Here is a 64,581-nt window from a genome sequence, read left to right as displayed (position 1 = left end):
GAAATGTTTGATAGCATGATCCTTTTATTTGAATACTCGCCTTTTTAAGTTATTCTATGGTTTTTACTCATTGGATTCATTTTCATTTTAGGTTATTAGAAATGCTAAAATGAAAAGAGAAGTCTTTACCAAAATCAAAAAATGAAAAGAGAAGTTACATAGGGAGAGTGTAACTTTGAATTTTGGGTGACAATTTTGAATTGAGCTTGTCTATCAACTATTGGATCGACATAGAATCCGACGTGACCGGCGACCTGGGAGTTGAGCGTAGCACGATGGCCGCCGCTCAACTCCAGGCTGTAGAGGATCTAAATCCCAGTTTTTGCCTGTATTCCTAAGGTGAAATAAATGAAAGCCTAAAACGTTGCAATGACCAAGCACAAGCACGTAATTGGAAAAGCACAGCTGGTTTGAAACCTTACCATTGGAGGCGTTTACATGCGATCTGCAAAGGCATGAAAATGGGAAATTTTCAAACTGTGCCACCAAATTCTTAAGTAACAAGCTGAGTTTGGGTTCTCATGATCAGGTTGGGAAGGAATTGTTCTGGCCCTTTTCATGACCTAATAATACACCTAATTAAGGCCAAACAATGTCAAATTAAGGTTATCTACCTTAGCTGTTTGGGCTTGGATGTGGTAATGAACTGCCTTGGAGAGTCACTTGGGCTTACCTTGGCTGAGCCCAAGTTCACCCATTTGAAGTTTAGTAGAGAATTGTACAGTTTTGTTACGAAATCCTTCAATTCAACATCGGAGATTTTGATTTCTTAATTTAACCGATAACACCGCCCAGACGAGTAGCAGAAAAGACAGGGGAAGGAGACGAAGCATCACAGTAGCACGGACAATGTTGCCTTCTTCCTCGACACTGAAACCAAGATAAGTAAGCATAGAGGGCCAGCACTGAAGGGTGATGAGTCAAAGCCCAGGTAAGCCTCACCGTTGAGGAAGAAAGAGGATGATCTCATTAGTGCAAGATCGCAGCTCTACAAGTGCATTCCAATAGTCAACGGAGGTTTTTGGATGCTTTAGTACAGAGAAGTGATTTGATTTAAATTAAAGAAATTAAAAACGACAGTGACAGATCTAAAATGATTTTAGGAGAAATGGCGAAGAAAGACATGAATAACTTAGGCCTTGCATCAAGTGTGATATTAAATAAAGTTAATTGGAGAACAAGAACCCATGTAACCTAAGGTTTTAAAATTAGAATCGATGACGAACATGTTTCGATTTAGATCGAATCAAAATAGGTCATTTGATCCACAAACTCATGATATGAATATATTCATATCCAAAACGTTAGAAATTGATCCCGATTGATTCTGATATGAATTGATTAATTCCTAATTTGATTCATAAATTTCTAAAACCCTAATGTAGGCATGAAATAAAAGAGAAATAGACACGGTGGGGGCGCTAGCTTGCGATAGGTTGGCGATGTGCCCAATTTTTTTCTATAACATATTTACACCTATGTTTAATTAATTATTAATATCTTATTATAAAATAAATTTATTTTTTTAGGTAACTTATTATAAAATATGAAGACAGTGAATTAGGGTACAGATGAAAGAGGGGAACATCATATTTTTTGTTTTTTTAAGATTTTGGATCTAAAGAAAACTGTGAAAAACGTTGGAGAAGCTTCCAGAATCCTGATGAATCAGTAGAGCAGAAGTACCGTACAATAACCATAACTTCTTTTTCGATCCGTACGATCAAAAATTGAACGTGGCGCGTATTTTTTGAATTTTCCTTTACTATTTCCACTGAAACCTTCCCCGCCACGTTATCCCGCCTTGTCTTTCCTTTTTTTTTCATATGTTAAATTGTTTCTGGCGATTCCAATACCCTCCCATCACGCATTCGCAGCAGCACTGTCCCCGCTGGGTCCCTCTCTGTGTCTTTCTTTCTCTGTTTCTCGAACGCACCGACACATTGGACGAGTTCAGATCTCCCAAACCTAAGTTTCCAAGTCTCCAACGGTAACTGAGATCCATACTTACCGTTAGGTCACTGCCAATACGTACAAAACAGTAGACATTTTGATTAAAGAAAACAAGGGTTGGAGATTTTAATTGCCCTTCTCCAGCTACTACCTTTAGGTTTTTGGGTTTGGATTACATCTGTAAGGAATTTTTATCCTTTCAATTATAATGACCGTACTTGACCTCAAATACATTTAATAGAGGGAGGTGGATTAAATTGGGAAACACAGACAATAATACTACTTGCAAATATGCATTTCCAAATGAGGGCATCATTCTATTAGATTAATACAACTATGGTTCAAGGTATCAGTATCGCTAGTACCCCATATCGATACTTGTTTGTTACTATAAAGGTGTTTCAATCCATATTGAGGGTAAAATAGTTCAAAAAAAAATGTATTATAATCGTTCAATCTGTATCGATGTATGTTGATATTAACATTGATATTAGGGAAAGATAATGTTATATGATTACGAACGATGCACTGCCCTTGTGTCAGACACAGGGGAACGTGAAATGAACATTGTACCCTTGAGAATTTCTGCCTTTTTTATGTGGGCACGACGGTCATTCTATGCACCCCTATGTCTAAGCAAAGGACAACGCACCACATGCACTCAAGTAGTGGTTTTTCTCCATTAATATTATTATTGATCGAGACTGATATCCATATCGATATTGTGATTTAAATCCATGCATACAACATTCAATTTTTAATATCCAAAATATATATACATATATGATAAAGCTAGACTCATTATTTAATGAGTACTTAAAAGACTATAGAGTAATTAAAGAGAGGTTAGGCCTTTAGCTGTCTTCTTTGCCAAGCTCATCAAATTTGACGCAGCCTAATGAAATGAGAATAAAAGATGGTCCAATTTATATGGTGGTTGACAGCTAAGGACTTGGGTGAGTGGAAATTAAAAAACACCACTACTGGATCCAAAGATGCAAGTCATTTTAGAACCGGATTCTAAACTGGTCTTTTAAAATTGAACCAAAAAAAATCAGTTTAATTTTTGTTTTTAAAAATTAAAAATTTTATTTGATTTGATTCTATTTTGATTTTAGATTAAAATTATTGGTATGAATTTAACCGAATCAAATAAAGCATAATATGTGTAAAACGAATTTAAATGGAATTGAACATAAATCTTCAAACCAAGCCTTACAATCATGTATCGGGTTGTTGACTTGTACGAAATTATCTACTATATTATTCAGAAAGTTGTAATTACTTCTTAACCTTATTTATTTCAATAGCTAATTTTACTTAAATTGAAATTTGAACCGAATTATCAAGACCATGTACCAACTGAGTAACAACTTGAATAAAACCAACATCGATTCAAATACGGGGTTATGAAATTCGATTTCATTTTGGTTTATTGTATCTTGAACCAAACCAAAGACCGTAGATGAACCAATTGACAGCCTTACACAGGAAAGTTCCGCTTGGCCGTTGCTATTTGATTAGGCCCAATCATCAATCAATGTATAATCAAGCTTCATGTTTCAATGCAATAACTTCTCTCCAGTTTAGTCAGTCCTCTAGTATTTCCTTTTTATTCTTAATTGTGCTTCGCTTTCCGCCCAATAAAGCACCGCTCCAGCTGTCTCCACACTACCACTAAATAAAAGAACTAAAGCTGTGTCCAGTCCATGGTAGGCCCCACCAAACCCCCCACCTATCTCTATCTGTGGCCCATCTGCCCATTTGATCTGGTCCATCCTGTCCCAACTCCGATTACCCTATTGATTTCTCGTGGTCCACATCACACACCGACACATTCCAGCTGGGAGGCTCAATGTGAAGGCCACGTGGCGTTCTCTCTATTGTGCTATGTAGTACGCAATGATTGCTTTTCCACATTGTCTGATTTACAAGCCACATGTAGTGTGCCCTTGAGGCACATTTCCAATTAACTTTTGGTTTATCAGGCAAATCGTAATGAGTAGTTAACTTTCTTTTATTAGCATTAACCACGTGCGCAGTCGGGAATTGTATAGTTTAATACCAATCATGAAGGTTCATGACCGCGAAGCGAAAGCCCAAAGGTTCATGACCAGCCGACCCAAGTATGAAGTATCCATAGGCACGTCTACTTTGCTAAAGGAAGATTCGTGGCAATAATTAACTCTGATTAGAAACTAATTAAAAAAACGTTAAAATGCCTTATTTTTAGTAACAACAACGTGGATTTGTAAGCTGGCACGAATCTTGAGGATATAGAGTCAGTGCAGAATCCTATTCGTCCAAATTTACTTTCTCTGAGGAGGACCCATCAAGCCTTTTTCTATGTTTCCTACCTTCTCTTTAATTTCATAGAGCGTTTGCGCATAGCCAGCTCTATGTTCATCACTCTAAATTGATCCTTAGAACATAAATCTTTAAAAGAGAAAAAATGCATCCCGATTTCAACTACCCCAACCCCCTTAGGGCCAGTTCCACGATTTCTATGATTCTGACAGGATCCGGTGCTAATTTGATGCACGTGTGTAGGGATGTATGCACATGATCGAGGGACTAGTTAGGTCGAAGGTCCAAACGCACTTGTTAACAAAAAATATATATATAAAATTGTTTACAAGACTACAAGACCCCCATAATTATATGAAAATGTATTCATCTCATGTGCCCACTTGCCTATTCAAATATCTCTTAGACTTGAGATCAACAAATTCAGGAAATATAGTTTGTTTATCACTTTTTGATTATGACTTTCTTTTCAGCATAATACTTAATCAAAGTGTGAGCATCACGCTATATTAAGTCAAATAAAATGGCCAAACTAGTCCATCAATAAAACTATCCCATTCTTTGATGAGAAGACTAGAAATCAAATTTGTATCCATAAAATCAAGGCGAGGGGAGGGGGAGAGAAGAAACGTTGCTTGATCACGCCCCCCCTATGCCTTCTCACATGGGTGTGCAAAAGACCATCCCACCCGTGCTGGCATTGACCCTAAAAAGGGAGAGAGTTCTCCGAGTAAACGGTATAGAAGAGTGCACTAAAGTGGTGTAATAAAATAGTATCGTACATTAGAGGGCAATGATAATATTTCATGTGAAGAGGAGAGAGAACAACATAGAGATGGTAGCCGAACCATTTGATCCGCTCTTGGTTTGGTTAAAATGGGCTGACAAGTAGACATCAACCCATTCATTTTTTGAACAGTTTTTACCAGCTAAACCGATTGATCTGCCAAACCGTCCTCTAAAATGGGTTAATATGACCACGCCAGGTTTTTATAGCTTCCTCATACACATAGTTATATTATGTAGCCGATCCAATACCAATCCCTAAAACTGTGGGAGAGAAGGAAAGGCATGAAAGCAGGATTTGAACACAATACCTGACTACAAACATACAAAGCCCCTTGCCTGGGATGTTGTTGGCACCTTCAATTTTTGTGAAATAATCAGTTATATGGCTTCTTTTATATCTCCTTTTGGATATAAAAATGATTAGTTTCCCGTAAAGAAATCTATTATTGATACCCCTTGATGTGTAAAATAATCGTAACTGTAATTTTTGGGGCTTTTTTGCATAATACATTTTTCCTTTTAGAGAGTGTAAAATAATATTATCTGCACCTTCTAAATTTTTTTTTATTTGACATGTTTACTTGAAAATTTATTTAATTAAATAAACGTTTGAAAATAAAACGAGAAACATTCAAAAGAATGATACATATTCTACAACCACATAGATTGGTCCTTTTATGTAAATTTATGAATTATTTTATATTCTTTCATGGGAGGCAGGCCATCAAACTAAAGGTTGTTAGGACATTAGCATCCCAAATGCAACATCTGATTAAAGGCTCATTTGAGGGTTGCCTTGAAAAGATTACTTACTTTAACATGGCTAACCAAGATAATGGGATTGAAAAACATTTTATTTGCCATGTGCTAAATTCCAAACCTATTCAATTTGTTTGTTGGTACAAACCCCCCCCCCCCCCCAATTGAGAAATGAAAGAAAATTGTTTCATCTATGATGTGGTGGAATATTGGACCCTTTATTTTTTGTGAATAAAAATTCATTACCAAAAAAATCGAATATTGGATCCTTTATTTTCCTTGTCAAAATCATAGATGTTGAGATGTCAATTTTACATTAAAAATATTTCAAATCATTTATACAAAAAAATCTATGTGGGATCCAATTTGTCAATTAAAAATCATTCAAGACTTCAAGTTATAACTATTTATTTAGCATGTGACAATATATGTCGGCACTCTAATTAAGTATAGATTTTTAGGTATCGACTGTACCAACGGATATCAATATCATATCAGTATGGATTAATGGAATTGGTGTCATCGGAGGGCAAAAAAATTCAATATTTTTTGGTGTAAAATGGTCTGATCATTATCATATCAACATCAGTGTAGATCAATACAACCACGTATATCAAATAATAAAACTTTGCCCATAACCTATCCAATATTTGAACCTAAAATTCAAAATAAAAATATGTATTATTTGAAAGACGAAATAATTTATCAGGGCATCTATTCACTTAAGGTAATGCAATGCACTGATTGGATTTTGGTTTCATCATTAGATCCCACTCCTATTGTTTATAGTCGGGAATAATTTTTTCTGTCCAATCAAAGGGTCAAATGGGGGCGGATGAAGATATTCTCTCTTCATCATGGGTGCAGAGAAACTAAGTCCTTAGAATTCCCTAATGGTGACATCACATGTGAGCACAAATGTGGTAGACAACCATAATAAGTTTGTAGCAACTGGCACGTGTATTGGGTGCGCACACAATGCTACGATGGTCAAGAATAAAAATATGAAAAACATTTGCAGGTGGATCAGCCTTTTTGGGAACAACCGATGTTGATGCGATACTGATCTAATATCTATTTTTACAAATTTGTATCATTAATTTTTTAATTCGTAATACCACATGTTACTATCCTATTGGTCGTATCATCGATCCAGATTGGTATCAGATCGGCATTAACCAAGACTGATATAGATCCTATCCCGATACCAAAATACTAAATACTAATACTTGAGTGCGAAAGAGGTGAAGATAATGAAGAGCATTTCCACAAAGGAAGCTACCTTTCTAGAAGGTCCACTTCTACCTCAGTTCAAGATGTAGTAGTTGGATTAAATGAAAAATTGGGCAAGTGATTTAGTAAATCGAACGTATTATTGAGTAATCCAATAGTTTTCAACTTTTTTCTCTGATCTTCAATTCAACCATAACCAAGGGATGACCTTAGCAAGGCAACTATATTTCTCACTACGTGATAGAGGTAGAACGTCTCATTGCCAGTCATCGATGTCGATATCGGTATCATATTAGTATAGGCTTATACAGTCAAAAGTGATTTATTTTTTTCACTAGAATTGATCGATTTAGACTGATACAATCGATTCTTATTGGGTAGGGGTGTCAATGGGTCGGGTTGGGCCGGGCCTGCCAAAACCCTGACCCTGACCCTGACCCTGACCCAACCCTGGCAGGGCCAAGAAACCCTCAACCCTGACCCGACCCTGCCAGGGTTTTTCTCTGGCCCGGCCCGACCCGACCCGACCCTGAAAATTATCTCCTCCAGTAGCGCCAGATCCCAATTCAAAAAAGTTCAAATCTCACGCTCCTCAGTCCTCCCGGCTCCCCAGTCCTGAACTCCCGTCTCTCGACTCCCGAGTCCCGTCTCCCGACCCTCTATACTCCAATCCTTGGTTTCCCCTGCAATCCCTAACCGCAGTTAAAGTGTTAACCTGATCCTCAAGAAAGAAAAGTAAAAGCCAGACAACGAGTGCAACGAGAAGACTGAGAGAGCGAGAGAGCGAGAGAAACAGAAGACTGCGTGAATTTTAAAACTTTTTTTGTTCTCCTTTTAGATTTCAATCTGAATTGTTCAGTTCCTCAGCTCTCATTCTCGATCGTTCCTCTGTCTCCAGTCGCTTCAGGCATATGTTTTTCCAGTTCGTGAAAGCAACGATTGTGATCTCCTGCTAGTAGCTCCATTTACAATCTTTTTTGCTTCAAAATGGCTTCGAGAAACCAAAACAAGCCCCCGACCCTGAAAATTTGGTATTTTCAGCCATATAAAGGCTTATAAAGAATTCAGGGTCGGGTCAGGGCCAGGCCGGGCTAGGCCCGCCACCTTGAGCCCGACCCGACCCGACCCTGCCAGGGTCAGCCAAAATCTCAACCCTGACCCGCCCTTCGGGCTGGCAGATCAGGGTCGGGTTCGGGCCGGGCTCAGGGCGGGTTCGGGCCAGCCGGGTATTATTGACACCCCTATTATTGGGCATAGATGATTCCAATATAGATAGATCGATATGCCCGATTTGATACCATTTTTTAAAACCATATTGATAGTTTCACAAATTAGTTGGTAAAAAGAATCGAAAGATAAATCAAAATAAATAAAAACCCATACCTAAAACAAATGCAAATAAAAAAATTCTAGTCGAATCACATATGAGAAATTATTTTTTATTTTCTATCTTTTATTTTATAGATTCTAGATGAGGTGAGCGGTTAGAGAAATCCATTTTTAATTAAAGTGCTTCAAATGTCATTATCTTTAGTTAGAGAGTTCACTCAAATTTCTTACACGCAAGTCTGTAATATTTTCCCAAGTCCCTTAAATCAATGCAAACAAAGCGGTAATGACTTATATCTATCTCTTTATATAATTTGATCTTGTTTAAATAATTGTTCACTAACCCATGAGCTCTCTCTCCATATATTTCTTTAAGGATTTAGTTGAGAATGATACAAAATCTCATAATAGTTTACATTTTGAAGTTGAAGTTCCAGCTACTCTTACAATTCTTAATTCTTATAAAATGAGTCATGAACTACCATTAGTTTTTTAGTATTCGATTCCATATATTTTTGTCTCCTATGATAATAATGTCTTAGAAAAATATATCAGAATGAGGGAAAGTAAACTAATTTGGCATTGCTTCACAACCATGATTAAGCTCTTCTAACTCACTAGGGAATTGAAGTGTCAAAGCTAGAACATGAATTATATGGCTATTTGGAATTAAAAGTTGTGTTTAATACTAATGTTTTGTTTTCTTATTACATATGGAATCATTAGAGACTTTTATTTGGGTTTGTCCGTAGTAAATGTCAAAATTTAAGGATTTCATCACACCTTAAGTGAAAGCAACTTTTAATCAATAGATTTACGCAATTTTTTATTTTCTCTAATTTAGTATTACACGTTAAGCATATATTAATTTACATGAATAGATAACTATGAGATTTAGAGAGTTTCATGGCCTAGTGTTACGATTGGAAGAACTCACCCTCATAAATCGGTTTTAGCTCCACTCTGCTCCAGGACCCTTTCCCAACGGTAGATAGTCCTTTCCTAGTGGCTCGCACTCTGGCACCAGGTCGCCCCTCCCAAGTAGCCAACCGCAAAATACGGGTCAATGAAAACACCAATGTTACGATTGAAAGAACTCACCCTCATAAATCGGTCTTCAAGAGGAGGGAACCCAATATCATATATGCCCACATCCAATCCCTTATGGGACCGATGTGGGACTATTGCACATAACACCTAGGGAGGGCCAATCCCTTAATCGTCCTGTATACTCGTAGACCCAAAACTAGGATCTAGCCCTATTTAATAACGAGATGGTCTGATTCTAGTTCTTCTATGGCCATGGGCATTCAAATTCTCAAACACTTAAATGTAAGTATTGCTATGTGATTGCAACATACCCCAGTTCCGGTTCCTTTACATTTCAGGTCCTTGAAACATACTTATGAACTAGCCTAAACAGGTAAATATACGTCTTAAACGGGTCTCAACTGTTACAATTATAAATAGTTCATTATTGATTTTTCAATTTGAGACCTATTAAGATATCCATCACAAAACTATTCCATCCCATTTAATATTCGGTCTCCAAATCAGCTCCTAGAACTGTCTCATTTAATAACGAGATGGGTTAGCTCAAAATTTTAGCAGATCAATTATAGGATGGCTATTGGGTCCGGTCCCAAATTGACACATTTGACTCTTTTGTGTCACCAAATTGGTTATTCGTGTTTACCAAAAAATAAAAATTGGTTATTCGTGTGTGTTTGTACAAAATTCCGTGTAGACAATAACACCATAGAAGATTGAAAGAATACAATCAAGGGAAGAAAAGAATCAAACCATACCATGATTTATTCAATATTTGAAATCATGTTGTCTCTCATGGTAACAAATAACAAGAGTAACACAAAAGCAAGTGACAGGGGGAACCAAATTTGGTACTCTATATTTGGATGGAAGTCAAATTATCATCTAATTAACTATCTTGTTAATGTTACATCTGTCAAATTTTAATAAATTACGTTTGCCTTAATATGATGGCATCCACAAATGAGAAGTTTTGATTGGAGCAAACCCAAATTCCTAAAATTGTATATAGCTTAAATCTCAAGATTTAAAGAGTGATTAACATATGACTATATAAGATAAGAGACACCCCCGCCCACTAATTTATGTTTCTAGTTGTACATTGCTTTACCTACACATCACTAACAAAATCTATAAAGTGTTTTTTACTTCAATTGGAATCCACCTAATTTCACCTTCATGCATTTATATAAACCAAATTCTTCTCAAAGTTTTTAAAAAACTTAATGGTACTGATCAAGATTTCCCTAAGATAAACTTTGTTCTGAGAACTAATCAAGCCCTAAATTGTTGAATTTATGAACATTGACCCAAGCCTTGAAAATTGAAAATGCTTGGATTGAGAAATTGATTGGACATAAGCATGACCTGGTTTCTCTTAACCTGTGGTGAGAATTTGATTTCAATTCCTATCGATCCAGCTTGGGCTCGGGCCAATTATGTTTGAAAAACCCTAGATGCATAGAATATATTGATTCTGACAGCGATTTAGACCGATTATGACCCCAATTTTGGATTTTTAAACCTTATATCTAATGGATTGGAGAAAAATATTTCGAATCTTTTTTGTATAATAGGGAGGGAGGGAATTAGGGGATCGGGATAGGCCAAGGTGGTTTGAACTCATGACCTCTTATTTGAGGGGTTGACCTTTTACCAACTGAATTAACCCCTTAAGGTAAATCTTTTGAATCCTGAACAATTGGGTATGAGAGTTAATGATGACGTTCACTCTTTCGAAATCTAATTGTAACCCAATCATAATATCAAATCACACCATGGGTTTCCATTCACCGGGGTGAAAGAAAAATTAAATCAAACCATTAGCTTATATAAATTAACCCCCAAAAAAAAAAAAAGGTTATATAAAAGGGTTCAATTAGTGACTAATCTAGGGTGGACCGGGTCTGTTACACTTCTCAAGTCAACGAATTCGTATATTCCAGTACCAGAGTAACTCCACTGATCCAGTCCATTTTTTTTATTTTTTTTTATTTCAGACTTGAAAGAGTTGATTTCTCACGAGAAATTGGGAGGGAAGGCAAGGAAAGTTGGTAACCTATGAACGAGAAATTGGGATGAAGAGAGGAAGGAAGGAAAGAAGGGAGGAAGGAAAGAAGAAGGAAGGGAAAGTTGGTAATCCATGGACGAGAAGACAAAAAACTCCAACTCAACTGTGAGCTATCACAGCACGCGGAGGAGTTTCGGGGAAGCATTCGAGCTGTTCTTAGTTGTTACCCATCTTTTAAAATTATTTCATTATTTCCTCCTCGTCGGCCGTCTCCAATTACTCTCCTTTCACTTTCAACCCTTTCTGTTTCCATCTCTTACGCTGCTTCGTGAGAGACGACCGACACAACAACCTCCTCACTCCTCAGCTCGGAAATCCACAGAAATTATATTTACCCAGTTACCCTTCTCTTCTCTTCTCTCTCTCTCCCCCACCAACCAGGGCAGTCTGAGTCTGAGACAGCATCTGCATCTCAGGTGGGGTCAAACATTTACAAGAGAAATCGAGATTGATAGATGGATAGATCCCTTGATCTCCTCTGTCTCTTCCTATTTTTTCGTCTCTCCTCTCTTACGCGTTGATATTCAACGACGGTTGGGTTATCTCTATCAGTCTCTCTCCCTCTCTTTGTGTCTCCATTGATCCTTTTAAAACCTTGTGTAATCTACTTCACAGTTCACATCACTCCCTCAACTGCTCTTCGATAGCGAGTAGCTTTCGACATCAGCCAGATCAGATAGAGACCCAATTGTATAAAACACCGGTTCTTGAAGGAATCAAGGACAGAGGACCTTTTGTATTTTTCTTTGGGGTCTGTCTATTTCTTCTTCTCCCGTGATGGGTGCATAAGACTTCAAAGCGTGTCGGCTGGACTCTGGAGACGCAGGTAACGCAGAGCAGCAGAGGAGAAGGAGAAAGGTGGTTCCTTTGTATGTTTGGACTGGTGATATGAGGAAGGTGTAGAAATCCCTTTGTTGGGTTGTGGTTGATTTCTGGTTTCAAGAGTTTACAGTGGTGGGTGGGGTTGGATGAGTGCCATGAATACCGGGGGGCGGCTTGTTGCGGGTTCTCATAATAGAAATGAGTTCGTCGTCATCAATGCTGATGATATTGCTCGGGTAAGACCCATGAAAAGGAAAAAAAATCCCTGCTTGTACTTTTTTTCCCCGATTCATTGCGTCTGTGTTTTGATTTTTGAGGATACACAAGTGTTTCTGCTCTCTGGCTGGTTTCAGTGAGAAAGCCCTCAACGATTTCTCTTGAAAGACCTCGCTAGATTTTTTCTCAGTTGAGTTGTGGAGAGCGAGGTACCTGTTTCTGAAGCAGTAGACCCAGAGTTTTCTTGTCCCATCTCCCCTTCTGTGGGTTGTTTAGTAATGTCGGAATGAGTTTTTTTTACCTCGTTCAGATATACTTCATATCTGTTTGGTTTTGCTTGAAGCTTGTGACCTTTCTGGAAAATGTTATATTTTTCCCCCTCTATTGTGATTGCCATTTTCCCCCTATTCTGAACTGTAGTTCTATAGCGTAAGAGTATTCTTACTGAACTGGATGCCTATTTCCTTTTCTAATTTGCTTGGTTGTAAAACATAGCTAGCAGTAAGTGTACATATTTTCTCGTTAGATTTTTTTTTTGTTCTTGCAATTTTGATGGGAATTTGAATGAGTACTTGTCATGGATTGAGTAAAATTTCAGCTGGTTTTGAAGATTATTCTTTTTTCCTTTCCTTTTTTATGGTGGTTACTCTTGTTCTTTTCTTCTTGTGTATGCTGGGGTGGGGGTTGTTGTTTGTTATGATTTCAATCTTATGGAAATTTGCCTATATTTTCTGGGCTGTTGCAGGTGAAGTCTGTAAAAGAATTGAGTGGGGAGATTTGCCAGATATGTGGGGATGAGATTGAGATTACAGTAGAGGGAGAGCCCTTTGTTGCCTGTAATGAATGTGCTTTCCCAGTCTGTAGGTCTTGCTATGAGTACGAGAGAAGAGAGGGCAATCAAGCTTGCCCTCAATGCAAAACCAGATACAAGCGCATCAAAGGTGAGGCTTTCTATACTTTCTTCTTCCGTTCTGCTTCTTCTCCAGCACCCCATGCCTATATCTGTAGAATGTACTCACATATGTGGTGCATCTTGCAGGCAGTCCCAGGGTTGAAGGCGACGAGGAAGAGGAGGATGTTGATGATTTGGATAATGAATTTGATTTCAAGTATAAGAACTGGAGCGACCCGCAGCATATTGCAGAGGCAGCACTCTCAGCTCGCCTTAACGTTGGTCGTGGTTCCATGGCTGATGCATCTGGGAACTCTGTACCACCAAATCTGGATTCTTCCTCCCCTAATCCTGAAATCCCTCTCCTGACCTATGGCCAAGAGGTTATTTGACTGAACAGAATCTGATTGATCATTTCCCCCCCCCCCCCCCAAATTCTTATTCCTTACCAACTCAAATGTCATGTTTGTTTCTAATTTAAGGATGCTGGAATTTCTTCTGATCAACATGCTCTGATAATACCTCCGTTTATGGGTAGTGGGAAACGAGTTCATCCAATGGCATTCTCTGATTCACCCATGTCCTGTAAGTTGACTGAATTTGTTGGTTCTCTTTTGAACTTCTGGTTCATCCTTCACATGTTATATGGTTTTGGAATAATTTATTTATTGGTTAATGTTCTTTTTCTGTAGATGATGCAGTGCAGCCCAGAGCAATGGATCCTAAGAAGGACTTAGCAGTGTATGGGTATGGAAGTGTTGCATGGAAGGACCGTATGGAGGAGTGGAAGAAAAGGCAGAGCGAAAAATTGCAGGTGGTTAAGCATCAAGGAGGAAATGGTGGTGGGAACTGTGATGGAGACGATCTTGATGATCCTGATTTGCCCAAGTAAGCATGTGTTGATGATCTCTTCATTTTCTTTCTCTGAAAAATAGTTTCTGTGGATACTCAGAAGGTCTTATTGTTCTCTTCTCTAGTTAGTATTATTTAACATTTCATGCAAACTCACTTCCAGAGCTTTTAAAACTTTCTATGCTTCAAACGTGTTTGCAAGTAATTTAAGAGCTCATTACCATGCTGGGTTTTTTTTTGTTTCAATTACTATCCTGGGCTTTTATCTTTTTTGTTTAACTGCGAGTTTATTACTTTCTTTTGTCATTTTATTTTATTTATTTTTTAATTTTTTAGTGGTTTAGAGGGTGGGCCTTGGTGCAATGGTAAGGTTGCTCCATTGTAACCAAATGGTCACGGGTTCAAGTCTGAAACAGCCTCTATGCGAAAGCAGGGGTAAGGCTGCGTACATTATGACCCTCCCCAGACCCTGCAGTGGCGGAAGCCTCTTGAACTGGGTATGCCCCTTTTAGTGGTTTAGTTTTGGAACTGATAAACATAGGGAACTCTGACATTAGCTAGCCATTTGGTATGTAGCAGTAATTCTTTTCTTCTTAATGTATTTCTTCCTGACCTAGTTATTAATGAAAGTATGAGAGAGGCTGTGCTCAAACTTGTATGCAGTTAAATAGAAGAACTGATGATGGTTATGCTGAATAGTTTCAAGTCAATGAATTGGGACTTTCCTGAAAAAAAAACTATTGAGTAAGTAATAACAAATAACAAACAGCATTTAATTTTTTGGTTGTAATGTACCATTAGACACTGGATGTTTCTAAATAGATTCATTAAAGTGATGGAAATAGTTATAATGGTGTATTCTTGCAATAATTATAATCCTCCACACAATCTGGTTGTTGGTTTGACCCAAGATTCATTTGTCTATGGAATAAATGTAATCTGCTTAAGTATCTTAAGGGGGGGAGGGGGGAATATATCTTTCTGAATTCCTTCTCACAGTGATGTGTGAAATGCATAAGAATTTTCAAGTCGATGTATCAAGTCTGTTGTCTGTACAAGATGTCAATGTATCAAGTCTGTTGTCTGCACTGGTCTGCAATCTTGTAACTTGTTGTTTTCTATACACTCAACAATGTTGACATTTTGCTTGAACTTTGTTGCTAGTGTAGAATTTATGTGGGCTTTAAAGGCTTTTTATCCTGTGCATAAGTCTGAAATTTATATCTAACTTCTTTGTTGATTTTATTATTTGTTTTCCTTTCGGTCTAAGTATGGCCACACAAGCATTACCAAAGGATTATTTAGTTACTTTCAGCATGATTTATTACATGTTTCTTAATTGTGTACTCTGAATTTTTTTTAATACCAAAATTTGTATTTCAGAATGGATGAAGGAAGACAGCCTCTATCAAGAAAGTTACCAATTCCTTCCAGCAAGATCAGTCCATATAGATTGATAATAATACTCAGGCTTGTGATTCTTGGCTTCTTTTTCCAATATAGACTTCTCAACCCGAACCCTAATGCATATGGTTTGTGGCTGACGTCAGTGATTTGTGAAATATGGTTTGGGCTGTCATGGATTTTAGATCAGTTCCCCAAATGGTCCCCAATTGAGCGGGAGACATACCTTGATCGGTTGTCACTGAGGTAGTTGGACCTGCTGATCTTATTGTATCTATTCCATCTTTCTCAGTTTATGTGATCTAACGTCACCTTAAAATCTGTTTTCAGATATGAGAAAGAAGGGAAGCCTTCTGAGCTAGCCCCTGTTGATATATTTGTTAGTACGGTTGATCCTATGAAAGAACCTCCACTTATCACTGCTAATACTGTACTATCCATTCTCGCTGTGGATTATCCAGTCGACAAAGTTGCATGCTATGTCTCTGATGATGGTGCTGCCATGCTTACTTTTGAAGCGCTCTCTGAGACATCTGAGTTTGCAAGGATGTGGGTTCCATTCTGCAAAAAATATAATATCGAGCCCCGTGCACCAGAATGGTATTTCTCTCAAAAGATTGATTATCTGAAAAACAAAGTCCAGCCTGCTTTTGTTAGGGAACGACGGGCAATGAAGGTTTGAGTCTATCCATATATGGTTTCTGGTTATCTTTAATATATGTTTCAGTTTTCTTGGTAAATTATTGAAAAGGGAAACTTAATTATTTGCCATTCTTTAGCTTCTCGAATTATTTGATGCAATTCAAAATTTACTTCTACACCCTCCCTATGAAGATGTATTTATAAGCTGATCTATTTCTGGAGGTAGCAATTTTCTAACCCCTCTAAATCTGCTTGTTGAAAATATAGATTAGGGTCAGTTCCAACCCAAGGGTCAGTTGACCTTTATAAATCCAATTTAGATTTAGACCAAGTCTATATTGTTGATTGAGTGGGTCCTTATGCATATGTACTATGCTTACACATTTAGCTTTTATGTATAATTTAATGTGTGAACCTATACAAACACAACCTTATATATATATTAAAGGTATGTTTGACTGAAAAGTGCGCATTTTTGAACTAGTTCAGTCAGGCTCAGGTTTGAGTTGAGGATTACTCTCCAGTGACTAGCATGCCAACCCATCCCATAGCCACTTCTATGTGTCTGTCCCTTACTAATTTTTTGAGAAACACAAGTTAGTGAAGTCCTTCCTTTTTTCTTTTTCCCTTTCCCTGATGAATTGGTTGACTGAAACTTGGTTTATCAGATCTTATGATACTGCTCAATGGAAAATTCTCTCTGATTATTCTATTGTATCTTATGCTCTAGTTATCTAATCTTAAAAGTTAAAATTGCCAAAAGGGTTGTTACCTGACTGCATGATTTTATGGATACAGAGGGAATATGAAGAATTCAAGGTTCGGATAAATGGGTTGGTTGCTACGGCACAGAAAGTTCCTGAGGAGGGATGGACAATGCAGGATGGAACACCATGGCCGGGGAACGATGTACGGGATCACCCAGGAATGATCCAGGTAAGAAGCTATTCCTTCTAAAATAGCATGATCCAAGTGCTGTTAATTGTAGGAGAACTGTGAATTTAGGCCTTTCTAGTTGAACTTCTTTTCCAATTTCTTGTTGTGTTAAAAGACCATACTATAATCTAAAGGTGTTCTTCATGAGAATGCTGTCTGGCCTGATTTTCCTGTGTCATGCTTTGGTGCCTGCAGAGGGAAAGGCCCAAGATGCTAAAAATTGTGACAAATAAGTTTCAGTCCTTGCATTGCATTCACGCACAAAATGTGGCATCTATAAAATGTCTTCACAGCAGCATTTTGCTTAAATCTAAATTGCATCTAAAGATGGAAGATGATAAAATAGCTGGGATCCATGTTGGCATTTAGGCTCTCTTATAAATGACTTGTACAACAGGTATTTCTTGGGCAAACTGGTCTTCGTGACATCGAAGGAAATGAATTACCACGTCTGGTTTATGTTTCTCGTGAGAAGCGACCGGGATTTGATCACCACAAAAAAGCTGGTGCCATGAATGCTCTGGTAAAGCTCAATTTTTTTTTAATTCAGTTGGCACAAATACGTGGTCACTCTTCTGTTCTCTACCTAATTAACAAATGAACAATCAAGACTTTGCTCAAATTTATAATGTTTTTGATTGGTTTGATTGTTTATTGAAGGTGAGGGTCTCGGCAATCATTTCCAATGCTCCTTATCTTCTGAATGTAGATTGTGATCACTATATAAACAACAGCAAGGCACTTAGAGAAGCCATGTGCTTCATGATGGATCCGACATCAGGAAAGAAAGTCTGCTATGTGCAGTTTCCTCAACGATTTGATGGGATTGATCGCCATGATAGATATTCAAATCGCAATGTCGTATTCTTTGATGTATGTAGCATTTTTTTCCGAAGGAATCATGTATGTTTTTAATCTTCTTATTCTTACAGCTAATGTCTTTTCCGTCCAACAACAGATCAACATGAAAGGACTAGATGGGATCCAGGGACCAATCTATGTTGGAACGGGATGCGTTTTCAGAAGGCAAGCACTGTATGGATTTGATGCCCCTGTAAAGAAGAAAGCTCCAGGCAAGACATGTAACTGCTGGCCTAGATGGTGCTGCCTTTGTTGTGGGTCTAGGAAGAAGAACCGGAAAATGAAGATAAAGAAGGAGAAGAAAATAAAGAATAGAGAGCCCTCAACACAGATACATGCCCTTGAGAATATTGAAGAGGGGATCGAAGGTAATCAGTTGCATTTTCATAGTATTGGCTTTTCAGCTGGTTCTTGGTATGTATATTGACATGTACATAGTCATACTAACTGGTGTTCACCTGACAGGAGTAGATAGTGAAAAATCGTCCCTCATGTCCCAAATAAAGTTTGAGAAAAAATTGGGTCAGTCTCCAGTGTTCGTAGCTTCCACACTTTTAGAAGATGGTGGAGTTCCTTTGGGAGCCAGTTCTGCATCTCTGTTAAAAGAAGCCATCCATGTTATTAGTTGCAGCTATGAACATAAGACAGAATGGGGAAAAGAGGTAAGTGATCAATGTTCGCCAATGTTGAAATGTGAGATTAAGGACCTTTATTTTCCTTATAAAGAAAATTGTTGTTTGCCTTCATCCCTTAAATATTGAAGCTTGAACCAGGTTGGGTGGATATACGGCTCTGTCACAGAGGATATCCTCACAGGATTCAAGATGCACTGCCATGGGTGGCGCTCTGTATACTGCATACCCAAAAGGCCAGCATTTAAGGGTTCAGCACCCATCAATCTCTCGGATCGTCTAAACCAGGTTCTTCGTTGGGCCCTTGGATCTGTAGAGATTTTATTGAGCAGGCATTGTCCAATCTGGTATGGATATGGGTGCGGTTTGAATTGGCTGGAAAGACTTTCCTACATAAACTCGGTTGTTTATCCTTTGACGTCTCTTCCCTTGATTACATACTGTACCTTGCCAGCCGTCTGCCTTCTCACTGGGGATTTCATCATCCCCCAGGTACTCAATTGCACGCCCTTCACTATCTGTTTCTCAGTAGAAATTAACAATTTAAGGATCCATTTCATTCTGGAAACATTTTGATTGTGCTAATGAAATCATTTATTTATTTATTTTTTTTGTAAAATAACACTTTCAAAGTCTGGGCTATCAAAATTCGAGCAGATATATAGAGTTTGGTTTGATTGCTTATAACTTATCTCTTTTTTGTCTCTGTTCATTCTGTCCTTGGATTTTTTTGTTTTTTGATAGGTTCCTTGTCTTGTATTTGGATAGTCCTAGTAGTTGATGCTTGCCTTTCTCTGGTTAATTCTTCTGGATGTCCATTCCACAAGGAATGCACTTATTACTAGTTAATAGTCATAACATTTTCAGCTCATGTAAGGTTGTATCTCATTGTGCAGATAAGCAACTATGCCAGCATTGTGTTCATGGCTCTCTTCATATCTATAGCTGCAACAGGCATCATTGAGATGCAGTGGGGAGGTGTCAGCATAGATGACTGGTGGAGGAACGAGCAATTTTGGGTGATTGGTGGTGTCTCAGCACATCTCTTTGCTCTCTTCCAGGGTCTGCTCAAGGTTTTGGCCGGGGTCAACACGAACTTCACTGTTACATCCAAAGGAGGTGATGATGGTGAATTCGCAGAGCTATACGAATTCAAGTGGACATCATTGTTGATATTTCCGACAACATTGCTGATCATTAACATAATTGGGGTGATTATTGGGATTTCTGATGCCATAAGCAGTGGATCTAATTCATGGGGCCCACTGTTTGGTAAGCTGTTCTTTGCCTTTTGGGTCATTGTCCATCTATATCCCTTCCTCAAGGGATTAATGGGGAAACAAAATAGGCTGCCAACCATTATCCTGGTCTGGTCGATGATTCTTGCCTCACTTTTCTCCCTATTGTGGGTTCGGATCAATCCGTTTGTCAATAGAGGAGGCCTCATATTAGAGGAGTGTGGGTTGAATTGTGACTATAGATAGAATTTTAGATGATCTTCGAATGTTATGGGGAAAGGCTGTTGGGGAGCGGTTGATGGAGTTCATCCTCTTAGTGAAAATATCCCTTGCCACTACAATTTTGTGTGGCTTTATGTACCAGAGTCCGGGCAAGTGAGGAAACAAACATGTTCGAGTTGGTGTATAGATAAAATGGACAGGGAAGGGGAACACCTTTATTATTCTTTACTGGGTTTTGGTTGATTCATTTTTGTACTTGTTCTTATTCTTTTCTTTTTTCCTCTTTTATTTTTCTTGGGCTGATTTGTGGAGGGTTGATTTGTTTATTAGTGCCTGTCTATAAATACCAAGAGAACATTGTTTAATGTTTGAACTATAATTTATTCCCTTCTCAGCAAAGGGTTGAATACAGAGGAGTCTCCAAATTCATTTTCATTTTTCGGTACTTATGTTTGATGACATTAAGTGTTTTGAGCTACAATGAAGATCATCCTAATGAAAAAATCATTGAGTTTTCAAACTGTTAGTCCGTGAAAATAGCAAAGACAATTCTGATAGGTTTGCATATAATTTCATGATTCTGGTTGCTTGGAAGTCCCAAATAACAGAATTGTAATGGTAAAAAATTTGCATCTTTTAATGGTAAAATCATATACAAGTCAGCCCCCTTATCTAATTCTAGCCTGACTACTTAATGTGGGTGAAGAAACAATTGGATGGCAAGGAAGTGAAATGACTTTAGTATAAGATGGCAAGTCTGATGAGTGTTAACCTAATGTGAAGATATTTCTCATTTTATGTATTAAGGCACTGAATGCTGGTTGTCGTCGTCTGAATCGGGACCATCCAATTTCATTCCGGTTCAGAATGCTTTAGTCAGATTCTGCTTCAACCCTAGAAATCCAGTGTTATCCATCTGAGAAAAACAGATTGGGTTAAAACTAATAACACTGTCGAACCCCAAAATTTAAGCACTAAAGGAGCCATTCCTACAGCGGGTATTTCATATTTGGGCCATCTGGTCAAAAAATATTCTGCACAAATAAAATTCAGCATCAGATTGCTTGTGCCAAGTAAAAGCGTCCAAAAAGACCAAGGTTTTAAGAATCTGATCGGATTTTGGCCAATTACGGCTGATCCAGATCAGTTCGGATTGGAATCCGCCGAGGCCAATCTTGTTCCTGATCTTGATTCTCCTTGATCAGCTCGTCCCGAACCCTAGATGCCTGGAATATCCCAATTTCAAGGCAGATTTAAGCCGACACAGATACCAATTCCGGGTTTTAAACCCTGATAAGAGACCCATCCGAGGTTCTCCTCTAGGGTTGCAGACTGAAAATCGAGGCTGTTAGTTTACTGCTCCACAACTAGAAATTTAGTAGCAAAATCCTTATAAATATAGAGGAAACAAAACCCACAACTTCTGATGAATTTGACACGAATTATCATAAAATGACGGAGCAAGAATCAAGATAAGGTAACAGACCCAGAAACCTTTCTTCCAGATATGCAATTGAGAACTGTGAAGGTTTTCTCCTGCCCAAACTAGTAATTTTGTATGCAGGGATTTTAAGATCGATAATGTAGGTCAAATTGTTCACAAAGAATACTAACCTGTATTGTCCCAAATTGGCTGATCCAAACAAAGATTCCTCTCAGTGAAGTAAAAGCTTTAAGGCATAAAAAATAAATATAAATTGTTGGATAGGAATACTCAATTCTCATGCTCCTATCTAACTGCTTAAGCATGGTTCTAAGTATCGGTATCGTATCGGGCAATACGTACCAGTTTTACATGTAGTCAATCCCGATATTGTGCCGATACTGTATCAGTGACACGGTACGGACAAGGGGTAAAATGATCAAAAAATTCATTTTTAAGGAGATGCAGCCATTCAAGGGTAATTTTGTCTGATACAACCGATCGGTTTCGATATTGTATCGTTAGTGTATCGGTTTTGCAAGTGATTGATACCCGATCCAATACCGTGCACTAGAACCATGTGCTCAAGTGTTGACTTAGTTTCTTACATGAATGGACATTGGCCCCAAAGCTTAATAATATAAATAAGAGCAATTATATGAAAAAGAGAAAATAACCGAAAGTATTGAAGGCAATTGCTACTACATTTGGTTTGTACCTTGTAGTCAGTTGTGGAGTCTCAAGAGGTCAAGAGATTGCTCCTCCTGCCTTCACTTTCCACAAAATGTGCCTCCCCTCTCCCTCTCTTGCCTCCTTTCTCTTATAATGTAGCCCGTCCATGGTGTAAAGCATGATCTCTTGAAGTGGGTTGGGGTGGGGGGACAACAAAGCATTTGTTATGGTGGATCAAACTGGCCCTGTTTGATACATCAACAGATTTTACAATCCAACTAATCTGATAAAGAATTTTTAATCACATGATGGTGAGTCCAAAACAGCAAGTGCCTCCAACAAAGAATACCAAATCCTTGAGTCAGATACATAATTAGCAAAAATGGGAACAATAAAAACACGTAGTCTTATGGTACGAGTTTTAAAAAATAAAAAATTGCAAACAGACAATCAAATAAAACAAAGAACAGTAAAAAATGAAAAACGAACAATATGAATTTCAAATGTTTATATTTAAAAAAAGGAATAAAAAAGCGGCATCATTCTCATATAAATTAAGAAAATTTTATTCAAAATACATGCTTCTAATTTCAATGTTCGTGCATTGACCTTAAGTTGAAAGTGATATTATGAAAAATGTAGCCATTCGAATCATCTTTACATCACTGAAAGTATCAAGTTGATCAGAGTTCGGGAGAGAGAGAGCTATTGTCAATTAAGTAAACCATTGTTCAACAAATCCAACGTCTTAAAAAATGCCGAAAAACAAAAACGTGTTTAAATGCGTTTAAAACGAAAATGCTTACTGTTTGCCATTTTTTCCCGTATGTTTGGGAAACAACAAAATATATTTAAAATGGTAAAAAAAAGGTCCATTTTAAGCACGCTTTTGCTAACAGATATCTTCCATGACTATTATTCATACAACGCTTATAGCTCAAATCCTCTCTCAGAAACATTTGTCCTTGGTATATAAGCATCACCCTGTAGAAGACGTGATTCTTTCACCAAGATAAATTCAATGGATTTTAAAAAAAAAAATACAAAAGTGGGATTTCGCTACTATCCCCAACATAAAATAACTTCACAATTTCTTAAGCCACAGTTCATGGCCTTTCCTATTTGGACTACCCTTTGATGAATTCAATGATGTTACACAAAGAAGGCAAAGCTTGCAGATAGCAGCTGTAGTTCTTTCTCGTCACCCCTCCTTTTGCTAAAACATTTCTCAAAATCCCCACCCACCATCATCTATTTGTGAAGTGCTTGGCCAACCAAACCAACCATGAAGGCTAAACAACATAATTTTGTATGGAATTAGTCCTCATCAAAGCCTGCTTCTCCATCTCCGTAGTCTTCATCCTCCATATTTCCTTGCTCACCTTCACCTGTAGGATTACCATAGATAATTGCATTATTTTCCATCTCATCCAGCTGGTCTTCCAATGACTCAATCGTAGATTTGACCTTCACTTCCATAATTTTCAAGTTATTGTCACTGAAAAATGAAGCATACGGCTTTGAGACCTGCAACAAGAAGTCATTGTTAATAGATTTTGTAAGAAACAGGAATTACAGCAGATCAGAAAGAAAAGGTTTTTACCTTAAAGAGACCGTTTTGCTTTTCAGCTTTCTCTACAAGGTTGCGCCAATGTTTATCTCCTCGCTTCAATGTTGATGCAGAACCAACCACCTTGGGGGCACACCAATTCCTCATTATATAAACCGTCGAAATTTAAAGCAAATGGGATTCAAACCAATGCTCATGTGAAACAATTTAACCGGAAACAATGCCCTACCAAAATGGAAGATCTTGCTCTAGTAATGCCAACATTCATCCGCCGGAAGTCAGCTAAGAACCCAATGCCTTTATCACTGCTAGCCCTAACACATGAAAAGATTGCAACATCCTTTTCCCGCCCCTGTAAAGGAGAAAAAAGGTCATATATCATACACTTAAAATCAAGACAAATCGTAGTGTGGATAACAATTGCCAACCAAGGAAACAGCTGCAGGCATGGTTAATGTGCAGGTGGGACCAGCTATATGATGAGGTTTCCAAGATCTCCTTGGGCCAGAAGAGTCTAGGTGATCTTAACTACTCAATTTATATGTTCTTTTGCGAAGTCCAAAAATTAGAATCAGGGTTGCATTTTCCAAGGAGATATATTGATGGCCCATCAAATGGAGGACCATCCTTAGGATTAACTAAATGGTTAACTGTTAACCTAGATGGGTTACATGTTTAAACTAAACAAATATTTCTCTCATCCCTGGGTAACAAGGGTAAATTTGCAATAATGATAGAAACCAGAACTAAGAATCCATTTCTCCTCCCACCCCCCTTCCACCCCAAAGAGAGAAGTTGGCACCCGTGGAAGATGTACTCTCACTGGTATCCAATCCCTTGATAGTAGCTTCTGAGGGTGGCAAGGGATTACTTCAGACGAAGATACAGGGATAGGTTTTGTGATTCCATGGAGGCATGAAGTCTCTCAATAGCACTTACATTTTTGAGCCAGCCGTGGGAGACTACACAGTAAAGAACCAGTGACAGATGATGATGGGATCACTATAAAAAGACCACGTAATCTGACTCTAACCATGATCAGGATGGGAGATGAAGTTAGAAAGTTGAATTTTGTAGAGGAGACAAGGCGAGGCTACTGAACATGCTGTCAAAGTGAGCTTCTTCAGGTGCATTTTACCTGGAGTGATTCTCAAGCTGTAGATATGTTTAGAAAACTGGAAGAATTAACCAAGTTTAACTTTTAGAGCCAAGGAACAGGGAAGCCTCTGTAGTGCTTCATGACAAAACTGTTGAACCAGTGTAATGGTGAGAAAGGGTACACAGGAGGGATCAGCACCCTACGGGCATTGGCCCCTCTTTAATTCCTAGTTGTAGGATTGGGTGGGAGTGGGATTTAAGACCTTTTATTTGGTTAAGCCTGTTCAAGTAGGGAGGTAACTTTGAATTAATTTTCTCTGCATGTCTGCCCTCTTGCACCCCTTCTTGGGACTCCAGTGGGCTTTGTGCCCTTCTCTTTTCTGAGAGAGAGAGAGAGAGAGAGAGAGAGAGAGAGATTACCTGAAACCCATCAACAGTGTTTATATCCACTAGTTTATCAGACTCAGTCCCAAACGTATCACAAAACCGCTTGCGGAAGAGCTTCACTTGATGCCTATAAGGGGATATAATCGCTATACGTGAACTTGATCTGAGCTCTGGGTATTTTGTCACCAATTTATGATACATGAGCAGGACAAAGTCAACCTCATCAACATTAACCCATGAGCCACTCCCAGAGGGCTGGGATTCAACTCCATCTTCTATATCAAAAAAACAAAATGGTGCAAAGCAGCGATACTCATGCCATGAACGTTCAGTCTGGTCTTTGACATCAGGTCCATCTTCCAATGCATCATTGTAGAATTCTCTAGAAGGAAAGCTTCTTATCTGTTTGAAAAAATGGATATGAAAAACCAAGTAAGAAAAACGATTCATCTCTGAAAATTACTTAAGGCTGCATAAATCTGTGAATTTGTCTTTTCAACAATAGTTTTGAAACTTCTGATAGAACCTCAGGATGCATGCGGTATTGAGTTTTCAGCATCTGCACTGGATAGCCAGCCCTCTGAAGCCTCTTGAACATGCTCATGCCATATCTTCAAGAGAACAATTTGAGCAACATATAATGCATCAAATGAGTTAATTCAGTGAATTGAAAGATATCATGATCACAGAATGTAGTTTTACCCGAATCTCTCAGCTGTACGAGAAATTACTGTAGCTGGCAATTGAACTGGATCACCAACCTAAAATTGAACATCAGCATTATAAGAAAAAAACCACAAATAATTTCTCAGTTCTAATAGAATTATAGTGGCAAATAAACATTTAATAAGATTAAAAATTCATTTAAAACATCATAGTGCAATAGACAAAAGGGTGGGGGATTGGTGTCAGGTCACGTGGCCCCTGTGCCTAGACACAAGGAGGATGAAATGACCACCCCACCCCCGTGGGCCCACCCCTGTTGGATGCCTGTGCGAGCGCCCCATTGCCCCCCCCCCCACACTGGCGCAGGGGCCACGCCACCTGGCCGCCGCCTTTTTCCCTAGACAAAATTACTAATATATTTTCTCCTAAAACAATAAAAATTCTACTACATTACATAGAAAGTTAAGGGTAATTAACTCATTCATAGAGGATGATTTTTTTTTTTTTTTTTTGGTAAACATTCATAGAGGATGATGAACACATCTAAAACCTACGAATGAGATAAATTAGAATATAAAAAAGTATCTTACAATTTTACAGACTTTCTTAATGAAACAATAAGTGTTGCTACATATAAATGGAATTAAGAGTAATTAAGGCTCCATTTGTTTCCAGGAAAAAACCAAGTAAAAGGAATATTAACAGGTAAAATCAGTATAAAAGATTAGGATTTTACTCGGTTTTCACTTCAATATTTTGTTTGTCTAGACCTCATGTTGGTCATCTTCTTTGGTTTTTTTGACTGGGCAAGTACCATGGTGAATGAGTTTCAAATTTTTTTTTAGAAAAAAAGAAAAGAATAATGCACCTTTTCCTTTCAGTTTGCTGTTAGTGCTGTCTCCCTTGATAAAAGAAAATTCAAATTGACTGTTGTCTTATTAAATTAATTGGATTAAAATGATGTTAATTCAAGACTTAAAAGTGAAGCTGCAATTATCACTAATCTAACTAAATTTAGAAACAGAACCTCGTTTTGTCATCTCTTAGTCATTGGTTTCCTTGGTGACGAGGACATCACTCAGGGATTTAGGGCATATTAGAGGAGACGTAGATGCAGACGTACACAGCCACTTCATTGTGGCTAGATGTCCCTTACTAAATTGTGTGGATGCATATTTCTGTTTACTTATGTGTAGTTTGTTTTATTTTGTTGTATTTTATTTTATTGGATATCAAGCTATTATGAACTAATGTTGTAATACCAAGTGGAGTAGTTATTAAGAAGTTATCACCAAAGATGTAGTTATTAGGGAGCTATTTCTATTTTTTATTTTGGGTTTTAAAAGACTATAAATACTGGAATGAAAGCCAATGAAAATATGCTGGAACTTGTGAGATCTTCTCCCATTCTCTTGCACCACGAGTGATTCTCTGCAAACCTTGGAGTGAATCCAAGTAGGTGTGAAGCCAAGCCCCCCTTTCTCTCCCCTACTTTCTTTGGATACCGCCCCCTTTCTGTCCCTTGTTTCTTCTCTCATAGGCTACCGCTCTCTCTCCCTCTCCCCCCCCCCCCCCCCTATTCCTTCTCTTTGGAGACACATACTGAATGACCGAAGACTGAAATGTTCACAAGATAATGCATGCATCACAATGATCATGAATCATTTAATATCAATTCTTAAGATTGTTTCAAGCATTTCATCCATTCGCATACACAAATTAAAATGTCACCAGTCAAGGGGGGGGGGGTGTGGGTGGGTGGGAAAGCTGATCCACTACATTCATTCGGTATATGCCATGGTAAGATATGAGGCAATTTTTGCTGGGCTGGGCACTCAAGTAGTTATAACTAATGGGTTATATAACCAACACTAAAAAGGAAAAACCTGACATAACACATCACATGTCCTATTGATCTACATGTGAGCAAAAAGACAGCTATAACAAAAAAAAGCATTTCCTTGCTAAAAAAATACATTTAAAAAAATGCATGTACAGGGGAAAGTTGGCAAGAAGTATTAGGTGATGAAAACACGCTCAGACTAACAGCTAACAGTTGGTGTTCAACCATTTGGGATTGGTTATACAAGTCCCGTTGCATTGTTCCAGGCTTTTTAAGGCCATATTGGCTGTTAAATCAAAAAGTATTCATGGCTCTGCTTAACTCTTCAACATTTGTCATCTTCCTCTAGACTCCCACTGGTCCTTTTACTACTCTAACATGCACCATATCACTCCTCACTGGTGAAAACAATGGCCTTTGTTGCCTAGCTACAAATATGTATAAAAATGATAAATAGTGGTCAGGTTGAATGGGCAACTATAGAAATCTTATGGTCATGTCAAAAACCCATGAGTATCTACTAGAATAGATCAAAATGTAGTGATTATTTTGATCCTTCACATTAAAATTGCACACATAACTTCATCATCTATAATGCATAAGATAGTTTACAACATTACATATATATAGTTTGCAACCTTTGAGAAAAAAAAAGCACAAGAACATACCAGAAATACTTGTTTGCATCCACTAGCTAATGGAACAAGAGTGGCTGGTTCCACCTGTTTATATAAATACAAAACAACGAACGATTAAGAAAACCTAAGGATAAATTAGACTAAAATCAATGTTTCAACATCGTTCAACAGAGACTAGGGACAACCAGTTCATCATATATTGGCATAGAATATTTAGAGTGGTAAAAGTAACAGAATGGAAAATAAATAAAGGAAAAACGATGAAGACTATACCCATGATTTATTTTCAGATGACTTGGTACTGTTTATATCACACATTGAAAACCAGACATGGACATCAGCCTGTTCTAGCCTGGCAGTTGGTAATCTAACAGTCTGAACGTTCTGACTGATTATTATTGTGACAATATCAAAATATAAAAGCAATCAGACAAAAGAAGAAGAGAATGTGGGAGAGAATGGAAGGCTGCTACAGAGGTAACAACCGATAGCAGCCTCCCCCTCTTCAATCTTATTCATAGGTAGAAAACAAAGTACAAGGGAGATTTCCTATTCAGACTAGGAAAAGACAAAGAGAATAAATCTTAAGATAAAAACACTCCTAAAAACACCTAGCGCAACTAGAAAAGAAAGAAGTAAAACCATAAACAAACTAAAACTGGTCCCCAATAGAGGGACTCCCTCTGTCGTGGTTACAACACTATTGATTTAACACTCCCCCTCAAGCTAGAGCATACAAATCACCCATGCCCAGCTTGGAACAATCCTTCCGGAATGTTGGACTGAAAAAAGGATTAAGAGAACATGCCACCAAGTTGATCAGCAGAGGAGACGAACGGAGTGACCAGTAGTTTCTTCATGACAACATCCTGCACAAAGTGACAACTTCAATGTGTTTGGTTCATTCGTGGAACATTGGATTGCTAGCAATATAGATCGCAGATTCGCAGCTTGATTATCACAAAACATCTTCATACGAGAGGTAACTGGAAACCCGAAATCTTGGAGTAAAGACTTAAACCACATAAGTTCGGCAGCAATGTGAGCCATAGCTCTATACTCAGATTCAGCACTGGACCTAGCCACAGTTGCTTGCTTCTTGCTGTGCCAAACGATTAGGTTACCTCCAACAAAGGTACAATATCCAGTAGTAGACCTCCTATCACTGGTAGAACCAGCCCAATCAGCATAAGAAAACCCTACTAGATCAACTTTCTGATGAGATTTATAAATAAGCCATTTTCCTAGAGCCTCTTTCAGATATCTTAGGATGCAACAAGCTGCCTCCCAATGAGATTTCTTGGGAGATTGCATAAATTGACTGACGACACCAACATCAAAAGATTTATCTGGCCTAGTAACAGTCAAATAAATGAGTTTACCCAACAATCTTCTGTAAGTTGTTTATCCTCAAGATCTTCACCATCATTAGTCCCAAGTTTCGGGTGAGGGTTCATATGAGTATCAGCAGGTTTGGAAGCCAGCATACTGCATACCTGTTTTAGATAAAAGATCTAAGACATACTTTCTTTGTGACAACAGATTGATTCGCAATACCTCAATTCCAAGGAAGTACCTAAAAGGACCTAAGTCCTTCATCTGAAAATGCTGATGTAAATACAATTTTACTGCTGTAATCCTTGAAACATCATTCCCAGAGATAATTATATTATCTACATAAACAACGATCACTAGAATCTTGGAATCCTTGCGTCGCACAAAAACTGAATGGTCAGAATAACATTGGGAAAAGCCACGAGTGACAATAGTGCTGAATTTGTCAAACAACGGTCTCGGGGATTGCTTCAACCCATAGATAGCCTTGTGTAGTTTGTAGGCTTTGATAGAATTTTCCCTCTGAGCAATATACCCAGGAGGTTGCTCCATGTAAACTTCCTCCTAGAGATCACCATAGAGGAAGACATTTTCAATATCCATCTAATATAGTAGCCAGTCCAAATTGACCCTAGAACTATGAGATCATGAACAAAATCCAGACCGGCGGCAGGAGAAAAAGTCTCAAAATAATCAACACCATACGTCTGAGTGTACCCTTTGCAACAAGCCTGGCATTGAAACGTTCAACGATACCATCGGGATTGTATTTAATGTTGCACACCCAACGACATTTTACAAGGTCCTTATCAGGAGGTAAATCCACTAGCGTTGATGTGCCTTGAGATAATAACGCCTCCATTTCTGTGTCGCAGTGGCATGAGAGACAGCAGCCCTAAGGTCCACCCTGATTTCATCTAAACTCCATACACATTAGCAGAATTCATTCCGCTCCGAAAGAGCCTTGGACAGAAAAGCAAAATGAAGAAAAGGTGGCTTTCCTAGGGTTTTAGTAAAGGATCTCCAGCAGGGAACGATGCTCCTTTTCATGCCCGTTTGCCAACATCCAGAGAACCCGCCTTCTGCTATCTTCCACTCCGAAGTTTAGGATTGAGTTTCCGATTTGGTTGGTGATTTTGAGTTGCCCTATTTGAATCAACGACTTTCTCAACTAGAAGTCTGCTACTCATGTTTGAAGGGGATATCGCTGACATGTTTGAAAGGGATATCGCTAAAAGGGGCCAACTAGCAATCCTGTTACAGGCGGTGGTGTATGAATTTCCAATGTATTTCCACTTATTCGAGGTTCGTAGATACTCTGGTTTAAGGAAAAAGATGGACATATAAACTAAGCGACACGGTGATGTTGAGGAACACAATTAGTGGAGAGGGAAAAATTAAAATTACGAAACTGAGAAGGAAGATGAAAAATAGACACATAATTTTCAATAAGATAAACAGTCAAGCACTTTTGGGTACATGCATGCTTACCTTTACGAATGGAAATAGTAAGAAGCTCCAGAGGCAAATAAAGTGTCTTTAGTAGCTAGTAGGTGACCGCTCAGTGGAATTATCAGTCATAGTAGCGTTGACCAATTCATTGACCCATTCAAGTCGGCCATGCTTAGCCCAACAGGTATCGACAGTATGATTTTGCTTACCACGATAGGAACAATGACGAGAACTTATATCGAAGGACTGTCCACCAGTACCACGACCACCAGTTCCATGGCCACAGCCTCTCCCTTGGTCACGACTTCGTTTAGAGGAGGATGAACCATGACCTCAACCAACAGTAAAAGTTGAAGTCTTTTAGAGATGGTGAATGTTCTACTTTGGAAGTAGTAGTTGTGTGTTGAAGACGTGAGAATGTTTCATTCAACGAAGGTACTTTCTCACAGGCTAGAAGCTAGCTTTTGACAGACTGATAAACAGGGTGCAGCCCAACAAGGAACTTGGCAACATGAAATTCAGCACGGTGTAACTTTAACTGCTCTAAATCAGTAGTAAGGGGTTGGTGTACCTGAAGTTCTTTAATAATCCACTTCTAACTACTGAACTATTCATTCAAGGTCTTATCATCCTGCTTACAGTTGAATAACTTTTCATACAACTCATAAATTCAAGAAATATCTCTTGCGAGAAACTTTCTTTCAAATCATTCCAAACACCCTTTGCAGTGGTATGAAACATAACATTGGCAGAGATAGTAGGGCCAATACTATTCCACAACCATATCTTGAGTGTGGAATTCTCACGCATCCAATCTTCATGAGAAGTAAGTGTAGTAGGATCCTAGAATCAACAGGGAGGATCATCAATGAGGTATTTCATCATACCTTTAAATTAATGTATACAAGAACTGACTTTGACCATAACATGTAATTGGATACACCATTCAATTCGATGCTGGTGATCTGAATATGAACATTGTTATTGGACACTTTGGATCAGCCATCATGCAGGTAGGAAGAATAGGAATCAAAGGAAGCATTAACAGCTGCAAGATTCAGAAGAAAAACTTCAATCTAGGGACAGAAAAATGGCCCCAGCACAACAGTAGCAGTATATAGCAGCCGGCAGTAGATAAGGATCAAGACAGTCACCTCAATCTCAGATTTAGGTGACGAATCAGTAGTAGACAAACTACAGGTCTGATGGACCTGAATTTGTGATCCAAGAAGCCTGGTATCCTTAGGAAAAGTTCCCAAAAGATTGGGAAAATCAGATGGCTGAGAAGATAACAGATGCAAATCTTGATGGTAGAAGATTTGCCAAGAAAACAGAGTAGCCGCCAGCCACAAGAAGAAACTTAATTGCAGAAAATCAGGAGCACAGATTGGATCTATAGTACCATCGTGTATAGCTTGTAGCAGTAGTAAGTAGTCCTCAGAATCTTAAAGGAATCAGGCGGCTGCAGAAAAAGTAATTGCAGATTGAAAATCTTCAAGAAACCCAGTTTGCGATAGGATAGATCTTTATAACTTGATGAACCAGACTTGAGATTCATAAATCAGTGGTGCAGATATAAGAGCCTTAGTTTGTCTTCATTCCAGTATAAACTAGGGCAGAGAATGAAAGATAGGCAGCAAGGGCTGCTGCAACCAGAAACCGAGATAACACTTTGAAAAACTCTTAAACCAGCAATGTAATTGGATGATTACTAGTTTAAAGCTTTCATACCATGTGAAAATATCAGAATATAAACAAGCAATCAGAGGAAAGAAGAAGAAGAGAATGTGGGAAAGAATGGGAGGCTGCTAGAGAGGCTAACAGCCAATAGCAGCCTCCCCCTCGTCAATCTTATTTATAGATAGAAATCAAAGTACAAGGAGATTTCCTATTCAGACTAGGAAAAGACAGAATAAATCCTAAGATAAAAACACTCTAACACTCCTAGTGCAACTAGGAAAGAAAGAAGGAAAAACATAAACAAACTAAACTGGTCCACGATAGAGGGACTCCCTCTATCGTGGTTACAATACTATCAGTTTAACAAATATAAAGGAGCATCCCCTCATATTGAATATGGATTATAAATATTAGCTAGTCGTCTGAGCTACTTATAGGGTGGTGATTGACACATTTGCAACCCTGCTATGTCTCCATTTAAAAAATTTTAGATCACATACACTGTTACTCCCTTCAACCTGCACTCCAACCACTAGGTTCAAGCGATCTGAGAGATCGGATTTTTGGGATTAGGCTACCATTGACTGATCAAAAGTTTTCAAAGAACTTCCAGTGGTTTGTTAATTTTAGAATTATACAGTTTCTGGAAATTTGACATCAGTTTTTTCAGAAGGAATTTGTGCTAGTTGGGTAATATGTTGTGGAATAGGGTCAAGTTCACATACCAATCATGTGTCAGTGTCACAAGTTTCCCTAAATTAGCTGTACCCTACTCCCATAATTGCCTCAAGTGATTTCATCATATGTCCAACTAGGTAAAGACTAATGGAGGGGAGATAAATAACACATGTACCATATTGCTTCCTACCAGAGGAACAGTGTAACAAGGTTGAAGATCAGCTTCTGGGTTATCTGAATCATTTGGAGTTCTTGTAAAAGCTCAGCAGATGGAGACATTACAAAGTAAAGGTGGTGATGGGCCAGTTAGAGGAGAGGACAAAAACTTAGAAGAGTTGCAGGGGGGAAGAGGAAACACACAACCACACACTCACGTTGAACTCCCAACATCTTCTTTATTCAAATCTGCTGTCCAGTGTAGGAATACAATGTATAAATAGCAAAAATCAGAAGAATTCTAGTTGGAATGTGAACTCCATCTCCTAACCCATCTCTAAATAGAGTTTAAAATAAGTAGTCTATTCCTATGTATCCTACATTGCAAATAAAAGACATGAAAAATAAATAAATACTAAATAAACTACTTCCAACCCTTGTTGGACCAAAATCCCAGGTGGACCGGTTCTGTCTGGGTTAGAGTTTCCAAACGCGGTCATGCTGGTCCAAATAGTTAAGTGCTACTGCATCAAAAGGCTGATGAGTATCTACTTCAAACAGAAAAGAAGGTTGGTTCCCAAATTGCACTATATTTATAGACTTCTCTTGCCAGTACGGTACCATCAGGAAGACATGATAAAATAGAAACATCCCATTGTTTATTATGGAACTTGAGTATTAAAAAAGGAGGTACAACAAAAGGCAACAGCAACTTTCCATCATGTTGAATATGGTTTTAATGCAGGTAAAATTTCACCACAAAACCATTCACTCACTCAGGTCAGAATTGTAACAGAAAAATCAACTCAACAAGCAGCAGAAATCTTCACTACCATTTGCAAAGAGTAATAAAAAAGAAAAAATGCTTACAGCTTGAGCCGCTTCATCTATTATGACAACATCAAACATGCGATTCATTTTGGTGAAAAGAGGTGAACCACTGAAACTAAGGGTGGAGAACACCTGCCAATCACAGAAACTCACTAAGAAGATTAAAGTGATGTAAAAAATCAATATGCATGTGAGGTTGCCACTTACAATGGCTGCTTCATCAAGAACCGAAGCACGGATGCTGTCCCGGTCCTGTCCTGTAGCTCCATGTTTCCGGGTATCAGATATTGAATGGTCCATACCAGCAAGCTTTTGTTCAACCTATAGAAGAAAACCATCCGTATCAAATAGGTTCAAGCACAATGTCGTGAAGTTTAGTGGTTATTGACAGTTGCCAAGTACAGACCAGGTAATCCATGGAGACTGCTTGAACAGAATGGTGTGGCCTTAGACCAATTCGCACTATCTTAGGGTTATATGCACGGTCATTTTCATCACGAATACCTAAAAAATAACTCAAAAAGAAAAGTAAACATTTTTGGGTAGGTAGAAAGGCTTCACTTAGAAAAATTAAGGGAAGAAATTGAATATCCACCATTGCAGTCAAGGCAGCTAATCAATGACTGATTGCAAATGATAAAATTACGTAATAAAGTAATTTTTAGATCAACACTTCCGAAAGATTGACATAGAATGCATGAGAATATGTTTGGCGTCGTGTAATAAAAAAGAATGTAATGAAGTAGTTTGAGATCAAGGGTTTCCATAATGACCTAGAATCTAGGAGCTTCTCTTTACAATTTGACATAGATCAGCATCCTAGGTTCTTGTTGAAGAGAATGGTCCACAAATCCTTTATTTCTGATCTCTTAAAGGCCTTTTCATATTCTCTCCATCCATTGTGTGGGATAAAGAAAGAAACAATCACAGAGAAGAAGCTACACAACCATAGTTAAGGCAACTAGGCAAACAGAGAAAAGCTCCACAACCATAGTTGTTAAGGCAACCAGGCTACTAGGTTGCCTAAGTCCCCTACGCGTGCAGTATATGTAATAAAAGAATGATAATTTTATATAATTATGTTTATATGCAACATAGAAGCAAAAATACAATAGGATTTAGTTATGCTAGTAATGACCTAATATGAGAAAACCAACATATAATAAATAAAGCATAGGATAAAACGAAAGTATATTCATTAAAAATAAAGCAATAAACATAAATCAACACAAACTTATGAAGTGCCAAAAAATTGATATCAAATAAGGTGTGCTGTCACAAGACCACAAGGCAACGACTAGGCATCCAAAGCAGTTGCCTTTTTTGCATCGAGCAAGGCGTGTTGTCACCTTGGACCCAAGAAAGTGCCTAGGGATGCCTTAACAAGTATGACAAGATGAAAGATGAAATGACAATAAAGTCATGCTGGACTGAGAAACTCATACCAGTGTTCAGAAGGCGCAACACAATCTCATCTAGCGCAGAGTTAGATGGAGCACAAACAAGCACACGCACCCGATATTTGCGATTGGAGTTAACTACTTCAGGTTTCTGTACAAGAAAGTGAATATTGAAAAATGTGAAGCTTCAAAGCACCTTTGTGAAAAGGAAAACCAGTTAATAATCTTACCAAATCATTGCCAGTGGTTGGGAAAAAACCATCATCGCCGTCAATTGGCATGATATCATCCCTAGGATTAGTGCCAGTCAACCAGGGAGATGCTTGAATCCAGTGATTGTACCTAGATATTGCCAAGAGGAACATAACAATCAATTAGAATCCACTTTAGTTTCAAATGAAAACTTAGATGGGTCATACACTCATACCGTTGATAGGCAGGAAAGTGATATCGCCCATACAGAAGGTTCTACAATTCTTAAGGACTTGTAAGAGAAACCAATAAGAAAAATCACTGAAACACAGTGGCATGACTGGGCACTTTCTGGTTGTACTCAAGTCAATCAGTGGTCATATAGGAACAAGAGCATATATTAGATGATTTAAAATAATACAAAATTGTCAAATCTCTAATGTATCATTTTAATAGCATTTCCACGAAATAAGACGTGTAAACTGCAAATAGAATTGCTTATCCATAAACTAGTATATCACAAAACGGTATCGATTCTACACTTTTCTATACCACCCAAAAGTGTTCAATCTATATTTGCTTTGATTCATATTTCTTTTTGTTGAGATCCATGTAACATACCTTACTTTTAGGGTTTTACCTTTACTTTGCCTTTTTACCTTGCTAGGGTTGTAGCTTCATTATAAATAAAGCAGACCTCTGTCATTAATGACAAGTTGAATCATTCCCTAAACCTCTGATTCTCAACTTGGTATCAGAGCACAAAACCCTAGAAAGTTTTCTTTTCCTCTTTTCTCGCATTGTTCCTTTCTGCAGGGGCTGCCGCCGCCCGTGGGGGCTCCAGCCACCTCGTCTAGCATGGTAGACTAGACCTGAACCATGTCTCACTAACCTTACTAACAACATCATGCCTCCTCACTGTGCCTTCTCCCACCGTCAGTCTCTTCTGGTGAACAGTGTTCAGCATCGTTGTCGAACAGCCGTCGACGTGATGGGTTCTTTGCCGCTGCTCCCTCACCGCGACTGCGACCTCTCTCGGTCGCAGCATCTCACAGCAGGATACCTCCTCCCCTGCGCTGCTGCCGCTGCTTCTTGCCACGACTCCCTTTGGTCGCTCGCCGCGCCTCACCAAGGGATTTCCTTCCCCGCGCTGCTGCTGCCTCTCACTCACCACGACTCCCTTGGTTGCCGCGCCTCACTGCGGGGTCTCCTTCCCTACGCTACTGCCGCCGCTCTCTCTCCGCGCCTCTCTTGGTCATGATGCCTCACCGCGGTGTCTCCTCCCCTGCGTTGCTGCCATCAATCCCTTCGCTGCACCTCACCGCCTGTGTCACCACCGCCTATGCTGCCGTTGCTCACCTGCCACGACCTCTCTTGGTCATCCCCTCCTCACCGTGATCTCCCAGATCGCCGCACCTCATTGCCACCACTTGGCTTCACCGAGACCCCTTGGTCGCCCTTGCTTCGATCCTGCTGCCTCGACCTACCTTGCCACGATCTCCCTTGGTTGCCTTCGACGTGACCCTCCTTTGGGTGCTACTGCCCCATTAGTTTTGGTTGTTGGTACTCTTCTATTTGAGTCTTCTCTGTTAGAGTTTATATGTTGTAAGGGTATTTTACGGACTAGTTAGTTTACTAGTTGCCTTATATTGTAATTCTCTTTTTCCCTTTTACCTCCCTAGGGAGGAGTATGTAATTTGTTCTATTCTCATTAGTGAAGTAATATAGGTGTGTGAGAGACATTCTCTAATACACACAACTTTCCACCGAATTCTCTTTCTCTCCATTTCTTCATCGTCCTCTTCTCTTCTTCTTCTTTCTTACCTTACATCCATTACCTAAATCTCAACTTGGTATCAGAGCTTTCTCTGATTCTGGTTTGAGAGTCGTTCTACTTGCTCTCCTTCTTCTCTCCCTCTCTTTGGAACCCTAGGTTACAAAGGGGTTCCAAGGAAGGGGCTGATATGTGAAAAACTTTGAAGGAATCATGCCATATGTCTAGATGAAGACTATGGAAACACCAACAGAGGTATTCAGGTGAAGATTTGACTATTTAAATCCCAAATCAACAAAGGAAAGTTCAGACTGGGTTACCGCCGACTTCTCGTGTATAGCTTGTCTCTTCTTCACCCTACGTTTGTTCAAGTCCAATCTTGGTTCATTGGAGTCGCCTTAGGCTCCTCTTTCATGCTTCCAAAAGCCTGGTTGCAAAGGGAGAAAGCTCAAGACCTGCAACTCATGTTTGTGCTGCTGCTACAGTACCACCAGCATTTTCTTTCTTTCTTTCAATTCTCCCTTATTCCAACATATTTTACAGTGGGAGCAGGCTTGTTAGAATCGCCCAGAGGCATCCTTTAAGGTCCTTAGGGAATCGGCTAGTGATATGGAATGATTGTAGAACATAGTTCTCTTCTTTACAGCTTCTGGTTTACCTCTTTGTTTCACCTATACAGCCTTGTGGTGTGTTGCATGGTTGCTGTTGGTTGGAGTACTTTATTTGAGTGTTCTTGATTGTTATGGAGTGAAGCTAAGGTGAACATAGTACATTTTCTTGTGGTGGAATCGATTGCTGATTTGTCTCTGTATTTGGGTTAAATGTGGTCTTCCCATTTGAGTTGAATATTTTTCTTTCGAAGTGGGACTGCTTTGTGTTGATAAGGAAAGTGGTTTGAGCTTCTCCAGTTGTGGTGTTGCATTTCTGTGATCTTTGAGTTGTTCACTTTGTTTGGCTGCTGGACTGCCTTCTTTCTTGGGTTGAGAAGTGTACTCCCCATTGGATTTGAGAAGTGTTCACTTTGTTTGGCTGCTGGACTGCCTTCTTTCTTGGGTTGAGAAGTATACTCCCCATTGGATTTGAGTATCATTTCCTTTTCTTTGTTCATTCCTACATTATGTCAACTCTTGGTGGAAGAGGCCAGGGTCCACCCCAAGGAAATGACAGAGATAGATTCCGCTGTGACCACTGTGGGAGGTTTGGACACACGCGAGAGAGATGTTGGACACTTCATGGTTATCCCCCTGGTATACCAGGCAGCGGAAGAGGGGGAGCCAGAGCATGCACCTTGTTGCCTGAGGATACACCTATGCGACCTCCATATGGACTACAGACAGACACTGGTGTACTGCCAGCTTCCACTTTACAGGCCTCTACATTTGGCCCTTCTACTACCTCTATGTGGGTCATTGACTCTGGAGCCACTGACCATATGACCGGCATATCTCAGTGTTATGACTCTTACTCTACCTATTATGGTCAGGAAAAGGTTAGAGTTGTTGATGGTTCCTATTCTTCCATTTCTGGTAAAGGTAGTGTCCGTGTTACTTCATCTCTCTCTCTTGACTCTATTCTACATGTTCCTTAGTGTCATACTAATCTCCTATCTGTGAGCCATCTAACCAAATCCTTGAATTGTTAGTCTCATTGTGTTTTTCAGGATTTGGTGACAAAGAGGGTAATTGGCAGAGGCCGTGAGGAAAAGGGACTCTACCTTCTTGATACAGGTCCATCTTCTCTTACGACTGCTCAATCATATGTATGTGGGCGTAATGACAATAGTAATGTTGACTCTATGATGTTGTGGCATCAGCGTTTGGGTCACCCTTCTTTTGGTATTATGAGGGTAAAATTACCCCACCTGTTTTCTTCCATTCCTTCTTCCCATGTGTTTAAGTGTGAACCCTGTTTATTTGCCAAACATTGTCGTTCTCCTTATCCTTATCATGGTCATAGATCTGATGTTCCTTTCCATATTGTGCACTCTGATGTTTGGGGACCCTCTCCCACTACTTCTCTGTCTGGCTATCGTTATTTTGTTTCCTTTGTTGATGACTATTCCCGGTCCACTTGGACCTACTTGATGAAACAAAAAAGTGATATTTATGATGCCTTTAAAAATTTTTATCAGCTCATTTGTACCTAGTTTCGTACTCGCATTCAAATTGTTCGTTCTGATAAAAGAGGGGAGTATATGTATGGGGGGGCTTAAACAGTTTTTTACTGATCATGGCATTATCCATCAAGTTGCCTGTGTTGACACCCCTCAACAGAATGGGGTGACAGAAAGGAAAAATCGCCATCTGTTGGAAATCACTAGGAGTCTCCTGTTTGGCATGCATGTTCCTAAGACTTTTTGGTCTGCAGCCCTTCTTACTGCTGCTTTTTTAATCAATCGCACGCCCTCTAAACTTCTTGGCTCCAAATCCCCTATAGACTTGTTGTCTCCCCAAACTTCTGCTTTCTCTCTTCCTCCTAAGGTGTTTGGGTGTGTCTGCTATGTCCATGTCAATAAATGTGCTCGGACTAAGCTTGACCCCAAAGTACTCAAATGTATTTTTCTTGGATACTCCTCCTCTACCAAGGGGTATAAGTGCTACCATCCCTCTTCCAGAAGGACTTTTCTCTCCAAAGATGTTACCTTCTTTGAATCTATTCCTTTCTTTACTTCTTCTCATCATCCTCTTCAGGGGGAGAATAGTGGAAATGAAGAGGCTGCTTCTATCCCTTTCTATCCACCTTTGCCTACTTCTCCGTTTCTGTTTGATATTGGGAAACACAAAGAAGGGGCTGTTGTTGATACTGATACCCACTCAGGTAATGATGCTAGCAATGAAACAGAAGGAGCTGTTGTTGTTGAAAATGGTTCTGGTAATCAGAAAGATTACCACATTACATACAAAAGAGGTGAAGGCTTGCATAATACAGGACAGAAGACCTGCCAAGAGCCCTCTTTGGATCCTCATCCTGAGCTCCACCAACCTCATTCAGGTGATATCCCTTCTCCTCCTTCTGATTTAGACCTTCCGATTGCTGTTAGAAAAGGAAAGAGAGCTTGTACTAACCCTATTTCCCAGTTTGTTTCCTATGATGCTCTCTCTCCCATAAGTCTTGCTTTCACTGTTGCTCTTTCTTCGATTCCATTCCTAGGAATCTCATTGAAGCTATGTCTACCCAAAGTGGAAGCAAGCCATGTCTGAGGAAATGATGGCTCTTGAGAAGAATGGTACTTGGAAATTAGTAGATCTTCCCAGGGGAAGAGTCCATCGGATGCGGTGGGTCTATACAATCAAGTATAGGTCCGATGTGCTTGAGAGGTACAAGGCAAGATTGGTAGCCAAAGGTTATAGTCAAGTGTATGGGATTGATTATCAGGAGACATTTGCTCCTGTAGCTAAACACAATTCTATTCGGGTTCTCTTATCATTGGCAGCCAATAGGGATTGGCCCCTATTCCAGTTGGATGTGAAGAATGCGTTCCTCCATGGTGACTTAGAGGAGGAAGTATACATACAACCTCCTCCTGGCTTCAAGTTCCCTTCAGCTGAAGGCAAGGTGTGTCTCCTCAAGAAGGCTTTATATGGTCTTAAACAGTCTCCAAAAGCATGGTTTGAGAAGTTCAGGCAGGCTATTCTGAAGAATGGATACTCTCAAAGTCAAGCTGACCATACCTTATTTACCCGGAGTGGTAATGGCACCATTACAGCCCTTATAGTCTATGTTGATGACATTATTGTGACTGGTAATGACAGTGTTGAGTTAGCTAGACTGAAGTCCTACTTGGCTCAACAGTTTGAGATTAAAGATTTGGGTCCCTTGAGGTATTTTTTAGGAATTGAAGTGTCACGGTCCAAGAAAGGCATCGGCATATGTCAAAGGAAGTTTGTTCTTGACTTGTTGAAAGAGACAGGGATGTTGGGCTGCAAACCAGCGAGCTCTCCTATTGAGCAAAATCACAAACTAGGAGAAGATTGTGGTTCCCCTTTTATTGATGCAGAGAAGTACCAAAGATTAGTGGGGAAACTCATCTACCTATCTATGACTCGCCCAGATATTTCTTATGCAGTGGGAGTTGTGAGTCAGTTTATACATGCCCCCAAGAGTGGGCACTTGAATGCTGTATACCGTATACTTAGATACTTGAAGTCCTCCCCAGGGAATGGACTATTGTATGCCAGGCATGATCACCTGAGGATAGAGGGCTTTACAGATGCTGATTGGGCTGGATCCATCTCAGATAGAAGATCTACTTCTGGTTATTGCATATTTGTTGGTGGTAATTTGGTTACATGGAGAAGCAAGAAACAACCTGTTGTAGCTAGATCCAGTGCAGAGGCAAAATTTAGGGCAATGGCACATGGGGTTTGTGAACTTATACGGCTGAAGCGATTAGTTCAAGAGTTAGGGTTTGCTGCAAATGATCCTATACGGCTCTATTGTGACAACAAGGCAGCTATAAGCATTGCTCACAATCCGGTACAACACGATAGAACTAAGCACATTGAAGTGGACCGGCATTTCATCAAGGAGAAAATAGACTCTGGCTGTATTTGCACTCCTTTTGTGAAGACAGGTGATCAATTGGCGGACATCTTTACCAAAGGGCTTTCTTCTCTCCAGTTTGGTACCCTATTATGCAAGCTGGGAATGCATGATATTTATTCTCCAGCTTGAGGGGGAGTGTTAGAGTTTACATGTTGTAAGGGTATTTTACGGACTAGTTAGTTTACTAGTTGCCTTATATTGTAATTCTCTTTTTCCGTTTTACCTCCCAAGGGAGGAGTATGTTATTTGTTCTATTCTCATTAGTGAAGTAATATAGGTGTGTGAGAGACATTCTCTAATACACACAACTTTCCACCGAATTCTCTTTCTCTCCATTTCTTCATCTTTCTCTTCTCTTCTTCTATCTTCTTCTCCTGGTTTTTGAGCACCATGACTAACAAAAACCTGGTTAGCTAATGATGCGTTGGTCATGTCCTTCTTGCTTAATTCTTTGGAGCCTTCTGTCAACCCCAGCTTTAGATTAGAAGGTCTATTGGATGGAGCTTTGAAATTAAACGCATTGGAATTGTAAAGACCACTAACCATTGGAATTGTAAAGGCCAATATACCTCATGGTCATGGTTCAAAATTTTGGTCGAAATGACGATATTCGCAAATATTTCGGCTTTGAGAAGCCTTGAAATGAAAGGAAATAAGGGTCAACTCTACATGCATACTAGATTTGACCGAAATCTCTCCATTTCGGCCAAAAGTTCAGTTATTTCGACTCATTTCAGCAAATTCTGAAGTAATGTAGTCCTAGATTTGAATTGCTTAAACTACGAACCAAAACAGGATCTTTACCAAAGGATAGGTTTAGTTTAGGGTTTAAAACCATGAAAAAATATTAGGTCAGGGAAAACACCCCAATAAAGGTTAGGGATGGAGGTAATAATCATAAGTACTCCTCAAGTTTCTCATCTTTGAAAAGAGCATTCCCTTCCATCTTTCTGCAGTTCCAAGGGTTTGGGGATTTGAACTTCTTGATGATGAATAAAACTTGAGATCAAATACCTTGAATGTAGAACAGTAATGGAGAAAACAAAGTAACCAAAATGAACCACCAGGGCTTCCCACCGCAAGGTGTCAATCGGATCAAACACCAATCCCACCAGCCTTGACCAAACACAAGACAAATCTTCAAAGGAGAAGAAGAGCAGCAAAAAGATTTTCATTAATATCAAAATTCATGTCCAATACTTGTCCCCTTATAACCTTATATAAAAGACACAAAAATAGACTCCAACACTAAAAAGGAAAGGCCTAAACCAATCCTTATCCTATTAGGTAACCTAAACTAACTAGGAAACTGAAATAGATTCGAAACAGAGTCCTAATCCAACCCAACAAAACACTTCAAGGAAAAAACTACTAAAATCACTAAAATTGAACCACTGGTTGAACTAGTTCAATTTTAGAACAAAAACACCAAAATAAAACTAAGTATGAACTAAAACAACTAATCACGTATGCAGCCTAATTACCAATATTTTAGGCCCATAAAAGTGGCCTATTACATAGAAAACTCATGGGATCGAAGACCCAACATGTATATAACCCAACCTTAGACTTATTCCTAAGCAAAGAAGCCCAGTTTGGTGATAAATCTACATCACTGAGCTTCCCCCCATGGAACAAGAACTCGCTGAGATCTTGATAATATCTCGGTTTTTTCAAAAACCGAGATGAGATTGAAGGCGAAATGGGAGAAATACATTGTCTCGACCGAGATCTCAATGGGAAACCTTGGTATACAAACACTTATTTATGCCAAAAACTAGGACAGACACTTATTTATGCCTAATATCATTTAAGTAAATGTTTTTGGATTTGTCCTAGTTTCTAGCATAAATAACTGTCTGTCCTAGGTTCCCCCTAAGTCAAACTCCTATTGGACTTTGATTTTTCCAAATCTGATGGTGTCATTGTGTTTAAATGGCCCAAAATAGGCTGTATACCAACTTTCATGACCAAACTAGGTCAAAATGCACCAACTTGCCGAGATCTCAGTCTAACTCAGTTTTTTGACTGAGCGAAACCGGTAACAAAACCGAGTTCTCGAACCATGTTTCCCCCCTTTCACTTGATAACTCAAGAACTACTAGAAAACCTCAATTTATTTGATGAAGTCCTCCATTTTGCTATTGAATCAAAACTTGGTAGTCAACTGTGGAGAATCTACTTCAACATCTGGTGGATTAGAAGCATCATTTGGCCAAATTTCCTCAAATTTCAATTCTGCCAACTATAGGGCTATTGTGATGGGCTTTTGAGTGATTCTCCAGGTTGAGGATGCCATGGCCACCATATGTCATAGGGTCTAAAGCTAAATTATCACTTTGGGTGTTCTTTTTTTCAATCTAATGCTTCAAAGATATGTAAACATGCTTAAATAGGCAATCCCTATTAATTGTCTATGATGACACTTTTTGAGATTAGTGTACTATTAAATTTTTTTCTTCATTCTTAATACATATTTTAATGGATTTGAATGAATGCTACGCTTTTTTTCGTACTAATTTATGTGTAAAATAATAGGTTATATAAGAGAAAGGATACCAAAACATATAGCATACGGTACCAACCTAGGGTCCAGAGTCAAACTACTATTTTGGTTTTGTGTGTTATTTTTTTAATATACAATCTAAAGGTTCAAATATGTTTAAAGATGCTTAATTAGGGTTTCCCTAAGGTTTTGGATAAAAATGTAGTCATTTGACTACCGAAATGTACTAAATTGGACTGAAATCCGAAAGATATCGGTTTCGACCTGTCTCGAACTATGCTCATGGTGTCAGGTGTTACAATCATGGTTCAAGATTTCGCGAAATATCGCCAATATATCGGGTTATTTCGGAAATCTCGACAGTATCGAGACGAAATGGCAAGGCGAAATGGAAAAAGTTCATATTTTGTGATATTTCGAGATATTTTGTGATATTTCGGCGATATTTCGTGATATTTCTTGTGAGTCTTGCACTCTTGTGAGTTGTGAACTTGTGACTTCGTGTATTGACTATTGAGTAATGAGTATTGACTATTGAGTATTGAACTATTGACTATTATGGAGTTTATGAGTTATGAGTTATTTTTGTTTCATTACTTTGTTTAAATTTCTTATATGCCTTTTAGTACCTAATCAAAGTGTATTTAACTATTTATACATCAGGGTCGGCGACTGTATACTGTCAATCAAGGGTGCAGACCCAAAACACCACTTTGAGTTCATTTTTTTTGCAATATGAAGGTTTCAATATGTTTATTTAGCTTAAATAAGGGTATACATGAAGTATTAGGCCTTAATATGGCCAAAAACCCACCGAGATGGAGTGCCGAAATATGGCAGAAAAAATACCATATTTCGGCCATCTCGACCAGCCCGAGATACCGAGATATCGCGAGATTTTAAACTATGGTTACAATATGAATTACCTAATGTATGCCCTTTGATATTTATCTTACATTATATACATAATTACAAATAAAAGAGCGTAGGAGAGTTACAATTTATTGAATTGTATAAGGAGAAGGGAGGGGGCAAATGTTAAATTCGTATGAGTGAGGTAGAGGCAACTTTGGTGTACAAAGTTTGCGACCCACCTATCAGTAACAGTATTAAGATTAATAAACCAGTAATACCACAACAAGAGAAGAAGAAGAAGAGAGAAATCAAGGGAGAAGCTGAAGAAACTCCGCTATACAGAAGAAAGCAGAATCGGTGAGATTACTGCCAGCTACACAAGTGTGTGTACATGACACATATCTACCCCCATGATACATATGGTCATGTACCCCTTACAACCTTATACTGGTAGGGGCTTTAACACTCCCCCCTCAAGCTGGAGCATAGGGCTACAGCTATCCTAATTATTTTCCTGAGCATAGTCTACTAAAATAGGGTGGTGCACTGACCAATTGAACTACAATCCTAGACAATTAGGTGTACAGACGGAAAAAAAAATAGTATTATTCATTAAATTTCAGTTGAACCATCTAGTTTTGCCGTGTTGTAATAGAGACACGAATGATATAATTTTTTTTTAAATTTTTTTTTTTTTGATTTGTATAAATGCAGTAGATTCATAGTGGGGTTAATTCATGAATTGAATAAAATGGGCCCTTTTAACTCAGTGGTAGAGTCGCATAGCTTTCATACGACGTCAGTCATCAATTCAAATCCGATAAAGGGCTAATTTTTTCCCCGAATGGGATCATTTAGTTATCAATAGGACAATAGATGACAAATCCTTATCAGAGCAAATAGGTGGTTTATGCTTCCCTTCTCCTTTACATACATTATGCATTGTGAATTCGATCTAATTTCTACAGGGGAACATGTGAGCGATGCCATTGATAACTTGGTTGATCTTCGCACAATACAAGTCCCAAATAACCCACAAAAATTCAAATAGGAACAGAACCAGAATTAGAAACTTACAGTTTATGATCAAACCAGCCAAGTGATGGTCACCCCACTTGGATCGAGTGTAGAGAACTGTAGGGGAAAGCTTGCCTCCAAAATTGGTGCAATTCTAATGGTCTGATGTAGAGATATCAAAGAGTTACCAAAATAGAAGGTTTGAAGAAACCTTCCAAAACAATGCTGTTCTGGGCTTCCAGTAGTACCCGAGTGGCAGGCTTGGTGAATGAAGCCTGGTCTGCAACTTTGGGTCAATTCTGATGGTTAGAATTGGAGATGGGAGGATGAGACTGAAAATGGAAAGTGAGGGAGTTATGGAAGTTTCAGACAGTGGGATGGGGTGGAAATGCCAATCGAATAGAGGTAATGGAAGGGGAAATCTGAGTTTCAAAACCCAGCAGGGTTGGTGTTGATTTGAAGGTGTTTGGAATTAAAAGGTTGCAGAGGTGCAGCACAACTCCAATCGATGGATCTCCCAGCAGCAACAATCACAGTGTGTGTGGGAAGTCTTCAGCCTTGAATATTGTTCACCAGCAACAGCAGCAACCACTTGGAGCAGCAGCAACACAATCGAGTAGTTTTCTGGGCAGAGGGATGTTCGCAGCAGCCTTGGTTTGATGGAGCTTCTTAGCACCTGTGTTGATCTAAGGGGAAGCAGCAGCAACTGTTGCAGTCACAGATCAGTGGTAGCAGCATTAAAGGAGCTCGAGCAGAATAATGAAGAGGAGGAGAAGAGAAGATAGAAGAAAGGGGTAGGGGGAATGGCTCTCTCTGCCTGGGTCTCTCACCCACAGCTATCTCAGCTGTTGAAATAAGGAGAAACTCCCATAATTCGATGGCTAATATGGCTAGAAAACTCTTTTCTCAAAATTCTGTTCCTTCATTAAGATGCGATGCCTATTAATACCTTAGGCAAGCTTACAATAGAATAGAAACTTTCCAAAATAAAAAGTAATCTAAAATAGAAACTTAGCAAAATAGAAACTACTAAATCCTAATTAAAATAGAAGGTAACTAAATTAAAACTACTAGGCTTTATAATTCAGCCACATGCAATGAACAAATTAGAAACTAATAAATATAGAAACTACTTAAGTGCACCAATCCTAGCTGACTGGTCAAAGGAGAATCCTCTCAAAATCGTGGAGCATCTTTGACTGGTCAAGGGGGAATCCTATCACAATCGTGGGGTAAAATAGATCTCTGCTTGGCTGGCTCGAGCTTGTCCATCTCTGGCTCAAAAAGGGGCCTGGCCCGATGGGTCTTTTGTCTCTTCCTCTGGCCAGAAATCCAGAATCTACATCACTTCCATAGTTCAGATTTTTTTTTCCTTTTCTCCAAACTAACACAATTGATATATGTTGTTTAGAAACGTTCAACATATAAGAGAATAAGAAGCAAGTCTATCCCAGGAACACATCAATCATGTTAAACCAAAGGTAAGCATCATTTGAACTGAAAAAAAGTAGGAAATCAATACATACTTTTCCTTGATGGAGAATTCTGGTCCACGTTTCAGATTACGTGACGCCCCCCTAAATGAAAAGGAAATCAGATACCAATTTATTGATAAGAATGAGGATCGAATACAATCTCCCCATCCACCCCCCCCCCCCAAAAAAAAAGCCTTTTATTGACCTAGTCAAGAGCTCAGTAAACAATAATAAATAAAACAAGAAGGAACAACATTAACCCTATCATAAATTGTAAGTCGATTACAGATAAAGCATGCAAAATTTACTTGGATTGCACTCTTGCCGGAGCTGCATGAAGAATGGCACTAAGCAGTCCAAGAATAGTCTGTGTTTTTCCCGTTCCTGGGGGTCCCTACAAGGAAACATTTGTCAGGTCCAACACATGGCCACATGCAAGTGACCAACGAACTAACTCGAACTATCAAAAATCAATGAGATACATAAAGAGCAAGGAAAAGCATTTAGCTAATATTTGTATGCTGGAAGTTCCTAGAACCTATAACATATTATCTTCTATTTTCTTGACTTCTGCCTGCCTTATTTTTCTTAAGTGACTTCTTACATTATTATTTTTTCGTTTAAAATTAGAGAAGAAATTCATTGATGCAAAAGCAAGAAACTACAAGTTGTTTCCATATCAATAAGAATGTAGTTTCTGCACAGCTAGAAAGGTATCTCTTGATGGGTGTCCTTGGGTGCTTTTACCTACCAGCAGGCATCTTAGTTGGTGCTCAAATTCTGCAGACCTTGACTCCGTATGGAAAGTTTCAACCCAGCAAACCATGTTGGACAATCAACAACTCAATTTCAGACAAAATCTGAAATGCTGAAAGAAGGTTTGAAATAAGGCAGACAATATGATTGAGTCTCATGTCAAAATTTGGCAGATGGATAATCACATGGTCCCGTACCTATCTCATGATTAGAATTGCCACATCAGCCTTCCAACAATTTGATGGCTGAAAATACAAGGGGAGAATAATCCATCAAATGGGGGCCACATGTTTGAGATTGGTCACAAAATTTGACATGAGACATTCCAAGGGATGATCACCAGGAAATATCTCCAGATATGTTCATCAAGAGAAACTTTTGCCCATTGATAAATATATTTCAGATCATAAAAAGAACGAATATTGACTTAAATTCCTTCACTAGGATGGATTTCCATCAAGCACACAGACTTTCATTGGCTTCAATTATTTTCCTCAATAGGAATACAAAGTTTCTCTGCCAGAGATTATTAAGAAAGCTTATAAATCGAATTAGGTGATGTTCTTGGATCCCTTAAACAGTGATTGATAGACCATGATAAAGCCCATACAGTTATATTGTGATACCAAATCAGGAACAACAGCTATAGCAGAACATGAATTTATGGTGCACATTTTAATTTATCTCTACAGGTTTGTGGAAATCACTTGCATAAAGACCAGATAAACATGTGTTCTTTTATCTTCAAAATAATTAGAAGAAGATGACACCACAGGAATAAGATGAATGCTACGTCTTATGCAGGTCCTAATAGATTCTTTGAAAGAAGGGAATGCCAAACCTGTATCAAGACAAAGGTTTTGCGTGAAAGACCTGCCTGCAACAAAAATGAGTCTCTTACAAAGGATTTGATGAAATACTCAGAAAAGAAAAAGGGAAAGGGGGTTGGAGTGAAAAAAGCTATGGGGTTATTTCAATATTACAAGAATGGGATAAAAAGTAACACAAGTGTAGCATGTACAGATGTACTTGCATTTAAACCTAATCAGCATAACCTTTTCTCAGTTAAAAATAAACAAGACAAGATATAAACTTACATTTATGGCCTCCATCTGCGAGGTGTTGTGGTTAGTTTCAAGAAATTCCATTAGGGGTACAGGAATTTTCCAGGCCCGATCCTCTGAATTAGCATCCCTTTCAGCAGCAGATAATATCAAATCCTTGAAAGGGAGAGAGCCAATAGACCAGATAGCCACATATTCACGAAGGATAGTCGATAAACTGCAAATCTGCAGTATATTGCATTAGTTAAAGGGTATCACCATTACAATAGCACATTGTAGACATAATGAGTAGAAAGAAGTAGCATAAATCGATTTGCCACAACATATTTTACAGATAAAATAAGAGGCAAACTGTTTGCTTGGACAAGATACAAATTTGTTCCGACTAATACTTAAGGGTAAGGAAAGAAATTAAATGAAACAGGATGTATGATACCATAGAACCGAACCCTTTCATTTGAAAGCCTACAAGATGGCTAACCAACAGGTTGGTGTTCCATTGACCAATTAATAATAAGGCCAGGAACCATTGCCATGCTAACCAATAGCAAGCCCAAAGTAAAGAAACTGATCTTCCTCTCATCAACATTCTCACAAAACCAAACAGTTCTGATCTATGAACTGGGTTGTTCATTTAATCTTCTAATCTCCTTGCTTTTGAAACATAGTAGAGTTTCAATAACAGAAGGTAGGATTGTTGATCTCTGGATGTTTCTATATTGATCCTTGAATCTTATTTGTCCTTGGGATAGATGCTCTTCATTATTTTGCTTCCAGGGTATATATAATGCTCATCGGGGAAAACTTTTGATGGAATGCCAAACAAATTTCTAGTTCCTGTGGTCCTCAAATCCATAGTTTTAGAAGCCAAACAGCACAGTGAACCAGAGAGGGGCCCAATTCTGGTTTTCCCCATTTAATTGGCCAATTATCACAGAACTGAGAATCAAATAGGGAACCATGAAGGTGTCCAGTCAAAGCTCAATTTTCCTTTATGATTTTGTCCGGATTTTTAAAACCATGCCTGGATCTTCTATTTTTTGCTGAGAGATCTTTGTTTATTCATCACCCAGTGGAAGAATTCCCTTTGCAACTTCACATAGTGATTTCTATCACAAGAAACAGCATAATGTCTAGAAAATGGAAATTCTGCAGAAGGTGAAATTTCGATCAAGCCAACTGGGAAGATAAGAAGTATAAGGGCAATGAAAAACACACGGTACAACAAGAAATGGGAGATTTTTAAGACATTTCAGTTTCCAAGGTAAGGAGGTGTACTGTGTACAAGCTCAAGTCAAATCAAACTATAAAACTAACCAGAACAAAATAGGAATAAATGAACAAGTGAATGAAAATAACAAGATAAAAACAGTCAATTTGCTAGTCTCCCATTTAGTTGAAGCAGATTTGTTAGGAAGGAGATTTATATTGGGCAACCCTTCCCTTGGGTTCTTTTTCCTCCTTTTCTTCCAGCCATTTTCTTGGATAGTGAACTTTCCCTGAACTTTATTCTTCTATTTTCCTCATATAATCTTGATGATGTAGCTTTGAAAATAAAAGCGAATAGTCAATTACTTGTTTAAAAATGAAAAAGAGACAAGTGAATCAGTCCTCGTCATTTTTCATAATTTGCAATCTCGGCAGTGATAAACTGCATTATTATTTCAAAAAGAAAATAAATTCAAAATCCTCCATGGAATGGAAGTATATAACAACATGAAATCATCAAGCAACTAGAAAAACATCCTCTACTTTTCATTTTGGCACATATTTCCTAATTTTCTATTACTTCAAATACAGAATTTGTAGTCACTCATCAAAGATGTAATGCTGTTCACCAAGATAACTAGACTACTAGTACTAGAGAAGACAGTTCCATGCAGATAAAAGTTATCCTAATAAAACCAATTATAGAAAAGGGAACATATAGTACTACTCAACTAGCAAAAGTCACTATTTCTAGAACATTGATTACCTTGATCACCCACACACCTTTCTCTGGTTGATTAACAACAGTATGCATACTTGACAACCTCACACTATGTTTGATTTCATCTATATTGGACATCTCAACCTCCCCAGCAAGAAACAGGCGAAGCGAAAATTCATCTTTACGTACACGATTTTCTACTAGTGCAAAAGCATATGTAGTAGGGAGAGTCACCCCGCCTTGAACCTACAAAAAGGACACTTTGAAATTTTAGAGCTCTAATATAAAATCAAAGAAGTTAATAAACCATCAAATGGAGCATTATTACCAGGAATGTTAAGTTACACTTAACCAAAAGTGACTGCTATATATATGTTCTGAAACAATCATGAAATGAAAGCCAATACATTGACAGAGGGTTACTTAAATAAATGATTTTAAAGTGCAGCAACACAGGGCTGCCATTTTTTCCTGGGTAGTTCTTATATTAAATTTGGATAAAATAATTTCTTTTTAAAATTGGAAGAGATTTCAAAGTAATACAACAAAGACAACAAGCACCAGGCTCAAGAAACACCAGCTATAAATGCTAAATATTACCAAGAACCCAATAGACCCTTACAAACAATTCAAGGAGATGAAATCAAAAGGAATACAGCATAAATACAGACATAAACAAAATGGCGATGCCCCAGTACAACATAAGGCATATAAAAATTGTGATGCAGACAAATCGTACATGGTTTATTTTAGTGGAAATAAACCTTGGGTTGGGTTCTATACCTGTTGGGCCTTTGGTCCAATGAGTTTTCTAGTAATAGGTCATTTTAATGGGGTAGAAGGTAGGAATATGGGATTTACTTCATTAGTTTAGTTAGAGTCCTGTTTTGAGTCAGTTTCCCAGCCAGTTTACGTTACATTTTTAGTTAAGGATTGGTTTAGGCCTTTCCTTTTTAGTGTTCAAGTCTGTTTTCAATCTTCTATATAAGTTTGTAAGGGGGTCCAGCCTTGTACACGAATTCAAGTAATGTATTTGACTGTTGCCTTCGGTTCTGTGGTGATTCAGAATGCTCCCTGTTGTGGCGATTCAGTAGGCTCCCAGGTGTACTCCAGGCCCTTGGTGGTGATGCCACGGTTGGGGTACTAGAGGTGATTCCAACACTGCAGATCAGGTGGTGTTTCCTGATCATATCTTTTCTTTCTTTTCTTTATTTCTATTCTATTTCAGAATCAATTTAAAAAATAAAAACCCCTATTTTTCCCATCGAATTCTAGTTTCCTACTTCAACTTGGATTTCTCCAAATCTCTTGTTTTAAAATTGATCTCTAAATTCGGATTTCAGTTCTCTGTTCTGCTATTAGTTCTGAATCTTGTGATGGTTTCAAAATCTGAACTTTCCAATTAGAATCTGAAATCCTACTGCAACTAGGATTCATAAAATTTTCAGAATTTTATTCCTTTTCTATTTATGTTACTGTTCAATCAGTTATTAGAGCCTTAGTTGATCTCTCTTTAGAGCCCCAGGCCCCCAATTCTCTCCATCGATTCTGCAGTTGTTGAGCTGTCCTTCCCCAAGTAGGATTACTCCATAAGAGTGAATCTGACCATCAGATTTTGATCACACTTTGCAGACATATTCTACACTACAATCAGACTACTTGAATATTGGTCAAATCAGACCTACTGGTATTCTGTTATTAGTTTTCTTTTCAAATCTGGTTTGCCCTTTTTTCCCCCTTTACGATCCTGTCTCAAACTGATCGGGATAAAAATGCATTGAACTGTATCCCATAGAGACATAGGCTTAATGTACAACTTTTTGCGTAGAGGTGACACATTAAGGCGTAAATCATCATAGAAAAGCTAATAAATTTTCTCTAGAATGAAGCCGATTGAATAAACAAAGCAAATAAGGAAGAGGTAAGAATATTGTATCCGATTCAGGTGCAATCAAACCGAACCAGAGCATTACCTTCTCTTTCGAAAGCAGTATAAGATCATTATCCGACAATGTTTGATCTTCATTGGTTACATAGGCCAGCACTGGTTTGTGAAACCCATCAGCCTCACTGCACTTAGTGATGACACCAAACTGCCCTTCTGTCACTGTGCAAAGGAAGGGAAAACAAAAACTCAAAATGACCATAACTAAGCTCCAATCTGGGTTTCACTTGAAAATTATAAATGAAGCACAAATAAAGCAAAAAAATAAAAAATAAAAAATTACCCTCTTCTTCATCTTTCTGCTGAATAATTTGGGCTTTCACCTCCTCGAAAAGAAGCGATTCGAATGTCCCAATATAATCGTTAATGTCTTCGTAAGTATCTTTTACTTCCTTTACACCCAGAGCCGCTCCATCAAGCTTTTTCTGAGCAATAAGAATTAAATAAATAAATTAATAAAGGAATTCTACTAAAATAAATAAATAAATAAAGGATTATAAGAAAAACTAAGTATATAGGAGCGATAAGATGGAGAAAGAGAAAAACATTACCTCGGATTCTGAAAGGAGACGTAAATAATCCCAACTTAGAACTATTTTGCGAAAACGATTGAGATAGGGCTCATATTGCGCTCTATTCTTCTCCACATCCATCCCTTCCTCTTCCTGTTACCCTACAGAGAAGAGCAGTTAGCGAGCTCCAAAGAACAGAAAATTACAAGCAAAGCGCGGGGAATGGGTTTTATGAAAATAAGGGTTTTTGGTTGGAGAGGGTATTTTGGGCACAACAAATTCTTGTTCTTCAGGGTTTTTTTCTGGGAACATTTCAAAAAACCGGAACGAATATTTTAAACATATTATTGGCCCGGCTAGCAATACTTGTACCGGTTCACTAGCCTAACGAACCTGGACCAAAAAACGTCGGGTTGAGCCGTTTAGTCCATCGCTGCTACCTTCTTATAAATTGTACCCTTCTCTCTCTATGAAAAGGGCTCTCAGGTTCATCGAGTTGCAGGAGTCAAAGGATTCTTTACAGAAATCACTGCTGGAATCAACCTGAGTAGGCGCAAGTCGGGCGGCCGATTAGGTTAGCTACTCTCTCTCTCAGTCAAGCAATGAATATCGCAAAATGGTCCAATGCTTGATTCTTATTCGGGGTTCACTTCTATGTTAGGGGTCTCACTTGTTACCTAAGACTTGAACAAGGTTTGATTTACACTTTGTAATTAGTTGTTCTTACTAGCGGATTTGAGTCTGTTAAATGTGATTTTTATAGCATTGATTTAATTAATATATGATGAATGGAATGGAAAACCTTCATAGATTTTATGCTATCTGCTGAAAGCACTTAGATTAATTATCCCATGAATTTGGAGAACGATTTTTAATTAATCACCTGATTCACGTCCTTGTCGCAGAAATGCAAATCCTTTGAGCATTTCGGATATTATAAGGGCGTGGAGGTGTAAAATATATGGGTTTGGGCTTTGGGTGGAAATAATAGTAAAGCTACGTTGCAGCATGTGTATATGTGGATGCCTGTGGGTTCCTGCATTCAGTACCTAGTTTGGTGGGGATTGACCCTAGTCTCTTGCTATTTTGAGGAAGTATGGTAGTTGGTTTTGCCTTTAAGTTTTGGTGAAATTTATTATAAAATTGGACTGATCAAATGCTAATTCGGAAGCCACTCCATGACTGTTTACTACTTGGTTTCAAGAGATAGGAGCATAAGCAGTCTTAGTTTTTATTGTTCTCTTTACAGCATGCGTTCTCATCTTGCTTGGCTTCTGCTAGATCATTATTATCTTCATCGTAAGTCTATGAAAAAATACTTTATTTGAGAAATTTGAAGTTTACCCTTTCTCTACCATATGATAGGGATCTTTCATTTGGTGTGGTGAACATAGAAAGTTTAATTAGGTTACTTCTATTCACAAATATCTCCATGATCTCATTTATCGGACCCATTTTTTTATTTTAGTGGCTGGTTAGTAGAAAAAAAAAAAGTAGTTTCAGCCTTTCCGGTGGCATGGACATATGCGATGAAGACCTATCAATGCTCAGGTAAGGAGGGGTGATATGATTCACATTAGAGGAGCTGAAATAGCATATGACAAATCTAAAATGATTTTGGGAGAAATAGTGTGAAAAGACATGCATGATTAAGGTTGTCAAGAATGGATTTGAATAGAGTTGGATGGCAAAAAAGGATCCTCAAGCTGATCTCTTTTAGTTGGGACAAGGCTTAGTTGAGTTGAATTGCTCAGCTAGTAATTATTAATTCAGTTTTCTGAAGAAGTTAATAGAGGTCCTTATACATGTATGTAATTTGTGGAGCTTGTTTTTACACACAAATTTTTTAGAATTGAATGAAGAGTTGCTGTGGATCCATGTCACTGGTTGCTGTTTTGCATGTTAGCTATCAAAACTAGCTGTTGCAAGTGCTGCTACTGCTTCTAGGGATATTCTACTTGCTTTTACTCCATAGCCGATGCATGTTAAGTAATTAAAACTGTTACTTTTAATTGATCTGTTTTGAAACTGATGTTTGCATGAAATTTGGTTGACCTCTATAAACTTGTTGTGAAGCACTAAATTTTTAAGCTGAATGAAAGTCCCTGTTGCAAGATAAGAAATTCTCAAATCAGCTGGTTTCTGAAAATGAATTTGCAAATTGTCTGTTATTGGAATTGATCGGCCTACCTAATAAGCTATGTTTCTCTGGAGGGATGGCTTATTTTAGTAATGAAGTCTAGTTCCGTGAAAAAGTTTTCATGAACAAAGGGTGTTTGATATTTTCGGAAGGGGCTTGTATGGACTATGGATGTTGATCAGTCTGATCTGCAGAAACTGGATTTTCTTAAAAAGTTGGTTGTGGGTAGTTTTGGTCTATTTTTAGATTTTTGTGGGTCCATTGCCCACTAGAATTAGTGTGACTTGATCCCTTGCTACATTACCTTCACTTTACAAAAGAGAAAGAGGGAAGTAAGTCTTTTGTTCAGCATAGGGAACTCCTTTCACCCCTTGTAACCTCTGGCAGTTTACTTCTCCTACAAGATTCGGTTCATTTTTCTTGCAAACAATATCAATTAGCTGCTGTCCTGACTGAATTAGCACTTGGATGCTAAGATTTGTAAATCAGGAGGCTGATGAACTGGCCAAGCAAAGGGTGGTTAAACCTATATTATTCTCTGAATCAAGTCTTGCACTTTAGATTGAACCAGTTTATGTTTTGCTGCTTTTTTAGGTTTGGTGGTGATTCTAGTCACCATTTCCTTGTTCAGGGTTGTATCACTATCTTGTTTTTTTTAACGGTAAAAGGCCAAAATAGGAAAGGAGGTGTACACATCTATAAATGTGTATCATACAATCAACCCCTAAGTAGGGGACAATGTACAAAAAGAAGACAAAACAAAATCTGGCCTCACTTTGTACAGCTGAATATGGCCCTATATACGAAGTTTCTCTATCCAGTCCACCCTTGGCTAACAAATGTGCTAACAAATTGGGTGATCTTGCCCTCCAAGAGAATGTGATATCCCCTCAGTTGCATAGCTGTCTTGCCCACCTCATCACATGCGCCAACCTTTAGGGAACCCGTCCATCCTTTGATAACCATTTGATGACTAAAGCCAAGTCTCCCTCAATCACAAGATCAGTCCATTGCTCAGATGAGAAAATCTTGAGCCCTTGGATCACTGATTGAATTTCTGTAGTGTTAGAATCAAGCCTCCCAAACAGGCCTAACTGCTAAGAAAGCCATAAGGATGCTGCCAATGTGGTCTCTGAATGCACCCCAAATCCCTGTCGGTTTTGTATCAAAATTCAATTTAACCGATGATTTAGAAGTTGTCCAGTCAATAACCATCCTCTCTTTAACTGGACAAAATTCTTACCACAATACCCCATTCACTGATGATGTAATCAAAGGGAACATTCCTAAAGCTTTCTTGGTGGCCCAATAAGTTACCGTGATTATGATGACCTCACAAACCTTTTTTGCCAATATCCTTTCCTCTGAATACCTGGTTGTCTCTTTCCTTCCATATGCTTTACAGAACCTCCATAATTGTATATTTCCACAGTGTCTTCCCCCTTACCAAATGGGATGAATTCTAAAAGCGAGCTAAGTTGAGAATATCTAGTGGAGACATCCGTTAAACTCCAAGGAGACCCAGGAAGTGTTACCATACTTGCTTCCCAAATCACAATGAATTAAACAAGTGGCATACAGATTTCAAATTCTTTCTGCAGAGTTGAAACTTTTGAGGTTGGAGGGTCGTATTGGGCCTTCTCCTCTATAACATATCGCATGTGTTCATTTTCTGAAGATTATTTTCCCTTGTTAGGATCTTGTACTTTAATGGAGATAAAGTCTTTGAAATCAACCTATGTGGAAATGGGGTTTTAGGGAAAGGTCTATGATTCTATTCCTATTCCTCCTCTCGGGGAGGAAGGGAGGCTCTAAAGAAGGATCTAGTGTCAAATTACCCCTGTGATTTAAGGACTAGACCCGATTATCCTTACAATTTTCATCAATAAAGATCCCCGTAAGCAATCAAGAAGGTTGACCACTGCCTCAAGCTCCACATCCCTCAATTCCTTTCATAAGCCAAGTCCCACGCAATTCCTCATTCTGAGAAACACATTCTTTAATAGTTATTCTCTCCTCTCTCAATAAGGCATACAACCTGGGAAACCCATATTTAGAACCTGTGGGATAGTCTATAGATACACTTCCAAGTTCCAAGGACATGTAGTGTCATTCCTTCCATAGATCCTGCATCCTACCTGTTAAGATGTACCGCAGGGTATTATTGTCCCACGGTACCTTATGCTGTTAGTAACCACGATAGGGGGAGTGTCCCTATTGCAGTATGCTTATATCTCCTAAGGTTGCATTGTTACTTTGTGATTAGCACTAGGCTTGTACACTCTTAGTAGGAATCCTACTAAGAGTCTATTGTTTACTATTAAAAATAAAGGTAGTAGTCCACGATGCTCTTGAATCTATTGTGGTTCAGTAATTCTTTCCTCTCTATTCTACTGTGCAGATACTGGTTTCAGATCCTGATTTGCTACATGGTATCAGAGCTGTAAATAGAATCTGATTTCTCCTTAATAATTGTTTTGGGGTTGGGGTTCCATGGTTTGTGTTGTACAGCCACCTATGCTCAAGGTTCTAAAACTCGGTTTCGACATTAGTTTCGACCAGTCAGCAACTGAGTTATGGTCGAAACCTAGTCGAAACCAGGGATTTTTTCCCAGCCAACTCAAGTTGGTGGTTTCGAGGCCCAAAAATGTTTTTTTTTTTGCTTTGGTTTTTTCTATATAGCCTATTTTTTACATTCTAAGCACAATGCATGGACTATTTTCACAAAAAAAAAAACCTCAAAATGGTACTTGGGGTTATTGATCCCAATTTTCCTAGTGTACGCACAATGTACTAAGAATCATAGTTGTCAAGGGCGATGTAAGTAAATGTTTTTATATTTGTTATTTCATTTACTTAAGATATGATTAATAAATAAGCAAATACCCCCTATTTGAATCCAATAAAAATAGTAAAAAAGTCAACCCCCCAGTTCAAGAGCAAAAACTGGATTTTCGGTGATAGGTGCAATTTTCAATTTTTAAATGCCTGAGGTTTTTCTCAAATCTTAATATGGTAAAACATTGCTAAAAACCAAAAGTGTAGTAAAATATTCATTTGGCTTGATATTTAAAAAAAATATCTTCATTCAAAGAAAGCTTTCCAACAAATCCAAGATTTGCTTAAATCTGATTTATATTGGAGTTATGTACCAGTCAAACTTAATTTGGTGTGTGTGAATGTTATTTAAAACGCTCTGAATAAAGGTTATTTTAGTTGTCATTTTCTTGTGAATTCTGGTTAGTGAACCTGTACTCTAGAATCTGTATGCCACTTTTACTTTCTCTGATTATGATTCGTCTGCTAAGTACCTCGGTTTTGTAGTTCATACTTATTGCCTGTTTGAGTAATACATTATATTCAACTCAACTCAAGAATCCTGTTTCGTCTTTTCTGTACACTGTGTGTTGTTTGTATATTTTACCAGGACAATTTGTTTCTCAGCCATGATCTTGTTATTGCAGGTTAAAAATGCCACATAGAACACGGCCTATGACTGCTCTCTTGGTGTTTATGGGAGTGAATGTTGTTTTGGTATCAACAATTACTCCAGTGTATGATTTCGTTTGCTTCCTTCCATACTGGGAAAGAAGGGTATAACTTTTATACCAATTCTTCATTTGACTTTGAGGACTATGTTGTTAGTGGAATGATAGATCATGCTTTTATGTCATTTGAGTATCTTTCATGACTGTGGGAACTATGATGTTAGTGTAATGACATATCATTATTTTATGTCATTTAATGCACATGCTTAGTGTATTGGGAAAGAAGCTTATATTTTCGCTCAGTTCTTTTAACCTCCTCTCATTTCAAACTGAGTGTTGGCCTTTTTCCCATTTTTAAAACCAGAAATCTTTGTAAAGATGCATATACTTAATGGTCAGTTCGATGGTAGACTACTAAGATGGCCATCCTTGACTAGGAGAGTGAAAACCAAAACAAAAGCATGCTTAAACAAATGAAAGTTTGTGATATAGAAATAAACTTGTTTATAATTGGATTCTGTACGTTCTTCTTGATAGCTCTGAACAGATGTCATCCTGTGTAGTTTTATTTAATTCAGATGCATCCTCTACTTTTCAAATTTATTTGTTTATATTGGATGTCTTAGAGAGAACGTCGTCGGAAGGAACGTGAAGCTGCTTTAACAAAAGGTGCTGAATCTGCCTAAAGAAGTTTCTGATGCAAACTTTTCAGATAACAGATTTTTGTGCATCATTGTTGTGTTGTAAAGTTGTGATTTCTATTTTCCTTGGAAGAGGAGGAAAAGAGAACTGGAAAATGTGTTTCTGGTAGCAAATGTAGGTTCTTCCCCTATGGGTTTTTAATGCTGCTTTTGCTGGAACATGCAACTGTAGGGTTCTCTTTGTCATGTAATGGGGTAGCACTTAGCTGAAGTGTTGGCTTACAGATAGGATCTTATCTGTTGGAGGGTTTACTGAAGTATGTCTTGCCTCTGATTGTGGCTTTATGAGGCTGAAAATCCAATTTCTGGGAGAGAAGAAAAGCAAGAACTTATAGAGGTGAAATCCTACATTTCTCAAAGTTGGTAGGAAAAGTACATTTGTGAAAGCTGAATAGCTGTTCAATATTTTTTCTACCTTCCCCACCCAATCCCCTCCTCCCAAAGATATGGAAAAGATGGGCGTTTCAATTTTGTGTGTAAAGGTATTGAAGATATTTTCCACATAATAAGGATGAAGTTTGATAATCATGTTAATCCGATTGACAAAGTGATACTAAATTACTAATTGTATAGAAAATGTACATTTCAGAGTTGAATAGATAATTTCCAGATTAATATGCTTCAGTAAATCTTATGTTGTGTTTGGTATGCATTCAAGGTTAATAATGCTTTCCAAGAAATTATATGAAACACGGCCTGAAGTTTTGAAGTCCACCATATGATTCCAAACACTTTCTAAGTATAGTTGAAAAGTTCTTTCTCTTTAAGATTACAATGCTGCGATTGCTGGAAAGCAGTCTTAAAATGTCTCTGCTGATTGTCTTGTGTCTGGCTCATCCAGACTTAAGCTGTCTAATGTTTGGTGGGTTACACCACCTTCTTTTCTTGTAAATACTCACTTTCTAGCTTCCAGGATTTTATCCTTGGAAGCCATCTTTTAATAATAATACGTTTGCTCTTTGACCAGAAAAAAAGTAATCAGCATTGGTGACAACAAGATTTTCTCAATAAATAACGGATTTAAATGTTTAAGATCATGGGTGAAAGACTAAGGCTGCGTTTGATTTGATTTTTTAGAATGCACTTCAAAAGAAGGCATACTAAACACAACCTTAATTTTACAACTAGTAACGTCGTTGAGAGATGATAAAATGTAAAACCATTAGCTGATTTTACCAGAGTATTTTCAACACCTCTGCATCAGGGATAAGTTTTCTAGCACGGACAGTTTTAGATGCCAACCTATTACAGCTTCTACTTTCTCCATCCTTTTCATATAATGATGTTATAGGTGTTTGAAACCCAACTTTTATTACGTTACAAAAAATCTTGTTGTAGCTAAGGTTGGTGAAACAAAACTTGTAACTTTATTTTTTTGCCTTCTTAGAATGCCACTTTTCTTTTCAATGAGGGTAAATCTTGTCATTTCACATGCCTATCAAAAAATATGTAACTTTTAATAATGATATAATGAGAAATCAATTTCAAATTATTTTAAAAGCCCTTTTGTACCCTTGCATTAAAACTTTTGGATTAAATTCACATTTCTCCATTTTGATGGCAACAAAATGTGCCCATTATGTTTAAACAAACTATGCGAAAATCTTTGGTGAGTCATGGACTACCACTCGAGGAGTATAATAGATATGATTTCAAGGTTTCAAGGATTGAGGTTTCCTTCACTCACAGTGAAAAGAGAAATTCTTCATCCACCTCTTTTGATGGTTAGATTAGACTCCTAGAATAGTGAAAAAATCATATTGGACTTTCGTCAATAGGGGAGAGTAATTATGAGATCACAATGGTGGGTGAAGAGATTTTGTGGTGAAGGAAAACTTTTCCCAATTTTCAATGCACAATCTAATGTGCTTCAAACTAAGGATCAAATAGTTACCAAAAAAAAAAAACTAAGGATCAAATTAATTTATCATAGGCCGACATGAATTTGAACTTCTAATTAAGAAAGAGGTCAACGACCAAGTAAAGCAAGAGAACCTTTAGAGGGCAGGGATAGGTAATGTTTATGCATCCTCTCAATAATCCATACACTCTCTTTGTAGTTCAAAATTTTTAATGTTTTTTATTGGGGAAAAGATCATTGTCCGGTCGTGCCCCCTACGTCCAGACACATGACCTTGTGAAAAAGACTGCCTACCCCCTATGTGGATGGCCATGCACGTACTTGCATTGGCCTAGGAGCTAACGTAGCGGCCATGTGGACGGATAGCAAACCTCCGCCCTTTTTTATTTTATCATGTGGCAAATTATATCCAGGCTAAAACTTGAGATGTGAGAAGGTGAGCTTGGGATCTACTTGTACACCAAATATCACCTTCATCCAAATCCATCACATGACAATAAATATATGCTTATCAAGTAACTTTATATGGTAAAACCTTTAATAAATGGGAAGCAGTTTTCTGGACGAGAGTGTGGCCTACGCCAGCACCCCCATGTATCTATCTCTCTCCTCCTTAAAACAAGGGGATAGAAGTGTCTTTTCACATGGGGAGGAGAGAGACAGACTCATGGGAGTGCTGGCGTAAGCCACACTCCCTACTCCAGCACTCCCGGACAAAGATTTTTTCCCTTAATAAATAAAGGTGAAAGGCTTCATAGATATTCATGTGAACATATTCAACATTTAAGCCGTTGGATAAAATTATTTGATTCTCATCTGTCTATTCAATAGCTGAAGTGTTAGATCGTGTTTTATACATGACTGCCTATGAAAACCAGCCTGTAAATAAATGGGCAAGGGTTCTCTGTGCCGACAAAGAGAGGGTATCAGCTCATGGGAGCATAGGACACAGTTTGTCAATAGAAACGGAGAAGAGAGATTAAAAAAAAAACACACTGGTTTAGCCTACAAAACTTTGCTCAAAGAGATTTTTCCCTAAATATACATTGGGGCGATGTTCTCTGCCCAAGAGCACATGGAAGAGCAAGTTGCGCCTAGACACATGGGATGGGATAAAACGATCATTTCGGCCATTCGGAGGCGGGGGGGTGGGGGGCGGGGCAGCCATTTTGCCCATCCCCATGTGTGCAGAAAACATTTCCCCAAATCAATCAACCGGTCACAATGAGCTCTACTCTTAACAAATTTGTAGAGTTGGTGTGGGAAACGCTTTAATTTCTTCCACCTTCAGATCCTCCCACGCAAGCGGTAACCCTCTCTCTCTCTCTCTCTCTCTCTCTTCACGCGCTCTATGGGACTATGGCAAACCCGTAAAGTCCAGAAAACCGTGCAAAACCCAAAACTCTACAACCCCAAAAACAATCAGTAAAGAAATCGTCTCTTCTGATCGTGATCGATCTCTTTGGGTGTTTTCAATGGCGAAACCGGTATTTCTATCTGGACCAACGAAGGGCTCAAAAGATCCAGACATGGAGGCAGCTCAGTATCTTGTACAGCTTAGCGGAGAGGAAAACAACAAAGAAAACGATAGCAGCAACAGCAACAACTGCGATGGCAAAAGCCTAAAGAAGAGCAAAGAGGAGAAAGACCACAACGATGCATCTTCAAGTTCAAGCAACAAAGAAGAGATGATTGGTAAAGAGACAGCAATTTTCCAGCAAAAGAAAAGACGGTATCAATCCATTGTTTCCATTTACGGGAAGACGAAACCTTTGGAAATCAC

At 38.4% G+C, this 64,581-nt stretch overlaps 3 protein-coding genes across 3 annotated transcripts; 2 read left to right on the top strand and 1 right to left on the bottom strand.

The window, feature by feature from the left end:
- The first annotated feature begins 12,279 nt into the window (after positions 1-12,279).
- Positions 12,280-20,643, top strand: LOC122669798 (cellulose synthase A catalytic subunit 2 [UDP-forming]-like). Its single transcript, XM_043866650.1, has 14 exons — positions 12,280-12,549; positions 13,275-13,470; positions 13,569-13,804; positions 13,904-14,006; positions 14,114-14,309; positions 15,657-15,923; positions 16,008-16,353; positions 17,118-17,255; positions 17,653-17,778; positions 17,916-18,128; positions 18,214-18,484; positions 18,582-18,778; positions 18,890-19,240; positions 19,645-20,643. Exons 1-14 carry the CDS (start codon positions 12,460-12,462, stop codon positions 20,230-20,232), a joined length of 3,318 nt encoding a protein of 1,105 aa, XP_043722585.1. The 5' UTR covers positions 12,280-12,459; the 3' UTR covers positions 20,233-20,643.
- A 2,696-nt stretch (positions 20,644-23,339) lies between these two features.
- On the bottom strand, positions 23,340-54,785 carry LOC122668160 (probable helicase MAGATAMA 3). The gene is made up of 20 exons (XM_043864754.1): positions 54,648-54,785; positions 54,380-54,521; positions 54,119-54,258; positions 52,197-52,397; positions 50,255-50,446; positions 49,999-50,034; positions 48,710-48,795; positions 48,453-48,503; positions 36,268-36,379; positions 36,083-36,188; positions 35,044-35,141; positions 34,845-34,958; positions 34,677-34,769; positions 28,536-28,589; positions 26,061-26,119; positions 25,885-25,969; positions 25,392-25,760; positions 24,103-24,225; positions 23,907-23,996; positions 23,340-23,830 (listed from the first exon to the last, which is right to left on the bottom strand). The coding sequence occupies exons 1-20, from the start codon at positions 54,747-54,749 to the stop codon at positions 23,621-23,623; spliced, it is 2,463 nt and encodes an 820-aa protein (XP_043720689.1). The 5' UTR covers positions 54,750-54,785; the 3' UTR covers positions 23,340-23,620.
- A 5,390-nt stretch (positions 54,786-60,175) lies between these two features.
- On the top strand, positions 60,176-61,465 carry LOC122668162. Its single transcript, XM_043864756.1, has 2 exons — positions 60,176-60,342; positions 60,863-61,465. Exons 1-2 carry the CDS (start codon positions 60,220-60,222, stop codon positions 60,920-60,922), a joined length of 183 nt encoding a protein of 60 aa, XP_043720691.1. The 5' UTR covers positions 60,176-60,219; the 3' UTR covers positions 60,923-61,465.
- The last annotated feature ends 3,116 nt before the right edge of the window (positions 61,466-64,581 follow it).

This window comes from Telopea speciosissima, chromosome 7, assembly GCF_018873765.1.
Source record: "Telopea speciosissima isolate NSW1024214 ecotype Mountain lineage chromosome 7, Tspe_v1, whole genome shotgun sequence".
NCBI classification, from domain to species: Eukaryota; Viridiplantae; Streptophyta; class Magnoliopsida; order Proteales; family Proteaceae; genus Telopea; species Telopea speciosissima.
Note: the sequence above shows the minus strand (reverse complement) of the source record. Positions and strands in the feature narration are given on the sequence as shown.

Bases quoted from the DNA above. Each gene is read 5' to 3' on its own strand.
- LOC122668162 (XM_043864756.1), top strand. From the start codon at position 60,220: ATGCCACATAGAACACGGCCTATGACTGCTCTCTTGGTGTTTATGGGA. The intron at 60,343-60,862 runs GTATAACTTTTA...TGGATGTCTTAG, and splicing joins TTCCATACTGGGAAAGAAGG to AGAGAACGTCGTCGGAAGGA.
- LOC122669798 (XM_043866650.1), top strand. From the start codon at position 12,460: ATGAGTGCCATGAATACCGGGGGGCGGCTTGTTGCGGGTTCTCATAAT. The intron at 12,550-13,274 runs GTAAGACCCATG...GGGCTGTTGCAG, and splicing joins ATGCTGATGATATTGCTCGG to GTGAAGTCTGTAAAAGAATT. The intron at 18,129-18,213 runs GTATGTAGCATT...GTCCAACAACAG, and splicing joins GCAATGTCGTATTCTTTGAT to ATCAACATGAAAGGACTAGA.
- LOC122668160 (XM_043864754.1), bottom strand. From the start codon at position 54,749: ATGGATGTGGAGAAGAATAGAGCGCAATATGAGCCCTATCTCAATCGT. The intron at 48,796-49,998 runs GTTTGGCATTCC...GTTTCCTTGTAG, and splicing joins AAACCTTTGTCTTGATACAG to GGACCCCCAGGAACGGGAAA. The intron at 26,120-28,535 runs GTATGTTCTTGT...GTTCAATTTTAG, and splicing joins GATGCAAACAAGTATTTCTG to GTTGGTGATCCAGTTCAATT.